Genomic DNA, 60,948 nt, shown 5'->3' on the forward strand with positions numbered 1-60,948 from the left:
TGTGTGTGTGTGTGTGTGTGTTAGCTAGATCTTGCTCTTTCTTAAAGGTAGGGTAGGCAATTTCAGAGAGGCTAGCAATAGCGAGCTAGCTTTGAAAGCATAAGATCGTTTCAGACAGGGTTGCCAGGTTTGTGTAACAAAACCAGCCCAATTACTATTCAAAAATAGCCCATTGGCATTCTGGTGTGGCGACAAATCAGGTCCTCTCTCGAGATATGGGCTGCATCCGAAAACTGAAAAATGCTGCCTTCGGAGGACGCGTTCCAAGGTAGGAAGGCATCAAGGCATGTCCGAATCCAAAGTTGGCTTCACTTGAGATGCCTTCATCTGATCGATTTTTGAAGGTAGCATAGATGTATCCTTCGCTGCCTTTGATATCCCACAATCCTGTGCTTTCAATTTCAGAGAAGCTAGCAATAGCAAGCTAGCTTTGAAAGCATAAGATACCTTAAGACAGGGTTGCTAGGTTTCCGTAAAGAAACCAGCCCAATTGCTATTCAAAAACTAGCCCATTCGCATTCTGGTGTGGCGACAAATCTCGAAATAGGGGCTGCATCCGAAAACTGAAAAATGCTGCCTTCGGGGGACGCGTTCCAAGGTAGGAAGGCATCAAGGCACGTCCGAATCCAAAGTTAGCTTCACTTCCTGTATTATGAGATGCCTTCATCTGATCGATTTTTAAAGGTAGCATAGATGTATCCTTCCCTGCCTTTGATATCCCACAATCCTGTGCTTTCAATTTCGGAGAAGCTAGCAATAGCAAGCTAGCTTTGAAAGCATAAGATACCTTCAGACAGGGTTGCTAGGTTTCCGTAACGAAACCAGCCCAACTGCTATTCAAAAACTAGCCCAAACGCATTTCGGTGTGGTGGGAAATCGAGTCCCCCCAGGAACTGGGTCTCCTCTAGGATCCAGAGTGATCCCATTGGTTCAACTGACTTTTAATGGGTAGTATTTTTAGCACCTGATTACAGTTCCTGCAAAATCACGTTATGATTTATGTAGTTTAAAATGCGTTAAAATGACCATTAATGTCTTTTAAATTACATGGTTCATTTAACTGAAGCTATAGACCTTATGTAGCCCCGCCCCTTTTCAGCGCTGCGCTCGTTGTCTTTTGTCTTCCGGTTTGTATTTCCACTGCGATCTTACGTATTTATGAATGAACTGCTCGTTTTAAAATGTTCCCGGTCTACTGACATTTGTTAAGACATCTGCTTTAAACATTACAATGCTCACGATAACTTTCATTAACTCTACAACAAGTAAATCCACTTCACCAGCTAATTATTCTTTGACAGCGATGCCATAGAAATGTACATGGCTACCGCAAAAACGGAAGTTCAAAGACAATATTACAAAGATGGCGGCGCGCTTGTTTCTCTGGCGCATAAGGTCTATAGAGGGTATGCATAGGCGTCACTTTCCCGCCGGAACGCGCTCCCTCAGCTGGACTGAGTGGCAAAAGAACCTGCTGGATGACTGGATTTAATAGGGGAAACTGCGAAAACGCGAGTAAAACACACGATTACACTAAAGGTTGGGCTCGAAAGTGTTCCTTACAACTTGTCAAATAAACCTAATCCATGGAAACTGACATGCAGCCAGGAATCGTGTTTCCTTACATTTATATGTGCCTGATTTCGACGCCAGGGAAATACATAAAGCAAATCTGCCTGTGAACCCTTTTTATAACTACAATATAGGTAGATTTAAATCCGAGAGATCACTTATCAGTGTTATATATATCGTCATATCATCCAGCCCTAAAACTTCTATAGTTTTTGTCGGTGTTTATTTAAAAACACCCAATTATGCAGAATATAAGATGGGAAATATTTAATTGATGAGTTGTCAATAGAGTATATAACAATAAAATATAAAGGGTACGATTTTACCTCAAAATCCAACATTTTGACACAAAATGATAACTGAAAATCCATGTTTCTCTGCCTGGAGTCCAGCTGTTTCTGTGAATTGCAGCATTTGCTTCTTTTTTCTGTAGCTTTTGGCAGTCTGTAAAATATACCTCAGATTTTGTGTCAAAGCTGTTTGTACAGTCAATCACAAAGCTCTTTCCCGTTTTGGATGTGTTTTGTGTGTTTTTCGCTGCATTCACGCTGAAAACCAATGCTGCCACTCAGTGGGCGTAACCGCAGTCATAACGGTCGACGGTGACGTCACGTGCATACCCTATAGGTTACTGGTTAGGGTACTGTTTTGTAGTTAGCTTATGTACTAGCATAGCATACATCTGCCCGATTAGCCTGCTAGCTTAGCTTATATTATATTAGGTAGGCCTGTGTTTTTTGCTTCCAGTTACATGTTTCAAATTAATGTTTGTGTGTACTTAACATGACAATTTATTAAAAATGTATAATAGTAATATTATATGCTATACCACATTGCTATTAATGTGTAAAATTAATATTAAATTACTTTTACAGAACATAGTATTGCTCTTTCATAAAAGCTATGGTAGACAAGAGGCTAGCAATAGCAAGCTAGCTTTGAAAGCATAAGATCGCTACAGACAGGGTTGCCAGGTTTGCGTAACAAAACCAGCCCAATTGCTATTCAAAACTAGCCCAATCACATTCTGGTGTGGCGACAAATCAGGTCCTTCCTTGAAATAGGGGCTGCATCCGAAAACTGAAAAATGCTGCCTTCAAAGGACGCGTTCCAAGGTAGGAAGGCATCAAGGCACGACCGAATCCAAAGTTGGCTTCACTTGAGATGCCTTCATCTGATCGATTTTTGAAGGTAGCATAGATGTATCCTTCGCTGCCTTTGATATCCCACAATCCTGTGCTTTCAATTTTTTCACATAAGATACCTTCAGACAGGGTTGCCAGGTTTGCGTAACAAAAACTAGCCCAATCGCATTCCGGTGTGGTGAGAAATCGAGTCCCCCCAGGAATCGGGGCTCCTTTAGGACCGGGAGTGATCCCATTGGTTCAACATACTTTTAATGGGTAGTATTTTTAGCGCCTGATTATAATTTCTGCAACATCATGGTATTTATATCGTTTAAAATGCGTTATAATGACCATTAATGTCATGGTTCGTATACTAGTATATAACTGAAGCTATAGGTTGTGAAATCAAGCATTTCTCGTTCGTACTGTTTTTTTAGTTACCTTATGTACTAGCATAGCATACCCGATTAGCTTGCTAGCTTAGCTTATATTATATTAGGTAGGCCTGTGTTTTGCTTCCAATATAGTTACCAATTACATGTTTCAAATTAATGTTTGTGTGTACTTAACATGACAATTAAGATATTAAAAATTATAATAGTAATATTATATACTATACCACATTGCTATTATTGTTTAAAATGAATATTAAATTACTTTTACAGAACATACTATGTTTAGGCATGGTTGTGTTTCCAGTTTGTTTTATTATACAATACATAGGCATTCATTTTATATTTCAATCATGTTGTTTGTGCACTTAATGTAATAAATATCACAAAATATTGAAATAGGTTGTAATTTGCCAAGACGTCATGATAACAACTTTTGATCAGGCATTACCGCCTGGGTCCTAAAGGAGACCCGATTCCTTGGGGGACTCAATTTCTCATGACACTGGTGTGGCGACAAATCAGGTCTTTTCTCAAAATCTTTGTTAGAACCCCGAGCTATCCCATTGGCTCAAAATACTTTTAATTTGATACTCTCTTTAGCGTCTGATTTCATAATCATGTTATTATAAATGCTGTTTGAACTATGTTATGACCATTAATGTCTGTATTAGTTAACCTATGTACTAGCATAGCATACAGATACCTAATAGCTTAGTTTATGCACGCATTTGCACTTACCCTTCATGTATTCACAATAATATTTAATGTAATTACGTGTTAATTTAAATGTTAAATGTCCAAATATTTCAGTTATTTCCTGTAAAAGAATGCAATGATGTTCAATTATTCACTTAATAGGCTATTATTATTATTATTATTATTATTAGGCTATTAATGAATGAACAGTTTGTCAGGTGAAAGAAATTACGTTCAATTTGTTTGATTATGCACTATATCGCTATACATATTTTGAATTAATATCGTTCGTTTGTACTAAGTTAACTTATAGTTGATGGAGACCGAATTTTGAGGAAGTTCCCGCTTCAATCGTGAACTAAAAAACAACCCGCGGGAACACTGTAAAAGTAGACCAATTCCGCGGGAAAACCACGGACTTGGCAACACAGTGAATTGAGTCGGCTCACGTGATTTAAGTTTCGCGCTTAAGAATTCCGTTAAGGTAAAAGGCAGCTGCTGTTTGTTTGCACACACTGATGACGTGTGATGTCTGCGCGAGCAGGGTGCGCGGAGGTATGCAAATACATGTTGACAGGCAGGTAGGACATCCTATTATTGAATTCGAACCGAATGCAATGATTGGATGAATGTTTTTTGGTCCTGAGACTTTCTTAGAAGATATATATAGGCTGCATTTTTAAATATTTGATGTGAAGAGAGTTTAAAGAGAGTGTTTATGAAAAAAATTGCCTACCTTTAACTTGTGGATATACAAACCGTTCAAATGTTGTTGTTTTTTTTGTTGTTTTTTTAACTGGTAAAAATATTTTACAATATTATTGTTTTAACTGTATTTTTAATCAAATAAATGCAGCCTTGGTGAGCAGAAGAGACTTCTTTTAAAAACGTTAAAAAATCTTACCGACCCCAAACTTTTAGTGTATTTCAGGAAAGTCTCCATTTGCATAGAATTGAGATATTAGAGAGATCTATTTTTTCTTTCTGTGTGTGAGAGTTGCTGTAAAGCTTTTGGGGGCGACACCTCATAAGTTTTAAAGAAACACACACACCATCTGTGATCTCCATATGTCTGTAATTAGTTCATGAGGTTTACTGATTCAGCGATCACACGCACCAGAACGTTTGGAATCAGCACAACTTCCTGTCATGTGACTCACCCTAAACCAAAACACTGATATCATGTCTGTGATACAAGCAATGCAGAATCAAGAGTCTCACAACTGACATAATTTTACACTTCACACTTCATAGATCTGAGACTTTTAATATAATTATTAAATTACTCAGCATTTCTAGAACCAATTACGTACATAATTCACATGAAACAGTCATTATGTAAAACATTAAGCTATTTTATTCACTTTAGTACCTTTTGAAAGTGTTTTCAAGACTAGTGGGCAGTATGTAGGATTTGAAAAAATAAATGTATGCTAAATAAACATTTTATACTGATGAATTGATGTGAAATCTGCAATATGGGCATGATTTTTCTGTTATTAATTCATTCATTAAGATCCCGACAGATGCACTGAGCTCTTTAGTCACGTGAATCCGTCTTAAGCAGAATCAGTGGTGTCGGGATTTCCTTCCGCTGGGGGATGATGGGGGATGCTGGGGATGCCCTTCCCGGCGTCCTCTCTGTGACCGTGAACGTGTCCACTCACACGTGAAAACACGCTACTGTAGGTTTGTAATTGCATCATAAGCACAGCTTTTATCCATTCGACTATCACATTTGCAGCTGTGCAATTTATTTTTTATCCGCTAGTCGTACAATCCTAACGCAGACATTAAATTCGGAAGAAAATACGGTACAAACAATATCCACACTTCAACTTATTTTATATATATATATAATTTTATTTTTCATGATTTTATATAAATTCTTAGTGGATTCGTATTTGAATCACTTTAAAATTATTGTAAATAAATATACAATTAGAAATACAATATCATTCCTTTAAGATTTCTCGAATATGCTTTTTTGTTGTTGTTTACAAAATTACAATATAATATAATATAATATAATATATAGCAAAACCTAATCGCTGGATATAGTAAGAAGACCCGTATGTTCAGCACGTTGGACAGCGCGTGCTGAGCGCTCATGGGATTTGAAGTCATTTTCGTGCGGTTGCGCGTCATTGGCGACCGTTTAGAACTACAAGTCCCGTGATTGTTTGCGCGGCGCCGCTTTCTCTGCTTGTAGGCATCATCGGAAACGGGCCACAAGGCGTCGTAGTAACCAAGCCGAATGGGTTACTAGAAACCAGAAATCATATTCTCTAAAATATTACGCCAATAGCTCAACTCAGAGCGTCTTTACTCCCTCAACGCTGCGCTGACTTCGCGGTGGAGGGATTAATCCACCTAAACCAGCTCGCGCGGCTCTTCTCCTGGCTTCTGCATCTCAAACCCGGTTCCTGATGATTCAGTGATCCGGATCACGCGAGGAATGGAAGAGTTTGCTTGAGTATCACTGGGAATTGAAGAGCTTTAGGCGAAAGTTGAAGAAGATGAAGACGTTTGTGGGTAAGGTCTGATCGTCGGTGCTATGCGGGGCGGTCGAGAGTCGTCTGACGGTTGAAATCGTGGAGATTTTCTGAAATCCTGGCGGCAAACACGCCGACTTTTGCCCTTTAGAGAAGATTAATGCCATGATGGCTTTGAGGTTTGTCTCCTCGGTGAAGACCTGAAGTCTCTGCAACCCTTTAAAGACGTCCAGAGCTCAGTGTGATGGAAGTAGATGAACGCACGAGGATGTTATAGATGCATTTGGATCTTCTGCTAGTTGTTTTAATGGTAATGCAGATTTACCATGCTCTTTAAAGGCTTTTATACTCTAAAGCCTGATGCAATGGCTGGTAGGTGCAACCAACTAATCCATTCTTGACTGTTTCATAGTTGAATTCCCTTTAATCTGGATCCAAATATCAGCATTTTCCCTTCATTTTAGCCTGATTTCTTCATGACACCCATTGGGATCTTCAGACAGCCTTCCCTGTACAGGTGACCCAGCTGATGTTCCAGTTATGATGCCCATGCTGCATGCATGAACTTCAAGAGGGCATTGAATGCTGGCAGTGCTGTAGGGTTGGTGTTGCCTAGTGGTTAAAGATCTGAACTGGTGACTGAAAGCCTGTAGGTTCCAACCCTACAAGAGGTGATCCATCACCATTGTGTCCTTGACCTCAGAGAGACGGTCCCTGTAGAAAGTCCACTGTTAGTCAGCTAAATGACACATTTGTGACTTGTAGACGATTGCAGATCCCGAGAGCATGGCAGAGAAGACGGCTCCCCGCTGTCAGCTGAGGCTGGAGTGGATTCATGGATATAGAGGACATCAGTGCAGGAATAACCTGTACTACACTGCAGGGAAGGAGATCGTGTATTTTGTGGCTGGAGTTGGAGTGGTGTACAACACCAGAGAACACACACAGAAGTTTTACTTGGGACACAACGACGACATCATTAGGTATGATGGTCTTCATAACATTTATATTATTGGTGTCATGAATTTGTAACACTGAAAACATCAAAAAAATACTACATGTACTTTTTTTTAAATGCCAAAAAGCATCATGTATACCACGGTATAATATAGTAATAATATAAATAATAAATAATAATACTATATAATAAATAATATAGTAATCATTCAGTACCATCATATGTAACAAGGTACCATGATAATACCACGTTTTTAATGTCGTGTTATTTCTTTGAGTACCGTGATGTCAGTTTTTTGGACATATACTATGGTAATAGCATGATTTTAGGCCATGTACCATGGTAATGGCATTGCTTTCTTTTAAATGTGACAATGTATCATGATACAGTAATCATTTGGTACTATGATAGTTAACAAAGTACCATAATAATACCATTCTTTTAAGCATGTACCATGGTAATGTCATTGTATTCCTTGGGGTACCATGAAATTACAGTATAATTATTAAGTACCATGGTATGTATCAAAGTAATAACATGTTTTTAATATGTACCATGGTAATGTCATGGTATTTTTTGGAGTACTGTGATATCTCAGTTTTTTTGTTTGTTTTTTTTGGACACATACTATGGCGATACCATGTTTTTCTGGTCACGTGCCATGATGATACCATGTTTTGGGACATTTACCATGGTAATGCCATTGTATTCTTTTATAAGCCATGATATGTCATGCATATACCATGGTAAATTCATATATCAATCAGTACCATGGTATGTAACAAACTAATACCATGATAATACCATGCTTTTTAGCATGTACCATGGTAATGTCATTGTATTTCTTGAAGTACCATGATATTACAGTATTATGGACAAGTACCATGGTAATCCCATGATTTTTGGACATGTACTGCGAGGATACCATGTTTTCTGTACATTTGCCATGGTAATGTCATTGTATTCTTTTAAATGTCACAAGGTATGATGTAAATACCATGGTAAATTAATATCATAATTATACAGTACCATGGTATGTAACAACATTTCATGGTAATTCCATGTTTTTTAAAATGTACCATGGTAATGTCATGGTATTTTTTGGAGTACCATGATATTTTTTTTTGGACATATACTATGGCAAAACCATGTTTTTTTGGTCACATGCCATGATGATACCATGTTTTGGGACATTTACCATGGTAATGCCATTGTATTCTTTTATAAGCCATGACATGTCATGCATATACCATGGTAAATTCATATATCAATCGGTACCATGGTATGTAACAAAGCAGCATGATAATAACATGCTTTTTAGCATGTACCATGGTAATGTCATTGCATTTCTTGAAATACCATGATATTACAGTATTATGGACAAGACATGATTTTTGATTTATGGACATTTACCATGGTGATGTCATTGTATTCTTTTAAATACCACAAAGTATGATGTAAATACCATGGTAAATTAATATCATAATTATTTAGCACCATTGTATGTAACAAAGTAATACCATGTTTTTTAATATGTACCATGGTAATGTACATAGTACCGTGATATCTCAATTTTTATTTTTTTTGGATGCATACTATGGCAAAACCATGTTTTTCTGGTCATGTGCCATGATGATTGATTAATATATCAATCAGTACCATGGTATGTAACAAAATACCATGATAATACAATATTGTACCATAGTAATGTCATGGTATTTCTTGGACACATACTATGGAAATATAATGTTTTTCTGAACCACAGCAATTACATGTTTTCTGTACATTTTTACCATAGCATTGCCATATTTTTGAGTACCATGGTACATGAATAATCATTGATGATATATATTATAATACCATCACTGTACTACGGTACTGCCACAGTACTTTTTTGTAAGAATGGTTTGTCTGTGCGTTTCTGTAGTGTCGACAGTAGTTGTTCCTCTATGATAAAGTCGTTTGTATCTGATTTGCACCGAGACACCTGATGATATCTGAACATCGGCACGTCTTTATCAGACCATCGTCTCCTGGATGGATCAATGCTGAGCTTTACAATCGCCCTCCAGCAGACGAGGGGTCATATACTGATCGTATCACTGAACAGCAGCAGGAGTTTGGAATGAAATGGGGTTCATGTGTAGAGACGACAGCAGGATGACCCTGATGGAGGGCAGCGCTTGTGTAAAAAGCTTTTCATGTTAAGCAAACCTATGCAATTTTTCTCCTCACTGGAGAGATGGGCCGATATACGGTGAGGAAGTGACCGCGTTTTTCCCTCGCTCTCGCCTCCAGGTGAACTCACTCTGTTCGGACACGTATAAAAGAGGGCACTTGTGTTTCTAGCAAGGTGAAAGAGCAGTTTGAACAGTACTCGGGACCAATTAAGACTAAAAAAAAAAAGATTAAAAAGCTGGCTTCTAGTTTGCATCTTGCATGAAGACTTGGTTTGTGGACTGTGTTGTGACAGAAAGCCAAGCAGATTTAGCAACATTTGCGTTTTCCCAACTGCCAAATCCGAGACTTCCAGGACGAGCGCACAGCACAGGCTCTGTTTGCGCCCGAGGATGGGATGCTATTCTTATCATCTGATTCCATTCACGGCAATTATCGTCTTGCCCAGACGCTCTGGTATAACTATCCTGTTTGTTTATGATGAGGTTTAATTGCCTGGTTAGAGTTGGTGAAACTTCAGCGCATGTTACGTTCAAACAGTCACGGGATGTGGGCGAAAATATGTTATGCCGAGGCGTCTTGTTTTAGGCTGAGCCTACTATTGATGGATTTAGTAATTAGTGTTAATTGCCTCAAGTGTCCCGTCAGCTCGTTTAGCAGGTCTCTCTGTAATGTGCACCTATAAACGGAAACCACGAGACAGCGTTTGTGTTATTGCAGTAATTGTTTGTTTATGGAAACTCTGACATTCAGTGTTCTTGGCTTTTGCTGGATTGTATTATATTAGAACACACACTCACTCACACACACATACACACACACACACACACACACACACACAATGGTCATGGTCGACGTAGACTGAAGAGTGAGTATATTAACCCAGTTCATCTCGCTGCCTGAGGGGGATCTTTGCTATTAAAAGTCATATTAAAAGTACTATGAAAAAACACACATGATGCCAGTGGCGCAGAAGTATAAAATATGCTTTTACTGCAGTGAAGAGCCAAATCTGATGAATATAGTGTCATTTTGGGCTATTTTACAGCAGTCTGGTGTAGCTGGTGTTTTATGCAACAGTTATTTAAGGTGTTTAAGTCAATCGGCACTAATGATACATGGTTCAAGTGACCCAATTCCGATGTTTTCGTCCCATGTGGCACAGATCGGATGTGACCCTCGAACATCTGATATGAATCGGTGTAATTCCCGTCTATGCGAGTCGTACGCCTTTGAAAATGCGACGGTGGTAAATGACATCTTCAACTGTGAACACATGACTCTTTTCAGTGGCGCAATGGAGGATGAAGGCTTAAAGGGGACCTGTTATGGCCCTTTCACAAGATGTAAGTCTCTGGTGTCTCCAGAATGTGTCTGTGAAGTTTCAGCTCAAAATCCCCCACAGATCATTTATTATAGCTTGTCAAATTTGGCCCTATTTGGGTGTGAGCAAAAACACGCCGTTTTTGTGTGTGTCCCTTTAAATGCAAATGAGCTGCTGCTCCCGCCCCCTTTCCAGAAGAGGGCGGAGCTTTAACAGCTCACGCTTCGGTTGCTCAACAACAACAAAACTGGAGAATCTCACGCAGACAAAATGAGGATTGTCAGTAACGGAGTTCAGCCTTACATAGTTCGACACTGATGGAGACGTCTATTTTGCCTTGTTTCGCCAAGTGTATAAATGCAGATATCGGATATGGGTCACTTTTAAAAGATGTAAGCTAGACATCAGAAAACTGGATATAGTCACCAAATTGAAGTTGGGCATCAAGACCTGCAGTGTAAATGCAGCCTTAGTGATTTAGATTTATGAAGAAGAATTAAAGTTCAGCTTGTAACTCATCTTGCAGTACATCTTCAGTACGTCTTGTTGAGGAGAAATGTGCTGTTATTATTATATGCTAATTTATTTATGCAAGAAGATTTAAACCTGGCAGGCGATAAAACAAGCGATTACTCAAGACCAGCTTCACTTGTTTTCTTGTACAAACATTCTTAAATCAAGATACATTTACTTGAGAAGCAAAATGGCTTAAGATAAAGTTTTTTTTAAAAAATTATCAAAACTAAGTGAATATATGCTGAAAACAAGACAAATATCTGCTAATGGTGTAAGAAAAAAATAAACTTCTGACCCCAATGGCAGATATTTTTTCTTGTTTCAGGCATAGACGAGTCGTTCTCTGGGCCTGGTGTCAATAAAAGCTTTTATTGGACTAACAAGGAAGTTTTCAGTTCTGAAACTTACAGGATATTCTTATAGTACGATGACCTCTTTATATATCAAAAGCTCAAGGAAAAGTTAATTTCTCAATTCATGACCCCTTTAATAAATGTTAATTTCCAACATACTTTGGGTTCATTTTAAGCAATCAATACAGTAATTTTTAAACAATAGTTGAATTAAATATAACTACCCAGCAGGTTGGGCAAACATTTAACCCAACCGCTGGGTTAAAACAACCCATTTGCTGGGTTAAAACAACCTAACTGCTGGGTTAAAACAACCCAAACGCTGGGTTAAAACAACTCAAACGCTGGGTTAAAACAACCCAACTGTTGGGTTAAAACAACCCAATCGCTGGGTTAAAACAACCTAAATGCTGGGTTAAAACAACCCAACTGCTGAGTTAAAACAACCCAACTGTTGGGTTAAAACAACCCAATAGCTGGGTTAAAACAACCCAATTGCTGGGTTAAAACAACTCACATGCTGGGTTAAAACAACCCAACTGTTGGGTTAAAACAACCCAATCGCTGGGTTAAAACAACCCAAATGTTGGGTTAAAACAACTCAAACGCTGGGTTAAAACAACCCAGTCGCTGGGTTAAAACAACCCAAATGCCGGGTTAAAACAACTCAAACGCTGGGTTAAAACAACCCAACTGTTGGGTTAAAACAACCCAATCGCTGGGTTAAAACAACCTAAATGCTGGGTTAAAACAACCCAACTGTTGGGTTAAAACAACCCAATAGCTGGGTTAAAACAACCCAATTGCTGGGTTAAAACAACTCACATGCTGGGTTAAAACAACCCAACTGTTGGGTTAAAACAACCCAATCGCTGGGTTAAAACAACCTAAATGCTGGGTTAAAACAACCCAACTGTTGGGTTAAAACAACTCACATGCTGGGTTAAAACAACCCAACTGTTGGGTTAAAACAACCCAATCGCTGGGTTAAAACAACCCAAATGTTGGGTTAAAACAACTCAAATGCTGGGTTTGTCTATTTTCAACCCAACTTGGGTAGTTTTTAAACCAGCATTTTTTAGAGTTTAAACATGAACATCATGATTTTCTGTAAAGCTGCTTTTAAACGATGTGTATTGTGAAAAGCACTATATAAATAAATGTTGCTTTGATATTTTTATTGGAAAATCAAAATGATGGTTCTTTGAAGATTAAAAAAAGTTTCTTTCTAGATTCTTCAGATCAGTGTTTTTGGTTTCTAGGTTCTTTAAAGCACCAGACAATAGATGGTTTTCTAAATGTTTTATTAACGTCTAGATTGCACATGTGTGCTGACTAGTACAGATGCTTTGAGTCAAAGCGCTCATTGTTCTTGTTTCTCTCAGCATGAAGGGCAAGTGTTGTTGGGTCACCTCTATCAGCCCAGATCTGACCCCAAACACAGTGAGATTAGCCGAACATTTGAGCTCTTAACAGGGGGCAGACGCTCCGTGGAATTACTGTAAGCTCAAATTCCACGCTGTCTCATCCCGTGAGCGGAGGACACGTTTGTTTCTTGTTTCTGTGCTGAAATGTCTTGTCATGGTTTTGGATATGCATGATTTTCAGAGCTCATTATGACTAAAACAAACTGACTACTCATTTCATTAAAGCTCTCGTTGGAGATGCGTTCATAATTGCATTATCCTAATGAACTGATCCCTGCTCACTCACTGCTTTTTTCTTCTCTTAAAAATAGCGCAGAATTGTTTTTTTGAGCAAGTGCAAATGGAAATTTGAATATGCAACTTGTGATGGTAATTTAAATTAATTTATACCACAGCGTTGTTGCATTTTAGACTAATAACTGAGGTGTTAATTAATTAATTTGGCTATTACAGATTCATATTAGAATAACGGTGACATGCTCTTGTTTTAAGACACTACGGAGCCTCGCACGTGATATATACTGTATCGTAGCCAGGAATTAAGAATTTCTTTCCACAATTTATTAATTTGTTCCCTCGTTTTAGTAAATCGTGGCCTAATGCTGAACTAATTCGCTCCCTTGTTTTGGTTTAACTAACTTAAGTAAATTGAGGGAAGAAATGATTATATGTTAGACTACGGGGCTGTTGAATGCTTGATTGTGATTGGTTGATGAACGTTGTGCAATTATCAACTATCTGAACATTCTTAAATCAAGATACATTTACTTGAGATGCAAAATGGCATAACTTAAGATATAAAATGTTTTCTGGAAAAAATGATCAAAATGAGGTGAGTTTAAGCTTAGAAGAAGATAAAATATCTGCAAATGGGGTCAGAAAAATAAACTTAAAGCATAAACTCACTTCATTTTAATACATTTTTCAGAAAACAAGACTTGTATATGTTATGTTATATAAATTTCCTTCTCAAGTAAATGTATCTTGATTTAAGAATGTTTAGATATTTGTACTGGAAAACAAGATCATTTTTTGCACTGTAATAGTATAAATATTGAAATATTGAAGTAGTTTTTTTGCACAGATATGCTGTAATAGATTTTTTTTTAATGATTAATTTGATCAGATTATCTGTGCACTGCAAAAACAATTTTTTCTTGGTTAGTAAGGCTGAACACCGTTACTGACAATCCTCATTTTGGCTGCGTGAGATTCTCCAGCTTTGTTAATGTTGAGCGACCGAAGCGCGAGCTGTTAAAGCTCCGCCCTCTTCTGGAAAGGGGGCGGGGAGCAGCAGCTCATTTGCATTTAAAGGGACACACACAAAACAGCGTGTTTTTGCTCACACCCAAATAGGGCAAATTTGACAAGCTATAATAAAGGATCTGTGGGGGATTTTGAGCTGAAACTACATTCTGGGGACACCAGAGATTTATTTTATATCTTGTGAAAAAGGGGCATTATAGGTCCCCTTTAATTCAAAGGGAAAACAAGTTATAAACTCACATGAATTTTTCAATAAACAAGACTTGAGTTATTTTGCATTTCAAGTAAAGATATTTTTACTGGAATTTTAATTGCAGTGTGGTCAGTAGTTCTTGTAGTTTTGTTCTTTTATTATGCTTAAAGCTAGTGTTTTTTGTTTAGCATCAGATCAGAAACCTGTCTCTGGTTGCAGGTCTCAGACAGCTGGAATTATTTCAGGCATTTCCAAAAGTGCGCTGTCACGACAGCGGTCAGACGTCCCACTTCACTGCACAAAGACTTCAGCACATCTGCGGAGGCATATCTCGCGCTCGCACTCTCTCTGGCATGCTTATCATCCGCTCTTCATATTCCCTTTCAGCTTCCTCCCTGGAGGCCTACAGTCACTGGTGTTCATTTGACTGCAGATCCTTCCCAGAATCCTTCAGCTGTTCACTGACTCACAGGGGTCCAGCACTAAACCCAGAGAGGGTCATGAGTAAACGCCTACGGGCGTCCCAACACACATACTGATGACGGGTCAGTCTCAGAGAAACATGTCCGGGAAAATAATATTATATTGTGCATAAAGAAAATAAAACACATTTAGATTTTTTTCTTTTTTTTGCATTGAGATATTATTCTCATGATAATTAAGCCCATTTCTCTCCAAATTCTAATTCTTGTAATGCATCTGAGGTTTGTTTTACTTTTACATTTTTTGAAGTTGAAAACTATTTCAGTCTTTCTACTTCAAAATTGCACATGTTCTTTCCCAGCTAACAGGGAACGTTCTCAGAAAAGAAAGAGTACTTCAGAAAGAGTACAGAATCTCCGGATCAAAACACAGGCGAAGAAGCAGCAGAAACAAGCGATAGAAGCATTGCTGACGCACATGTCAAATAACACAATCATCAAACATTAAAGGATTAGTTCACTTCAGAATGAAATTTTCCTGATAATTTACTCACCCCCATGTCATCGAAGATGTTCATGTCTTTCTTTCTTCAGTCGAAAAGAAATTGAGGTTTTTGAGGAAAACATTCCAGGATTTTTCTCCATATAGTGGACTTCACTGGGGTTCAACGGGTTGAAGGTCCAAATGTCAGTTTCAATGCAGCTTCAAAGAGCTCTACATGATCCCAGACGAGGAATAAGAGTCTTATCTAGAGAAACCATCGGCCATTTTCTAAAACAAAATAAAAAAAATTATATACTTTTTAACCACAAATGCTCGTCTTGCACTGCTCTGTGATGCTCCATGCATTACGTAATCATGTTGGAAAGATCACGCGTGACGTAGGTGGAAGTACCGATCCAGTGTTTACAAAGCGAACGTGCAAAGACTAAGCTAAATGCCCTTTACAAAAAAGGGTAAAACAACGATGTCAGGTGATTTTTGAAGTTTTTCGCCCTACCGCGGTACTTCCGCCTACGCGTGACCTTTCCAACGTGATTACGTAATGCGTGGAGCATCACAGAGCAGTGCAAGACGAGCATTTGTGGTTAAAAAGTATATTATTATTATTTTTTTTTTTTTTAGAAAATGGCCGATGGTTTCTCTAGATAAGACTCTTATTCCTCGTCTGGGATCATGTAGAGCTCTTTGAAGCTGCACTGAAACTGACATTTGGACCTTCAACCCGTTGAACCCCAGTGAAGTCCACTATATGTTTTCCTCAAAAACCTTCTTTTTAATTATTTGTGAAAAAGTACTAGCAATTTCTGAGTGAAAACCATTTCGAAGGCTATTTTTTCCCCAATTGTATGAACGTGTTTTGTGAGATTCACCGACTCTCTCTATCCGCTCCATTCAAGCCAGAACATCTGTTCCAAAGCATTCAGTATTAGATTTTGTTGCCATATCTGATGTTTTTATGAGCACACACACACACACACACACACACACACACACACACACACACACACACACACACTCTTTTATCTGTTGTGTGTGAAAAGCCTTGATTCGATCAATAGCCACAGAGTTGCAGCTGCACGCTGCTTTCAGAGCCGCTGTCAGTGATGTCAAAGTCACGGTCAGTGTTTCTTCTTCTCTTTCCTCTCGCCACATCTTCTCCCTCTCACTGGCAGAGCAGAATGTTGTTTCATCACTCAGGATGCTTAATGGAGATTTCAGTTATGATTAAGTTTAGTATAAACTTTGTTTTTGCTTCTGGAGTAATATAGACACAAATTAGATTCCCTGTGCAAGACACCCTGATGCTAGCGTGTTGTGGTCGGTTGCCAAGGTTCTTTGATACTGTTGCATAAAATGGTGTGAAATGAGTTACATATACGGCAAAGCTTGATACTTAGTTTTAGGGGTTTGTTGAAATGCAAGAATTAGCTATAAAATGAAACTGGAGAGAAGCTCGGATCATCTGATGAGAAATGTTTGAGTTCATAATAAGATCTCTGGCTTTTGGATTCTTGAGCAAATCTGAGTACAGTTTAAGACAGTGTTTATATTGTTAAAGGGTTAGTTCACCCAAAAATGAAAATAATGTCATTTATTACTCACCCTCATGCCGTTCTACACCCGTAAGACCTTCGTTCATCTTCAGAACACAAATTAAGATATTTTTGTTGAAATCTGTTGGCTCAGTGAGGCCTGCATTGCCAGCAATGGTACTTCCTCTCTCAAGATCCGTTAATGTACTAAAAACATATTTAAAACAGTTCATGTGAGTACAGTGGTTCAATATTAATATTATAAAGCGACGAGAATACTTTTTGTGCGGCAAAAAAACAAAATAATGACTTTTTAACAATATCTAGTGATGGGCAATGTCAAAACACTGCTTCATGAAGCTTCGAAGCTTTACGAATTGAATCAGTGGTTCGGAGCGCCAAAGTCACGTGATTTCAGCAGTTTGGCAGTTTGATATGCGATGCAAATCACTGATTCGACACAAAAGATTCGTAACGCTCCGAAGCAGTGTTTTGAAATCGCCCATCACTAGATATTGTAAGTCATTATTTTGTTTTTTTTGGCGCACAAAAATATTCTCGTCACTTTATAATACATTTTAAATATTAAATATTTTTATATTTTTAATATTTAAAAATATTTTTAAAAATATATATTTTTTAAAATAATTAAAAATATATATATTTTTTATTATTAAAAAATAATAAATTAAAGCTATATAGAAATATAAACAAATAAAAATGACAAGAATATAACAAAATTACCAAAATTAAAATGAAAATATACAAATAATTCAAGCTAATTTAAAATATTAATAAATAGTATAATATAAGTAATACTAAAATAACACTGGTTTAAGATGAAACATTTTACTTCGCTAATGTGATGCATTTCAGAGTAAAAACAGGATATTTAATGAGAAAAAACAATGTCAAAATTTGATCGGATGGTAAAAAGGTGGTTTCATTGCAATTAATGCATCTAAAGTTAATGGGTCATTTTTCATTTTATTTTGACTTTAAAGGGGTTGTATGTAGAATTCAGAAACTATTGTTTTTAGCGACACCGGTGGCCGTTAAGTGAACTGCAGCAGCAACTTACTGAATATGTAAATATGTTCTGCGCACTTTCATCTCAATAACAAAATGTGAGACTATACTTTGAATTAATCACATGACACATTGACATTACAGTACAGAATGGCTCTTTCGGCATTGACCCGAACATTGTATAAGCATTCGTTAGTTTCATGTCTCATAGAACGGAAGAGAAGCTCTCGGGCATAAAAGTCACATCCTTTTGATTTTCCCGGTAAAAATGACCCGAGTCCATCACATAAAAATCAGTCTACCGGCTTTCATAGACAACCGGAGAAGGTCTCGGAAGCACAAGCTGTTCGTATATTGGCAATAAAAAAAGCGATTAATACATGAAAATTCTGACATATAGCCCCTTTAAGCAACAGTCCTGGTCTTGTAGAAGCAATTAAGATATTAAAGCGATCTCATTAGTGATTTTTCCCTACTGCAGGTTGTTACTTGCACATATGTGGTAACCCACAAACACACACACACACACACACTTGATGGCAGCACATCTGTAGCACATAACCGCGTTGGCACACAGCACAGCTGCTGGCTTGGGTTTTATGCCAGTGTACATGGAGAGACTTTGATCGTTCTGCAACTCACGGACACACACACACATACACACACACACACACATTGAGGCAGTTTAGCCCTGTTTAATCTGCCTTTGATCTGTGATTGAGAGGAAACTCCTGCCCCGTTACCCCTGCTGTTACAGATGGCAGGGGACGAGGTGCTAATATCAGCCCTAATGGGACTGTAGTGAATGTCATGTGCTCTTTTACAGTAAATCCCTGTGACTCTGCACTTTGCACCTGCCATAATGACACAATTATCGTGTATTATATTTATTAACGCAATAACCTGTCTGAGGCGATGTATGGCAATCCTTTTACCACAGTATAGGAGAGATGTTAGCATTAGTATTGTTAACTAAAACTATTAAAAGTCATTTTCGTTAATCAAAGCTGAAATATATATATGTATATATGACATTATTTTGGCTGGATTATTCGATTTTTTTGGTAACATCTCTGGTTTTGTCGCAGCAATGTCACGCTTCTGACAGGTTTATCTGCTTTGACTTTTTTTCCACCTGCTGCATGGAGAACGTCCCTGAGCTCCGGCTCTCGCGGTCCGTCACCATGGCAGAGCCGTTGCCTTGGAGAGACTCAATTCATTTGTGACATCATCTTCCTGTAAGGAAAGTCAGTGCAGACAGAAGGACTCGTCTCATATATGCAGGGCTGATCCCGCTGTGGCTTCCTCAAGCACGCGTTTCTCCCACACCGATTCATTTTAGCATTTAGTCACATTATCGCACTTTTCTGCACTCATGTATTGCTCTGGAGTAAAGCTGTTTTAATGAGATTAATTTCCTTACTTACATTCAGCTTTATATCTCATATTCAGACTTTTGACTAGCATTTTATTTGGGCCAAGAACTGCCCTGTTTTGATTTTGTTTTTTGTTTTGCTTTGGTTTTTTGTTCTTTTTTGGTGGCACAAAAATCATAAAATAAAATAAAATAAAAATTAGTTAAGTTCTAAATTCTGTTCTGTCAAAAAAAAAAAAAATATTATTATTATTATTAATTAAAAATAATAAGTACTGGTATAGTAGAAATATATATGATGTATAATAAAACATTATATAATATTAGAAATATTTATATTCTAAAAATATAATGTGTATATATATATATATATATATATATATATATAAAGGTATTTATATATATAATTTATATAATTAGTGCTGTCAATTAAAAAATAGCTAATCGTGATTAATCGCACCTAACATTTAAAGTTTTTAATATATTTTTATATTGTAATAATTTCACATTTAATCTCTAAATTAATATAGAGACAACATAAATATTTTTAACCCGTTAAACTGAAAAAAATAATCGCATGCGTTAGCGTGTTAATTTTGATATATGCAGACTTGGGAGGGTTACTTTAAAAATGTTTTCCGTTACAGTTACAAATTACTTCATAAAAAAAATATTCAGTGACGTAATCCAAGTACCACAATATGAAGTAATGTAATCTGATTACTTTTGGATTACTTCAAGGTCACATATATAAAGAAAGAAAGAAAGAAAGGGGTAAACTTTACTGTAAATAAAGTGCATTTTTAAATTTAATTTTAATTAGTTCTTCTCAATTTCTGCAAGTTTTTAAATGTTACATGTTCCATACTATAGAATTGTGTCTCAACAATAGAAATATTTTAAAAATCTGATAAATTATCTATTGCAATATTATTACTGTTGTTATTTAGAGCTTAAATATATAAAAGTGACATCAGATCATAACCAAACTGAACAAGCTCAGATCAAACATTTCTGTTCATGTTTGTTTTGCTTTAATTTTAATGTTTAGCATTTTGGTTACTTTTAAAAACTATTAAAACTAAGCAATCATGTCTCATTTCCACAAATTGTGAACACACAGCCCTGAATATATATGTATAGGTCTATTCAGACATCTAGTGGCTACAGTATGGTATTACAGATTATTTTTTAGTCCTTGATAAAGAAAGTGTTTTCGTAGCTGGAAGGCAGAGTTTGCACTGTACAACCATGTTGTTTGCATTTTCTTCTTTGAAAACAAAATAGCAGTGAAATTTCCATGAATTAAAAGCGTTTTTTTCCCACGGGCAGCATCGTACTCAACTAGCAGCAGTGATTCAATCTGCATCTGAGGAGATTGTATACAGGTGTTATTTGCGCATGCACCAGCGGGTGGCTCACGTGAGTCATCACTGGCAACAGAACCAGGAAATACTGTATAATCAAGCAGCGCTTAATATGGTGTTATTATGGCAAAATAATTATTTATTTAGAAACCACTGTAATCCTGATAGTATCCCCCCTTTTTTCAAAATGTAACTGTAATCTGATTACTACATTTTTTTACGTAACTGTAACGAATTACAGTTACTGGATTTTTGTATCCTGATTATGTAACGCCGCTACCGTTACTTGACATTAACGTTTTTGCTCATTATCGATGTGATTTTCCAAAGTTACTAGTCACTCAGCATTTTCACTGGCCACAATTTTGACATTGATACCATGGGGAAAAACTGTCATATAGATATTTTTAATATTATCTCATAATTTGGCCCCAGGTTTATTAGGCTGCTGTCACTTTAAGACCTGACGCACAGATCCATTATGCTGTATACATGCGTTTTCTTTCTCTGTTTACGTTCACTTAAAACATGACTGACCGTGTTTATGTGAATAATCACCAAGACTGGCATTTTGACATTATTTTGTATGTATTTGACTGTTTAAGCACAATAAGCAGCGAAAAACTCAATTTAGTACTGAGAGGGGGCTTTATGTGGCGCACTTTGGGTGTGAGAACAAAAATCTGCGGGAATGAGTAAAATTATGTGCAATCCCACGCCGAAATTCAAGCCCTGTAACACAGCTGGTATCGTGTATCTATTCTGCGGCAAATTAGTATTGGAAGCGTTTTTTGATATTTCAGTATCGGCATATATTGAAAAATCGATATTTTTGACAGCACTACATTGTAATTAGTTTATTATTTCAGATGCCTTTTTAAAAGACTACAGTTGAAAAGTGCGTATATTATATATAAGATTCAACCCACCAAAGTGGCTAGTAAGAGTGACTGCGTTACACACCACTGCTGAAATACACCCGCATTTGGTGGGTTGGTGGGTGTTATAATATATTTCAATAATGATAACTCTCTGAATAGCTTTAGCATGTTATTGAATATGGCAATATATTTGCTCTTAGCGGACTAGATCTGTTGCTGCTGCAGAGCAAAAATGGACTTGTTACTGCTAAGATCTGCTGCTGCTGCATAAATAGACACACATAAATCCTGTAGCAGATCTAGGCAGGTGGAGCTGGGGAGGTGGAGGGGTTCAGAGGAACTCTGATAGCGCTGCAGGACTAGAATGTTGAGCAAGCAATCTCATTGGCTGCAGGATCAGCAGAGACCAATCAGAATTCTCATCTTGCAAATAATCTTTTTGAGCCCCTTCAATCGGGATTTCGTAAACTCCACTTCACTGAAACAGCTTTAGTTAAGGTCACTAATGATTTGTTAATAGCTTCTGATTCTTGCTATCTTGATTCTTCTTGATCTCAGTGCCGCATTCGACACTGTTGATCATTCAATTTTACTTACTCGGTTAGAGTCTGTCTTTGGTGTTTCTGGGACTGCACTAAGCTGGTTTGATTCTTATCTCTCGGATCGAAAGCAGTTCATTGCTATGGGTGGTTGCAAGTCTGATATTGGTGTTGTGAAATCTGGTGTTCCTCAAGGATCAATTTTGGGCCCTTTACTTTTTAGCATTTACATTTATCCATTGGGTCAACTTTTAAGATCACTTGGCCTCAACTTTCACTTTTATGCAGATGACACTCAGGTTTATGTACATTCAAATTCTGATGTTAATGTGGCTGTGTCTTTTCTTTCTCAATGTATTTCTGAGATAAAAAAATAGATGTCTGGAAATTTCTTGTGTCTGAACAGTGACAAGACGGAGGTAATGCTCATTGGTTCACCCTACCAGATACGTAAGGCTGGGTCTTTAATTTTAAGTGTGGATGGCTCTACACTGGAATTTCAAACAAAATTAAAAAATTTAGGGGTGGTATTTGATGCACATTTAACATTTGATCCCCATGTTCAGAACACTGTAAAGACATCATTCTTTCATCTAAAAAATATTGCCAGATTGCGTCCTACGCTGTCACTTCCAGTGGCTGAAAAGTTGATCAATATCTTTGTGTTTTCTCGCATTGATTATTGTAATGCTTTGCTGGTTGGGGTCTCAAATGCCACCCTAAATAAATTACAGCTGGTTCAAAATTCTGCCACCCAAATCCTGTCTGGAACCAGGAAAAGGGATCACATCACTCCAGTCTTGGAGTCTTTACATTGGCTCACTGTCAGATTTCGTGTGGATTTTAAAGTTCTCATGCTTACTTATAAAGCTTTGAATGGTTTGGCTCCTCACTATCTCGCTGAGCTTTTAGCCCCCTACACACCTGTGCGTGCTCTCCGCTCTTCGGAAACTGGCCTTTTAATCGTTCCACATACCCGTTTAAAATCTATGGGTGATCGGGCGTTTTCTTCAGTCGCTCCAAGACTATGGAATTCCTTGCCTGCTCGAATTAGGCAAGCAGAATCCCTTAGTGTTTTAAATCTTCCCTTAAAGCTTATTTCTTTAGGGTAGCTTTTACTTGATTATATTGAAATTGTTATTTTTATTTACTTGTTTTTGACAGTATGTTCTTATTTGGTGTGTTTTTTTTAATCTCACTTATTTTAAAGTATTGTTTGTATAATTGCATGTTTTCTTTTTTTTCTCCTGTGAAGCGCTTTGAGATGCTACTTTTTAAAGGCGCTATAGAAAATAAAGTTTATTATTATTATTATTCTGTTCTCAGTCTAGCGCTGCATCCGGATAAGATCCAGGTGGCCACAGGTCAGGTTGGGAAGGATCCGTATATCTGCGTGTGGGACTCTTACACCCTGACGACAGTGTCCATCCTGAGAGACGTTCACACTCATGGTGTGGCCTGTCTGGCCTTCGACGCCGACGGACAAGTGAGTCAAATCATTTCTGAATCACTTCATATGATGATTCTCTGGAATACCTGATTCTGATTGATCACTTGCTGCATTCTCAAATATTTTTCTATAATGAGACTAACATAATCATTGACCATTTGAATATTAGCATGTTTTTTGCCATATTTAGTATTTGTATTATTAAATTATTAAAATCTGTGTTTGCAAATGGTCTCGTCTAACTGCATATTTTCTCCTGTCGTTTGCATTTGTATAATCAGCGTTTAGCTTCGGTGGGGCTTGATGCCAAAAACACTGTGTGTGTTTGGGACTGGAAAAAAGGGCGTGTCTTAGCCACCGCCACGGGACATTCTGATAGGGTAAGACAGAACGGACTGTTCATCAGTTAATTACATCAAAACTGCCAAGTCCAGCGTTTCATTCATAATGCCAGAAAGATCTAGTTCACGAAGTTAAAAAATGCAGAACATGCCCATACGGTTCACACATGGTAGGACCGTTTCCATAGCAACAGATGCTACACCTCAGTGATGTGAATGAATAACTGTTAAGAGCATTATGAATAAGTTATTGTTATGTTACAATGCAGAGGAGAAATTCAATGCATGAACTGACAGATAGAGTATGTTTCCTAATCTGAATCACACACACACACACACACAGTTTGAGATGACAGAGCAGCTTAGTGAAGATCCACAGACACCAGAAGATTCCCTAAGGTGCCATTAAAACCCTGCAGCTCTGTGTCTCTCTCTCCTGTTCCAGCTCAACAACTTCACTGGCATGACTGCCAAAATGTAAACTGCCGATGGAATATAAAGCCTTTTATAATTTATATCTGTTGCATTTTACATTTATGCGTTTGGCAGATGCTTTTATCCAAAGCCACTTACATTACATTCGAGGTGTACGGTATATCAGTTCATGCATTCCCTGGGAATCAAACCCATGACTTTGCATGCTCTACGCTTTGAGCAACAGGAGTGCTTTAAGGGATGTTTATGTGCAGATAATGAATGCAAATAATAAACAAATCAGACTGTTTGAAAGATAAATGCATTATTAATAGAAGAAACATTAAAAGACTTCATGCATTGTTCCTATTGCAATTTAAACGTATGCATTTGGCAGACGCTTTTATCCAAAGCAACTTTCATTGCATTCAGGGTGTATAATTTATCAGACTATTTGAAAGATAATAGCATATTTTATTACGAGTAGCCGTGCGATATGGCTGTATATCAGCACGGCTGTGATTCGGCCGTAGGTAATCACAGCCATGCTGATATACAGCCATATTTCACAGCTACGAGTGTGATATTGCATTTATACAACAGTTTGATGGGACAAGCGTGTAAATAAATAAGAAAACCCTCTTTTGTGCAGAACTACTTCCATCCACCACAGATTTAAATCTTAAGATGACGGTTTAACCAAGACTCCGTTACTAATTCTAAAACGTCACTTTAGGACTAGTAACGAAGGAATGTTGAGTCCCTCCATTGAAATTCATTGTATTTTGTACAGTATTATTGAGAGAGAGAGAGAGATCGTTTGAGCGAGCATTACCTGTGTCTGATATAACATTCATTCTTCAGGTCGATGTCCATAATATTATATCCATTATAAAAATCCGTTTGAATGTCCGCTAAGGAAAGCAATCTTTGTATTTGTCCTTTTTACAGTTGAGGGAATTTTCCATACCAGCGCTAAAACAACACCCTTTGTTTACAAAAGTCCCTTAAAAATTTAAAAGTCTCTTGCGACTGACTCATTCACTCGTAAACTTTCGCTCAATCCATATTACGCACTAATGGACCCTTTCTCAATACAACATATTATTTATATAAAATAATATTTATTGAACAACAATATTTAAATGAGCAACAATAGCCATTATAAATGGCAATAGGAAATATACACAATTGTACAATTCAGTCAAATGTACAAAACGGACGCAAGTTAAATATAGCCTTAATATTAAATAATTAAATTTAACATAACCCAATTCGATTTGCTCAGGAACAAGTAATAGATTAATAAGACCAAAGATTGCCTTTTTATGTACCCAAAATGAATTATATCTCATGTTTAACCACTATAAGAGCCAGCAGCAAATCCCCGAAGCACTGGCCGAGATTAAGCTGTTCTCGGCGGGTACTCGAGCACTGAACGGCCGCTAACAGCCTGGAGCTCGTAAATGTCTAAACAAATTGTAAAATAGTTGCTATGATTAAATGAGTCACATATTTCAAAAACTCTTAAAACTACAGTTCGTGGTACAACATGTAAAAAATATGGTGGGTTTGATCGGCCGACCATGAAAGTCGCTTCAAGCGGAGTGATACAAACGGTGAAATGGTTCCTGTGGTGATACTGGTAGAATATCGCATGGCTGGAATGACCTCTCATCCAATCATACATATATATATATATATATATATATATATATATATATATATATATCAATGTTTTCACTGCACACAATTTACCAGTATTACAATGAAGGAATCAGACTGATCTGAAAGAAAATTGCATAGTTTAAAATTAAGGACAGAAGAAAAATAATGTTGAATAAAAGGCTTCATGCATTGCTGTTATTGTAAATTGTTAAATTATTAGCTAATTAGCAAGCATCACTATAATTATTGCTCATACTTATGGTTAGTGTTTTTCAAAACCATCATGTAGTACCTAGTTTGTGCATTAATTTATGATAATTTTGTATAAGTTTAGACTTAATGTGTGATCAGGTTTGCTGCTGGATGTTGTGGAGGTGTTGACGTGTTTATTCCACCTGTTTGTGCTGCGGTTTCAGATCTTTGATATTTCCTGGGACCCGTTTCTGCCGCACAGGCTGGTGAGCTGCGGAGTCAAGCACATTAAAGTGAGTCAGACCCCTGAGACAAAGTTCATTTGAACCCAAGATGATTCCTGCGCTCTCGGAAAGAAATAAATGAGGCATCAGCGGGAAAAGATGCTGTAATTTATTCGTTCTTTCTTTTGTTGTTTGTTTTTGTCTTTACTGCAGATGCAATGTTTTCCTGCTTGAATATTCATTATTTTCCTCATATTCTCCATTGTTCAGCTCCTCTCTTCTCAGTCTGTCAGTAACGCTCTGTTTAGTTCCTGTCTCTATGAAGCCCCTCCTTCTGAAAAGCACACTGTGCTCTGATTGGTCGGCTGGAGTAGTGTGTTGTGATTGGTGTTTGGGAAATGTCCCACCCCTTACCATAACTGTATGAATTATTTAAATGAGGAATATTGTGACGTGTTCGTTCCCGGAAGAAAACTCAAGACTACAATGGAGGCGTTTCAGGGAGTTCAGAAACAGAAGTGGAGCTCACAGCCTTCATATGGTTAATTGTTTTTCAGGGCATCATTTCTCTTTTGTCTCATAGTTTTGGACATTATGTGGCAATGCTTTGACGCCAAAACGAGGGATTTTTGGAAAGACGGGGGACCTACAAACCATCCTGTGCTTAGCAACGGCGAAAGATGAAGTGACGTATTCAGGCGCTCTTAACGGAGACATTTATGTGTGGAAAGGACTCAACCTGACACGAACGATACAGGCGGCGCACGGCGTGAGTAAAGCTCATCACACATCCTACACAATCTCTCCCACCATATACACATCACATGTCTGCTATATGATCTCCCTTAAAGGATGTTCACTGACAAAGTTGCGGTCAGATCGTCAACGCAATGACCATTTGCGTCATGCATCTATAGTGAATTCAGCAGCATGTGCCGACGGTTGTGACCTGTTTGTGAACTCTCCTTGTTCTGCAGGCAGGGATCTTCAGCATGCATTCATGTGAAGAAGGCTTCGCCACCGGTGGGCGTGATGGATGTGTGAGGCTGTGGGATGTGGATTTCAAACCCATCACCAAGATCGACCTCAGGGAGGCAGAACAGGGTTATAAAGGTCTTTTTCTTGCCCTTTTGAAAAAGTTGAAATGTACTATATGAAATACTTGTAACCTTCACAACACAAAGCTTATATTTCATTAACATATGACTGTCTACATTTACACATAAAACAACTATTTAGTATTCAGAAATCTGACCAGCCCCACTAAACGTGTGAACGTGTAAACATGTGAAAGTGTGAATTACACCAGTTTACTCATAATAGAGCTCATTTAAATATAAAAGTCTTAAAGGTGCAGTATGTAAGATTGACAGCTAGTGGTTCAAATGGGTACTGCAGTGTGAATTCAAACTATAGGAGAGATCTCCTCAGATTTGACACTCACACGGGTTGCCAGATTGAGGACACACAACAGGAACAAGCGCAACTGACAATGGAATGCAACGAGTTGATTTATCTGCGTTTTAATAGGCGATTAGAGATTTTTAGATAGATACTGAGGCTTTCTAGGTCTACGATCTATTGCTGTGTTTTCCACCAACTGGCAACCCGGGGTGTTGAAATACGATCGGGTAAATTGGAAGTGGGCGGAGTCACACAGACCAAAACAAAAACAGATATTACGACACAGAATGCATGTTTCAAAGTAGTATAACTGGCTGTAGGATTGTTTTTTGAAGAAACAAGTGTGTGAACTTGGTATGTTTCCTAAATCTCTGCAAACAAGTAATGGCATTTTTATGCTTTAGTACAGTCAATAAAATTACATACAGCACCTTTAAAGGTATAGTAGCAAAAACAGCCATTTTTAATTGTGAGGGCAGAGAAAGTTTGGAAAATGATCATAAGAAACTAAATTAATACCGTTTTCTGTGCAAGAAATCATTATAGTTAACATTATAAAATGCTTAAAAAGTGTAGAACCCTTGAATAATGTTTTATAGATGCTGCAATGAGGGCCGGATGAAATCTGCTTTGTTTTTTCCCAAATTCTGTTTTTAATGTTTTAATTACATTTTAATAATCAAAAAGGATGTTTAACCAATTGAATTGATAAAATTTAAACAATAATAGCACCTTTTTTCTGAAATTCTATGTTGTCTGTTGTCTGGATTGTGTTTCATGATTTAATACAAATTTGTTATCAAAAACGGTGGTAATCAAATGACGGCTAATTTAACAATTTAATTAATATTTTAAAATGTAATAAAATAGCGCCACCAACTGTCCAAACTTGCACTTATATTTATGCTAATAACTTTTGAACCGTAAGGGCTAGAAACATTCCTTGGCTCAAGATGATTCAAATGCACCATATGACGTCGTTTTCAGTCATGAAAATTTCCCGCCATTTTGAATTTTCCGAAAAACCTACTTTTTCGAACTCCTCCTAGGCTGTTGCTCTGATTTTCAAAAAAATTTAACCAGACCATCTTCAGACCATGCCGACAAAAGTTGATTTGTCGAACTGTTTTTGAAAAACAAGACGAAACTTGGTCCATGTCATCAAGCATATTACATGCTGCGTTTCGGTGCAGCGCCACCTACTGGTCTGGAGATACAAAAAAAATGTACATTTTTGCTTATAACTTTTGAACAGTTCATCCAAAAATCATAAAAGTGGTCATTAAATTCAGGGCATCATGCTAAGTCGAATGATATCCAATTTTCCCATATCGGCCATTTTGGGCGTCGGCCATTTTGAATTTTGTAGTAAAATGACGTATTTTACGAACGCATGAACGTATCATTACGAAACTCACTATGGGTCATCGGCACGATGCCCTGAAGGAGTCTGAGAACTTTCGGACCAGCGCCACCTAGTGGTGAAAACAATTATTTACATGCTTATAACTTTGGATGTGGTTGACTTATTTTCACGGAAGTCATCTCGTTGGATTCATGAATCCTAGGTTAACATACTAGGTTTCGCCTTACGGTTAGTGCAACGTTGTGATTTAGCATTTAAACAACATTTGCGAATATCTTAGAAACCGTTAGTCGGATTGAGACGAAACCAACATATGAAAATCGGAAACAGTTCGCTGATGATACACTAATGGCCAAATGTCAAAATTTTGATAGTAAGTGGCAAAAAATGCTATCAAATTTTATGTGTTCATACATATAAATGTCTATAACTCCTAAACGAAATGAGATATTTTCACCAAATTTAATTGTAATTGAACAAAACAGTACTAATTACAGTACTGTTGGTCTGATTGACTTCAAAATTGACATGCAGTGTCTTTGTCTCAGTTGATATCATAGTCCATTATGACATTGTTGGTCTGCTACTAGCTTCCTTGTTTGCTTCTGTTGTGCTTGACCCCTTAATTGCTGCCTGCAGCTATATTTATTGTTGCTATTATTGTTAGTAACTTTTATTTTGACAGGTTGTTGTGAGACAGACTTCAGATTTAAACAGCGGTTTTTGTGCTTTAATATTCACAGATTCACCCTTTACTTTTTTTATTCATTCAAATTTTTCCAAATTACGTGCCATTCCACGATATTCAGTAAATTCCATTTTTATGACTGGATTCGGCAATTCCGTTTGTGTGAATCATGGGGCTCTGTGCAATGAACCACAAAAGCTTGGTCCATTATTGACCATTTTTCAAGTAAATTGCATTCAGTGATGTAGATTACAAATACAATACTTGATCAATAAAGCAGACGGTCTTAAACAGGAAGAGATCATTCATTTGACTCCATATGGTGGTAAAGGAAAGCCAGTATATAAGGGATTCAGTCACCATGGAAACATCGCCTGCGCTTATATCGCTCAAGTGACAGTGTTTTCAGCAGATGTAAGTCTTGTAGTAATGAAGCTGTCAGCGGTTTCACAGCAGAAGACTGTCAGATAATTGGGTGGGATAACAAACGATCAGGTCTGGTCAGCCTGAAACAAAAACCTCAGCAGATTTAACGAACCTCGCCGAATGCTTCCTGCAGGAAAGATCATTTGTTTATGTGTTTATAGCAATAAAATGTAGCTGAGAGTCTTTTAATGAAGCCTGAGAAAAACAGCCCAGTAATCTCACGTGTCTCAGTTTCAGAAGAGATCTCAACGATGTTTGCAATCAAAGTCAATATGAACTTAAATATTTCTCATCAAATGATCTGAGCTGCTCCCTGCATTCATGTTATATATTTATGTACTAGGTGATGAGTATTGACTCATTTGGGTCTGTTTTAGTTGAAACATCTCAGACAAAACTAACAGCGATATCCAGTATAGATATAGTTCTCTCAAAGTGTGAATCCAAAGCAAACGATTCACACTGGGTTTGTTTATTTGACATTTTGCTGGCTTTTCCAATTTAGACTTTCAGTATGGCATGTTTTTGACTTTTTTAGCCGTATAGCTTCATTTTTGGGGGTTTTACAGCCAGTTAATGAGCCAATTAAATTCTGCCCTGCTGAACACCAGCAAACCACCTTTGAGTGTGAAGCTTGTATTTTTCTGCACCATAAAAAAGTGTGTTATTTGAGCTGTAAGGTGTCTAAATCACCCTTTAAAGGTGGAACTGTTTTTTCTCGGTGGAGGAACTTCTGTCTGATGAACTACAGTCTCTTGTGAAATTAAAGTTATTTTTTGTCTTTAGTAACAGTTGATTTGATACAGAAAATGCGTCAGATAAAAACAATGAAAATCACAAAACAAATATTTATATAATTTAGTATTATTCATATATTTCAAGTATTTCATTTTACAAAATACTCTAAAAAAAAAAATCCCCAAACAGATTAATATTATTAATATAATTTAAAATGATAAATATTATTTATATAATTGAGTATTATTAATATAATTCAAGAAATTTATTTTTCAAATGGCTCTAAAAATCCCAAAACAGATGAATATTATTTGTATATTTGAATATAATTCATATAATTCAAGTCATCCATTTTACAAATTACTCAAAAAAAATCCCAAAAACAGATATTTATTATTAATATAATTTAAAATGACTTTTAAAAAATCCCAAAACAGATGAATATTATTAATATAATTGAGTATTATTAATATAATTTGTCATTTATTTTACAAATTACTCTAGAAATCACAAAACAGATTAATATTATTTGTATATTTGAATATTATTAATATAATTCAAGGCATCCATTTTACAAATTGCACTAAAAAAATCCCAAAACAGATTAATGTTATTTATATAATTGACTATTATTAATATAATTTGTCATTTACTTTACTAATGACTCTAAAAATCCCAAAACAGATTAATATTATTAATATAATTTAACATTACTGTAAAAAAAAATCCCAAAACAGATGAATATTATTTAAATAATTGAATATTATTCATATAATTTGTATTATTCAAATAAAATAATAATATTTTATAAATGACTAAAAAATCCCAAAAGAGATTAATATTATTTAAATTATTGAATATTATTCATTTAATTCAAGTAATTTATTTAACAAATGACAGATTAATATTATTAATATAATTTAAAATAACTCAGATCAATTTGATTTATATATTTGAATATTATTTTTTACCATTTTACAAATGACTCTAAAATACAACCCACCAAAATCACTATAAAATCAAAGATGATCCAGATTAAATAAAGTCTAGTTGTTTTGTTTTCAAAGAATTAGGGACAGGTTTGTGTTAATCTTAACTGGTATTGAACCAGGAACATTCCTTTAAACTAGTTAAGATGCCAGAACACCAATATCCCATGGACTTAGTTAGGAAAGATGCCATACAAGTTGTTAAAAATTAAATGTGACACATACCATTACTAAACCATTACACACTAGAGCACAAATCACAAACATAATATTTGCTGGTGATCAAAATTTTTAATCTGCATGGATCTCCTTATTTTCTTTATTTGATTCATCTGACCGACTCTTTCTCTTCCAGGTCTGTCCATCCGCAGTGTGTGTTGGAGGGCTGACAGGATCTTAGCGGGAACTCAAGACAGTGAGATCTTTGAGGTGATGGTGCGAGACAGAGATAAACCGCTCTTGATCATGCAGGGTCACTCAGAAGGGGAACTCTGGGCCCTCGACCTGCATCCCAAACAACCGCTGGCCGTCACAGGCAGCGACGATCGATCTGTACGGTCAGTCCAATCCTTCTATTGGATTTTTGTTTATACCACATCAGTTCACACAGCAGAATGGAGCAAGACAGGTGGAAATGAGATAGTGATATTTTGGGTTTTCAAAATGCATCCCTTTTCATTTTCATTAGGCTGTGGAGTTTGTCCGAACACACGTTGATCGCTCGCTGCAACATGGAAGAGGCCGTACGCAGTGTTTCCTTCAACAACGATGGCTCCCAGCTCGCCCTCGGCATGAAGGACGGCTCTTTCACTGTTCTTCGTGTCAGGTAATTAAATCTGAATCACCTACACTTCATTACTTCAGATGCATATCCATAAGCTGAGAGTTTTTCTTGTTTTCTAAGGGACATGACGGAGGTGGTCCACATCAAGGACAGGAAGGAGGTCATTCACGAGCTCAAGTTCTCGCCCGATGGCTCTTACTTGGCCGTGGGCTCCAACGACGGCTTTGTGGACATCTACGCTGTGGCCCAACGCTATAAAAAAGTGGGAGAGTGCAACAAGTCCACTTGCTTCATAACGCACCTGGACTGGTCTGTGGACAGCCGATTCCTGCAGACCAATGATGGAGCTGGAGAAAGATTCTTCTACAGGATGCCAAGTAAGATTCTCCATTAACCCTTTCCCCGCCATTGATGGAATTTTCCGTCCATGTGTTCACTGTTATACGGTAGGGGGCGCTATCACGCATCTTCTGAAAGAGTACAGAATCTCCGGATCAAAACACAGGCGAAGAAGCTGAAACAAGCGATAAAGCATTGCTGACGCACATGTAAATTATCGCGATCATCACATCATATAAATCAAAACTGCCTAACGTTACTGAATGAAATGTTGAACCCATGAAAAGGAAACGACTGTGAAGCTTTGAGGTGTTGATGGACTCAATCTACTCCATCTGTAGATCGATGGTACTCCAAACACTGGCAGGGAAAGAGTTAATCAAGCTGTGTTTTGTTTCAGAAAGGTGACGTGTGCAATTTATTTATCTGTTAGTAGAATATCGCATGGCTGGAAAAGGCTCTTAGCCAATCAGATTCGAGAACCAGAACGAACTGTTGTATAAAATACTTTATTCCAGTTTATTACGGGACACAGAAACCTGTTTGAAAACAACTGTGATTTATGCAATTTGTTTTTTATTACTAGGGTTTTCACAGTCATGAAAAACTATTTTAAAATTGTGATTGTGCTTGTGAAAAAGGTCTTGAAAAATCATTACTAAGTCATGAAAACTCTTTACAATTCATTCAAATTTCCAAAATGAGTAAAGTTTTAAATATTTAGAGTTTTTACATTAATAATAATACTGAACAATTCATGAAAATTAATGACAGTTTACTATTCATTTAAATTTGAAAAATCAGAATGCATAAATACTTAAAAATTTGAAAAATATATACTGACATTTTAAAAAAAAAATTTAATCATTTTCATGACTTTTCCTTGAATTATTAATGATTTTTCAAGAACTTTTTCACAAGCACCCTCTTTTTACAAGGTTTTGATGAGTTTTCCAGGTCTGGAAATTTGGAAATTTGGAAATTTGAAGCCTAGTAATAAATAAAAAAAGCATTAATACTTGCATAAATACTTAATGCGTAAATATTTAAAACTTTAAAAAAAAATGTATAAATTATTTATACAAATATTAATGATTTTTTTTAATTACTAGGCTTTTCACAGTCATGAAAAACAATTTTAAAATTGTCATTTCCAGACCTGGAAAAGTCACCAATGAAGTTCTTGAAAATGCATTAATAATTTATGTAAAGTCATAAAAATTAATAACAATCTACAATTCATTTAAATTTGAAAAGTCAGTATACATTATTTGTTAAATATTTTTAAATATTTATAAATTATTTAAAAATTATAATATGCAATATAATATATACTTTATTTTATTATATTATATTATATTATATTATATTATGATATTGTGTTATTTATATATTATAAAATATATTAGAATTTTAATATATAATTTATAATAAAAGTATATGTTTTATATATATATATATATATATACACACACTGAAAAAAAAAAAATATATATATATATTAAAATTCTAATATAATTTTTAATATATATTAAAAATTATAATATACAATATAATATATACTCATATTATTTATATATTATAATATAAGACATTTTTATCTTATTGGAGATATTTGTACATTAAAAAGTCTATTAATTTCAGGAATTGGTACTGTACATGACATACAAATGAAAATCCTCCCCAAATATTTCTAAAAAAATTCTTGTCCAGTAATCCGTAACGCTGCAAAAGTCACTGAATGACATTCTGTATTTTATGAATCATGTCATGCTTACAGTATAATTGAAGATAAACCCTTGCTCCGTGTTCTTAGCTGGTAAATTCCTGCCAAAGGAGGAAGCCAAAGGAATCCATTGGATGACGTGGACATGTGTTCTCGGACCCGAGGTGAATGGAATCTGGCCTAAATATTCCAACGTCAATGACATCAATTCTGTGGACGCCAATTACAGCAGTGCTGTGCTGGTGACGGGCGATGACTTCGGCCTCGTCAAACTCTTCAGATTCCCTTGTCTTAAGAAAGGTCAGCTTACTTCTCCAGATATCACGTCATCCATGCACAAATAAACCAGCGTGTTCTAACAAATGTGATTCTTTCAGCTGCCAAATTCAAGAAATACATTGGCCACTCTGCCCATGTGACCAATGTGCGCTGGTCACATGACCTGCAGTGGGTTCTGAGCACGGGCGGAGCGGATCACTCTGTGTTCCAGTGGAGGTTTCTGCCGGAAGGCGTCATGAATGGAGTTTTGGAGCCACTGCTGCAAGGTGAACTAATCGAATAGAACTGAATAGAAATGAGTTTTTAATGTTACTTTATTTTGAAAGTTCGCACTAAAATGAATCCTGTTCACAGAGGGGTACGCTGACTCTAACAGCGGCGAATCCGACTCCGACCTTTCTGACGTTCCCGAACTGGACTCAGACATCGAACAGGAAGCCCAGATGAACTACGAGCGTCAGGCAAGAACTGAGAGGGTTTTATATCTGTATTAGGAGTGGCCTGTGGCCAGTGTTTTATGTAACAGACATGCTCCGCTGCTTTAATCCTGTTCCTCTCATTATTTTCACAGCTGATTGGCTGGATGCTTCCCTACTGTTGCCCTTTATGCTTTTTCTGAATCTCTGAATAAGTGGATTTTGCCCTGTAACTCTTCTCCCAAACTCCCCTCAGGTGTATAAGGAAGATCTTCCTCAGCTCAAGAAGAAACTGGCTGGATCTCTGAAGAGGCAGAAAGCTCCAGACGAGGGGTTACGCCTGCAGTTCGTCCACGGGTACATTATCTGCAAACGTCATGATGCGTTTGATATGAACACAGTGTGTGTCCATCATGTCTTTGACACACTCACGATATCTGAATGTGTATATATGATTTATATTTTTATCCATTCATTTTATTATGCATATTAAAAATTATAATTATATACAATAGAATATATATTAGAATTTGTAATATATAATTTATAAAAAAAATTAATTAATAATATATAATATATATAATATATACTGTATAATAAAAATAATTTAAAAAAAATTATATTAAAAAATAAAATGTTTTATATATATATATATATATATATATATATATAAAATTATAATATACATATTAAAAATTATAATATACAATATAATATATACTCATATTATTTATATATTGTAAAATATATTAGAATTTTGTAATAAATATATATATATATACTTAATGATTTATATATATATATATATATATTATAATAAGCATATTTAAAATTACAATATGCAATATAATATATACTCATTATTTATATATTATAATATATATTAACATTTACAATATATAATTTTTAATATATATAATTGTGTGCTTTATATATATATATATATATATATATATATATAAATAGAATATAAAATAAAATTTTATGTATAAATCATAGTTTATAAATATAATTTTTTATATATATATAAAAAAATTGTAAATATGTAATATATTTTATAAAATACATAAAATATATATATTTTATATAGTATATATTATATGATTTTATATTTACAGAATGAATCCATTATAATGTCAAATTAGAGGAATAGATGAATATTGGCTTGTTAATAATTTTACATAATAATTTTATGTATATGTAAAAATCTTTACTTTAAGATAATTATATATATTTTTAAAAAAAAATTCAATGTTTATCGACATGTATATAGTTCATGATTGTATAAATGATAATTTAGTGAATGAATCCTTTAATTATACATTATACATATTAAAAATTATAATATATACTCATATTATCCATATAATTTATAGATTTATATTATAATATTTTTAATATATATTCTAAATATTGTTATATTTTATATGGTTTATATTATATGATTTTATATTTACAGAATGAATCAATTATAATGCCAAATTAGATGAATATTAGCTTATTAATGTTGAAAGATAAACATATTAATTGAATGTAGATGTGTAACAATAATGTGTTAACTTTCAGATATATGTATACAAATATTTTTTAAAAATAATTATTTTCAGTCTGCTTATCCACATTTACTTAGTTCATAATTAATAGTTTAATTGACTTCTCCGGTGGTCATTGATGGGCACATGTCATGTGACGTGACGTCTCTCTCTGTGTCTCAGGTACAGGGGCTGCGACTGCAGGAATAACCTGTTTTACACTCAGGCCGGAGAGGTGGTGTATCATGTGGCGGCTGTAGCTGTGGTGTATAACAGACAGCAGCACACGCAGCGCTTTTACCTCGGTCATGATGACGATATCCTGAGCCTTACGGTGCACCCGCTGAAAGATTACGTGGCCACTGGACAGGTGAGAGATATCTAAAACAACAGCGCTAAAAGTGATTTCCAAAAAATCAGATTTTGACCATATGAATGCGCTTTGCATTATTGGATTGAATCACTATTCATATTGCATTCAGCTGGTGACCATTTTATCCAGTGTGTATTCCTCTGTAAAGCATGTTTGTGTGTATGTCAGGTGGGTCGAGATCCGGCCATCCACGTGTGGGACATCCAGACGCTCAAGTGTTTATCTCTGCTGAAGGGTCAACATCAGCGAGGGGTTTGTGCTCTAGAGTTCACAGGTCAGTATACACTGACACCACACAAGAAGCTTTTGATATCTGAGTTAAAATTTATGTTAAATTTGCAACTTAATATATTTCAGAACTTTTTTATCATTGCATTGAAGCATTGACAAAATGCTCTTATTTTCCAAATTCATGTTTCCAGAATTTTATTTTTATGCAAATCTTTTACAAAGCTGAACTTTCAGCATTATTACTCCAGTCTTCAGTGTCACATGATCCTTCAGAAATTCTAATATGATGATTTGCTGCTCAATTATTAACCCTTGTGTGACCTTATGGACATTTTTGTCTTTTTCAGTTTTGTTTTTTTCATAATTTTGGCTGTTTTAACTGCATAAATTTTGGCACAAGTGTGTATTTTTATTGGAATTTTAATATTTTACCCCCATTTCCTTTAATAAATCTATTTTACACTAGTTTTAGTTCGTCTCAAGACCTTTTGGACAAAAACGTCCCCATTGAAACCCATTAAAACTGCCATTTTAAATCCCAGGGCCATTTAATTATAAAATTATATCAAATAAAAATGTAAAAATTAAAATTTTTACTTTTTTTTTTTTTTTTTTTTACCAAATGGTGCCATTTTCAATGGTGCTGCGCCCAAACAAAATCTTACTAAAAGCTCATTTTTTGAGATATCAACCTCAAATTTGGAACACAACTTGTTTAGATTTATGGCTTTGATTTTCTAGCAGTTTTAGAGTTCAACATGTTTCATAAAATATATATTTTATATAAAATTATGTTCAAAAATCATTTTCATAAACCTAAACCTCTATAACTTTTTTTTTGTTTCACTTTTTAAACTTTTTTTTACAAGATTCTGCCATAGTTTTTTAAAATGAGACCAAACTTAAGTCTGTGCTCCCAAACTTCAATTTTTATGACATTTTTTTGACACATTTTTGTCCTCTATGGACCTATGTGTAACTTTTTTAATTGACGCACAATGGTTAATAATGGTTCTTATTATTATCAGTGTTGAAAACAGCTTTTTTGATGCTTAATATTTTATATATTTTGTGGAAACCATGATGATTTTAATGCGTTCTCAATGTGCATTTATGGGTCACATTCTCTTATTTCTCTTTGAAAAATCTGTCCCATGTAGCGGACGGAAAGAGTTTAGTGTCTGTGGGAATCGATGAAGACCATTCCATAGTCATCTGGGACTGGAAAAAAGGCGAAAAACTGGCCAAATCCAGGTAAAACAAACCCTTTCAATGGTAAAAATAATGAACAACAAGCTGAATCGTTCATGAAAGACATCCGTTGTTCTCTCTGCCATAGAGGACATAAAGATAAGATCTTTGTGGTGAAAGGAAACCCGTTCCGCATGGACAAGCTGCTCACGGTGGGAATGAAGCACATCAAGTTCTGGCTGCATACAGGTAAAGACATTCGTTTAATCTATAATATTGTGAATATTGCATCCTTGATAACAGCAGCAGCACTTTCTTTTCAAATGAGAGGATTTCTGTTGTATGTGCAGAATCTTTTTACTGAAATATCTGAAGCACTAGCTCTTCCCGTCCCTCTCACGGGAACATGACTGTAGGAGAATCTGCCACATCACATTGAGCCGTCAGAAGCTGATGTGACTGTTTTGTCAACTTTACCATCAGCGGTCCGTATTTCACCAATTAAATGAGCGCGAGAGCTTTTAAAAGAGCTCAGTGAGTCAAAACAAAGTGCTCAAATAGCTGAATTACTCTCAGCGGTGACTTATGTTTAGGACGATTTTTCCTCTTGCTGATTTAAAACACATTTGCTTAATGTATGTTTCTCAATGCAGGAGGAGGTTTAACATTTAAGAGGGGCATTTTCGGAAATCTTGGCAAGCAAGAGACCATGATGTCCGCCTGCTACGGTCGCTCGGAGGATCTGGTGTTTTCTGGCGCGACTACGGGTGACGTGTACATCTGGAAAGACACCACGCTCATGAAGAGCATCAAAGCTCACGACGGCCCTGTGTTTGCTATGTGCTCTCTGGATAAGGTGTGTTCAAGAATCAAGATTTTATTTGTCAAATACACAATTATATACAGAATACAACTTGCAGTGAAATGTAAACCTGGTAAGCTGCTTAGACTGTGCGTTAGATATAAATAAACTGTAGGTGAAAATGGTCAAATAAGATGAACATGAGAAATAATAAAAGAAGTGATAATGAAAAAAGAACTGATAGTAAACAAAATCTCAATAAGGTAAGTAGGATTTTATATATGTGTGTGTGTGGAAATAATAGAATAAATTAAGATATAAAATGCAAGAAATAATGAAAGAAATAACAATTAAAAAATTAATAATAATAATAAACAAAATGTATTTATTAATATATTTATATATATGTAGAAATAATAAAATAAATAATAATGAAAAATATGTAGTAATAATAATAAACAAAATATGATAAAGGTAAGTAGGATATATATTAAAAAATGAAAGTATGAAATGTAAGAAATAATAAAAGACAATGAAAGAGTAGGTAATAATATTAATAAACAAATTAATAAGGCAAGTAGGATTATATATAGATGTATGTATAATTATATATTATAATATAAGAGTTTTCAATATAGAATTTATAATATAATTATATATGTCTTTATATATATATATATATATATATATATATAAAATTGTATGTATAAATCATAATTTGTAAATATATAATATATATAAAATATATTTTTTATGTTTATGTATATATATATATATATATATGATTTTATATGTATAGAAGGAATCCATTATAATGTCAAAGTAGATGAATACTAGCTTGTAAATGTTAAAAGTTAAACATTAATTTTATGTATATGTAATAATGTTTACTTTTAGATAATTATATATATATATATTCAATGTTTATCCACATTTATATAATTCATAATTGATTGTTTTATTGATATATAATTTTGTATTTAGTGAATAAATCCATTAATTATAAATTATACATATTAACAATTATAATATATACTCATATTATCCATATAATTTATATATTTATATTATAATATAATATATTTTAATATATATTCTAAAAATTGTTATATTTTATATGGTTTATATTTACAGAATTCAAAATATATATATATATATATATATATATATATATAGAATAAATTAAGAAATAAGATACAAGAAATAATGAAAAAATATATATAAATATATATGTTATGACCTAAAGGGTTTTGTGACGGGGGGTAAAGATGGAGTTGTGGAACTGTGGGACGACATGTTCGAGAGATGTCTGAAGACCTACGCCATCAAGAGGGCGGTGCTCTCGCCTTCGTCGAAGGGTATGTTCCTGTGCAGCACTTTAGGCTCAGTGAAGAACTACTTTAGCTGTAAAGAGATCTTGAGTTGATACATGATACAGGTTTGTGTAATTCAGTTTAACTCTCAGGTTTTCCTCACTTGTGATCCTCGGCAGTCAAAACAATAAGCATAACTTTTTTTTTTAATGAAACAAATGTACTATTTTTTGTTTCAATAGTATTTATTATTTAATATTTTGCATTTTAAGGGGATTTAAGGGGATTCCGCCAAGTTTCGTAACATTCCTAGTAAAAAATTCAGTCTAAAATGTCAGAAGAACACCAGAGTGTTAAGTTTGTATTATAAAACTTAGTTTCTTGTTCCTCTGGGGCTTGTTAGGACTGCTGTTAGAGGACAACCCCTCCATCAGAGCGATCACTCTAGGACACGGACACATTCTGGTGGGCACCAAGAACGGAGAGATCCTGGAGATCGACAAGAGCGGCCCCATGACTTTACTCGTACAGGTGTGATTCACGGTCAGAAATAAAGCTGCAGATCCAGAAGAAAAAGAAACCAACGTAGGAGCTCAGGCTGGTCAACTAGTTCAAAATGTTCATCATTTACATGTTTGCATTCAGCAGACGCTTTTATCCAAAGTGACAAAAAGAAAAAAAAGCCCGATTTGCAGCAGCTTCCATTTTTATTACTGATATTTTGCACCAGGAAGTGACAGTTTTGTTGACTTAAACGGTTCTTTATTCACAAATGTATTCCAATTTTGTGCACAAGTTAAATTCGTATCTTTGGATGTCTGTATTGTGTTTTATGTGTGTTTTAAGGGTCATATGGAGGGGGAAGTTTGGGGTCTGGCGGCTCATCCACTGCTGCCCATTTGTGCCACTGTGAGTGACGACAAAACGCTGCGGATCTGGGAGCTTTCGGCCAACCATCGAATGGTGGCCGTCCGGAAACTTAAGAAAGGTGCATGATCACTCACATGACAGCTAACCTTCTGCCAGTGGGTATGATTTATGCGATGCCGAAAACACGGACAGAATTGCAGAATCAAGTCATAAAAACTTGGATGAATAAATCAAAAGCATATCTGTACGCTTAATCAAATACTAGCAGGTCAAATTCAACATCACGAACACTGGTTTCATGTTGTTGATGTGTCTGTTTGTAGGTGGCAGATGCTGTGCCTTCTCCCCAGACGGAAAAGCCTTAGCGGTGGGTCTAAACGACGGCAGCTTCCTGGTGGTCAATGCAGACACGCTGGAAGACATGGTGACCTTTCACCACAGGAAGGAGATCATCTCTGACATCAGGTTCTCTCAAGGTAACCATCTAGATGTAGTTAAACTGGGCGTCCCTGATTCTGTGTCATGTATTACATTAATCCTGGGACGTGTTTGTTTTTGCTTTTTAATTATGCAGTGCTAACAAGACACTCGTGTAGATTTGTAGCTCAAGAGCTGAATTCATCTTGTGAGCTTTGACCCACAAAGTTAGACATTTTTAAATTCTAAAAATAAAATAAATTATTCCACAATATTTTTGTATATGGAAGTCGAAAGAGATTGTGTCCCTGGAGGGTCAAATGAGGTGAAAACATTCATTGTTGTCAGAGATTCTTTATTTGTGTTGAATACGTTAAAGGTTTTTTAATATATATATATATATATATATATATATATATTAATATTAATATTAACATATTAAGTGATAATAAAATAATATAATTTTAATAAAATAAATAATATAATTTTAATAAAATAAATTATATATATATATATATATATATATATATATATTTATGAATATATATAGATAATAAAAAATATAAATTATTACTTTATTATTAATTATTTTCAATTAATATTAACATATTAAGTAATAAAATAATTTTATTGTAATGAAATAATATAAATAATATATATACATTTATATTAATAATAATATATATAAATGTATAACATATATATATATATAATTTATAAATATAATAAATAATAAAATATTATAAATTATATTAATATTAATTATATTTATATTTTCTATTAAAAAAACGTATATAAAATAATTATATTTATTTTCAATTAATATTAACATATTAATTAATAATAAAATAATATAATTTTATATATACATTATATATATATATATATAATTGATAATAAAATGATATAAATTATTAATTAATATTATTAATTGTTTTTAATTAATATGAACATTAATTTATAATAATAAAATAAAAATATATTTATAATATTTTATTAAAAAACGTATATATAATAATAATTATTATTATTATTATATTTATTTATTATTACATTATTTTGATTCATTACATAATGGCTGCATGAAGCATGTAATATATGTAATATTTTCCTGCTTTTATCTTGAAGATGCTGGAAAATACCTCGCCGTGGCCTCCCACGACTCGTTTGTGGACATTTATAACGTTCTGACCAGTAAGAGGGTGGGCATCTGTAAAGGAGCGTCCAGCTGCATCACACATGTGGACTGGGACGTGCGCGGTAATCCTCGCATACCGAACACACAAATATACATTCAAGCAGTAATATGCAACTAAATGTCTATCTGCATGTAAAATCTGCCATTTTTACTCACTTTTGACATTTGGTGAGTGTTCACTTTGTACCCTGTCTGTAAGCATGTGTATTTTAAATGGGTAATTTTGCTTTGGCAACAGTAGAACAGCACCTCCAGCATCATTTTAGCAAAGAAAGAAATAAAAGTATAGGGAGCTAAATATTTTTGTGTGCACAAATGCAGGAAAACTGCTTCAAGTCAACACTGGTGCCAAAGAGCAGCTATTTTTCGAAGCTCCACGTGGAAGACGACAAACTATCAGCAGTTCAGAGGTAGAGAAACTAGACACACAGCCAGTTACACATCACTAACTCCAGTGCTGTAACCGTGTGGTCGTCTGTGTTTGTGTGCGTTCAGTCTGAGAAGATGGAATGGGCCACATGGACGTCAGTGCTGGGCGCCACCTGTGAGGGCATCTGGCCCACGATCAGCTTCGTCAACGCCTCTTCACTTACCAAAGACAAGAAGCTGCTGGCCACCGGAGACGACTTCGGCTTCGTCAAGCTCTTCAGCTTCCCCTGCAAGGTCTGATAGCGGCACAATCACATCGTATATTAATAAACACTGCCATTCAGAAGTTGGGGGTCGGTATGATTTTTTAGTTTGTGAACCCTCACCAAAGCTGCGTTTATTTGATCAAAATATGGTAAAAATTGTGAAATATTTTTACAATTTAAAATACCTGTTTTCTATGTGAATATGTTTTAAAATATAATTTATTCCTGTGATCAAAGCTGGATTTTCTGCTCACCAAGGCTGCATTTATTGGATCAAAAATACAGTAGAAATTGTGAAATATTATTACAATTTAAAACAGCTGTTTTCTATGTGAATATACTTTAAAATATAATTTATATCCAGTGATCAAAGCTGAACTTTCAGCATCATTACTCCAGTCTTCAGTGTCACATGATCCTTCAGAAATCATTCTGATACGCTGATTTGCTCTCAAGAAATATTTATTATTATTATCAAGTCATATTTCTGTGGAAACTATGATATATTTTTATTTTTATTAATGCTTTTTTGTTTTATACAGGGTCAATTTGCCAAGTTTAAGAAGTATGTGGCTCACAGTGCCAATGTGACAAATGTACGATGGTCCAATGATGATGCGATGCTGCTGTCGGTGGGCGGGGCCGACACGGCCCTCATGATCTGGGCGAGAGAGGGGATTGGTCCACGCGAGAGCAAAGCCGTGGACAGCGAGGAATCAGATGACGACCCTGAAGAGGATGGAGGTGATGTTTTTGTTTTTGTTTTTGTTTGTGAGAATAAACTGAATTTAAAGGCTTTTATCTGACAAACGTCTGTGTGTTTAGGGTACGACAGTGACGTCGCTCGAGAGAAGAACATGGATTACACGACGAAGATCTACGCCGTCAGTATAAGACAAATGACTGGTGTAAAGCCACACCAACAGCAGAAGGAGATCATAGTGGATGAACGGTGGGAAAAGCCACAGAATTGAATAATGCAGATGAAGTCATGATTTTCTTACATAGTAGTTTTGTCTTGTTTTCCAGTACAAATATCAAAAATTATTAAATCATGATACGTTTACTTGAGAAAAAAATGAAAGTCTTGTTTTCTGAATATTTAAGTGAATTTATGCTTAAAACAAGAACAGAAAATCATTGTTTTCCCTTTGAATTAAGTACATTTTGATCAGTTTTTCACTTCATTTTGATAAGTCATTTTGCTTCTCAAATCTTGGTTTACAAAATGTTTAGATATTTGTACTGGAAAATGAGACAAAAACACTTTTTTTGTAGTAATTGCGATTAATCATCTCGAAACTCCATTATTTGTTTCCTGCAGACCTCCGGTGAGTCGCGCTGCGCCGTTACCTGAAAAACTGGTGAAGAACAACATCACAAAGAAGAAGAAAATCGTCGAGGTGGGGCGGGTTATGAGCTCATGAAGATATAACCTTGTCCTCATTATTGTCAATGCGTACGATCATGTCTGTGTGTTCACAGGAGCTCTCTCTGGACCATGTGTTTGGCTACAGAGGCTTTGATTGTCGAAACAACCTTCACTACCTCAATGATGGAGCTGACATCATCTTCCACACGGCCGCTGCTGCTATTATTCAGAACCTCTCTGCTGGTACAGTCCTGACTGTTGACCTTTGAACTCTGGATCGCTGTCTGATTCTTGTCTCAACGTGTTGCAAATGTGGTAGAAGTTTTTGAAGATTTTGAAATAGGCTTTATGGGTTTGTGGGCGTGTCTTCTGAGACTAATCTGATTCCAGATCAGACGTGAGGCGCTGCTGACCTCTAGAGGCTGCAGGTGGAACTGCACTAGTTTCAGGAAGAAGTGCAACAAAAAGATGAACTAAATCAGTTTAATTTGATTAAAATGAGTACTTTGTTAGTATATCTTCAAATTATATATATATATATATAAACATATATTTAAAAAAATGTACTGTATATATTATATATATAATTCAAATATATAACTAGTAAATATAGTACTGTTCAAAAGTTTGGTGTCAGAAGGATTTTTTTTTTTTTGAAAGAAATTAATACTTTTATTCAGCGAGGGTGCATTAAATTGATCAAAAGTGACAGTAAAGATATTGTTCTTTTCACAGTTTCCACAAAAATATGAATCTTTAACACTGATGATAATAATAAATGTTTCTTGAGCATCAAATCATCATATTAGAATGATTTCTGAAGGATCATGTGACACTGAAGACTGGAGTAATAATGCTGAAAATTCAGCTTTGATCACAGGAATAAATTATATTTTACAATATATTCACATAGAAAACAGATATTTTACATTGTAATAATATTTCATAATTTTTACTGTGTTTTGGATCAAATAAATGCAGTCTTGGTGAGCAGAAGAGACTCTTTCAAAAACATTTAAAAATCTTACCGACTCCAAATTTGCAGTTTACTGAAATAATATCGCAGTGTGACAAATGTCTTTCTGTTGTTTTGATGCATGCACAATCTTTATACAAGGATTGGAGAATTATTACAAATGTTTTTAAGATGAAGCAGTGCTTGTGATCTCCAGGTACTCAGAGCTTTTATCTGGAGCACACGGATGACATCCTCTGCCTGACTGTCAATCAACATCCCAAATATCAAAACATCATCGCCACGGGTCAGATCGGTGAGTGTGCGCGTGTACAGCAGATCTATCGATGCAGATTGATGTGATTTTCACCATCTGAATCATTTTCATTCGCTTACGTTTGCTTCTTTCAGCGTGCACTGCTTGATTTGTGTTGATAACGAGCCTGCTTGTGATTTTGCAAATAATTTGAATCTCTCACGTAATTCTGCTTTGGCACTAAGAGCAGCTTCTCTCATTTTTGTTCGTCACTGTCTCATCCTCTCATCCAACACACCGACACACAGGCGACATCACCGATCTGCCAGGTAGGACAGCAGAAACCTCCTGCGATCTGACTGCATTTCATCCCACTGACCTTTTGTGCTTGATTCCAAAAATCCAGGACAGATTGTTTTTTGGGGCTCCAAACTAGAACACATGCTTTTAAAGCAATGATCAGTGTTCGGTTTGTGATGTCAAAATGATAAAATCACTTTTAATAGTTGTCACACTTCACTAGTATTACCAGTTAAATGCATGGCAAATATGGTAACCACCCACAAGTTCATCCTTCTAGAAGAATAAATTAAGTAAGAATAGCTTAAAAATAACATCAACTAAAATAATGCAGCTCAAATAACATGTCTGAGCAGAATAATTCATATAAATTCTTTAGCAAAAATGCAAACTTCAGATTAAAATAATCAATCCTCTCATTCCCCTTGTGTTTTATGACCTGGTTTCATTTAAGACCATCACTATGAAGAATACATGTTTGAATGAAGCATCATGCAGCAAGAGTGGCTTGATTTTCTATCATCTCAGAAATCATTTCAGATAGAGTCATGATGCTCTTTCCCCCCTCAGCACTGGAATACATATCTAACGTTGGCATGTGTTTGTTTTGTCATGTTAAAAACCCTGAGGACCATCATTACCACCCCATAATAGTCATTCCAAACTCATCCTACTGCTTCAACAGTGTTGGGGAGTAACTAACTAACTAACAATAGCAGCACTATTAACTACATTTTTGCCATTTGTTTAAGGTCAGTACATTTTTAAGGACAATAGTTGTTTTAAATTAGAGTAGCTTTTCCAGGAACAGGCTAATTTTTTCAAGCTATAGTAGTGTGGCATGATGAATATTTAATTAAATGCTGCTTTTCATCACAGTGTTTTCGAATATTTATTTTTATGCATTTATTTATGCATTTAATGCATTAATTTTTGCATTTATTTTTGCATTTATTCATGCATTTATTTATGCATTTAATTTTGCATTTATTTTTGCATTTATTTATGCATTTAATTTTGCATTTATTTTTGCATTTATTTTTGCATTTTTTTTTTATTTATTTATGCATTTATTTATGCATTTATTCATGCATTTATTTTTGCATTTATGTATTTATTTTTGCATTTATTCATGCAGTTTCACATTTATTGATGCCTTTATTTTTGCATTTAGTGCATTTATTCATGCATTTATTTATGCATTTATTTTTGCATTTATTCATGCATTCATTTTTGCATTTATTTTTTTATTTATTTATGCATTTATTCATGCATTTATTTTTGCATTTATTTATGTATTTATTTTTGCATTTATTCATGCATTTATTTTTGCATTTATTTATGCAGTTTCACATTTATTGATGCCTTTATTTTTGCATTTAGTGCATTTATTCATGCATTTATTTTTGCATTTATTTGTGCTTTTAGTGCATTTAGTGCGTTTAGTTATTTCTGTTTGTTAAAAAATCATTACAAATCATAATTGTTTTTGTGCCAGAATACAGCTCTGATTGAATAATAAAGTTATATTCTAAAATATCTAAAATATAAAAAAAAGTATTTCTTTTAAATAGCTTCAGTGTAGTTAACTGCTTCCCAGCACTGTTTATATATATATATATATATATATATATAATCCACAACATTTGCAATGTCTTTTAATTTACCTAGTGGGTTGTATTTGTCAGATGTTCTTGTACTGAAAAGAAGAGTTTGTGAAGCAGCTCTGAGTATTGATGGTGATGATGTGTCTGTGTTCCTGTAGGTCTGGCGCCGTCCATTCACGTGTGGGACGCCATGAGTAAACAGACGCTGTCTGTGCTGCGCTGCTCTCATGCCAAAGGACTCGGATACGTCAACTTCAGCGCCACGGGAAAACTCCTGCTGTCTGTGGGAGTGGATCCCGAGCACACCATCACTGTGTGGAGATGGCAGGAAGGTGTGTGAACGACTGCTGCATGCATTTATTTTACTCAATATCTACTGCATTTAGTCATTTATTTTTGCATTTATTGATGCAAGGACTTCTTTTAAATTGCTTCAGTGTAGGTAACTGCTTCCCACCGCTGTTTATATGTATAAACAAAATAAACAAAAAGCATAATAGGGGCACTTTAAGTTTAACGGTTTAAACATGCAGATTTGCCTGTAGGTACATAGTGTTTTGGGGATGTTTGTATCTAAGTGAGAAAGTAATGTAGTCACTGAATGCATTTTGTGCCAAAACAATGATAAATGATCCACAGTTTAGCCCACATAGATTGCTGTTTTCTTACTGTGTGAGAGTCTTGATAAAGTGAGTATTGAGATATTAGTTCTAGCTATTGTAAGAAACTGTAATGCTTTCAGGCTCACGGGTTTGCAGTAAAGGCGGTCACACGGACCGGATCTTTGTCGTGGAGTTCAGGCCCGATTCGGACACTCAGTTCGTGTCTGTGGGAATCAAACACATCAAGTTCTGGACGCTGGTCGGAGGATCTCTGCTGTATAAGAAAGGAGTGATCGGAGCGGTGGAGGACGGTCGGATGCAGACCATGCTGTCTGTCGCGTTTGGAGCCGTGAGTCATTCTCATTCATGGATATTATCAGAAATAATATGAAGCAGCATGACTGATTTCAACATTGATAATAATCAGAAATGTTTAATCATATTAGAATGATTTCTGAAGGATCATGTGACACTGTTTAAGATTGTTTCTCTTGTGTGTAATGTCTGACAGAATAACCTGACGTTCACCGGGGCCATTAACGGTGATGTGTACGTGTGGCGGGAGCACTTCCTGGTGCGTGTGGTGGCTAAAGCTCATACTGGACCGGTGTTCACCATGTACACGACGCTCAGAGACGGACTCATAGTGACCGGAGGCAAAGAGAGACCGTGAGTTCAATAATATGCGAGCTAATAAGCAACTAATTAGAATAGTGAGAATTGAACCCTAAACTAAAGTGTAACTGTTGGTTTTATGTGTCTTTTAGACCTTTTTCAATTTAAAAAATTTATTTAGTCACCATGAAGAAAAAAATACTACATATTTCTTACACCTTGAATACAAAAGTTCAAAAGTCTGGAGTTGGTAAGATGTTTTTAAAGAAGTCTCTTCTGCTCACCATTTATTTGATCAAAAATACAGTAAAAATTGTGAAATATTATTACAATTTAAAACAGCTGTTTTCTATGTGAACATATTGTAAAATGTAATTTATTCCTGTGATCAAAGCTGTATTTTCAGCATCATTACTCCAGTCTTCAGTGTCACATGATCCTTCAGAAATCACTCTAATATGATGATTTGCATATTGCATATTTCGAACAATCTTTATTGTAGTAACAAATCAATATTCTTACTGTATATATGTGCAGGACTAAAGAGGGCGGAGCTGTGAAACTGTGGGATCAGGAAATGAAGCGATGCAGAGCGTTTCAGCTGGAGACGGGACTTCCTGTAGAGACGGTCAGATCTGTGTGCAGAGGAAAGGTCAGCCGTGCTTCTGGTTTATGCAAACTTCACATGGAAATAAACATTGTTTTTGCCTCATTTGAGTTATTAGCATCAAAAAAGAGTTGTTCTGTGTGACTGTGTTCATTTAAAGTGTTAGTTTCGTAGACGGACAATAGTGTGATGTTTCTTTATTGGATGAAAGGGAAAGATCTTGGTGGGAACGAAGGATGGCGAGATCATTGAGGTGGGAGAGAAGAACGCCGCCTCCAACACCATGATAAACGGACACACGCAGGGACGCATCTGGGGTCTGGCCACACACCCCTCCAAAGACGTCTTCATTTCCGCCAGCGATGATGGAACCATCCGGATCTGGGACCTGGCAGATAAGGTGAGGGATTGTGGATCCTTTCTGAAGGATCATGTGACACTGAAGACACTGAAAATTCAGCTTTGATCACAGAAATAAATTATTTTTTACTATATATTCACATAGAAAAGAGCTGTTTTAAATTGTAAAAATATTTCACTATTTTTACTGTATTATTGATCAAATAAATGCAGTCTTGGTGCGCAGAAGAGACTTCTTTTTGAATGGCAGTGTATATCTATTAATACATTGTGAATTTTTTTCTGTCTCCCAGAAACTTCTGAATAAAGTCAGTCTGGGTCATCCAGCAAAGTGCACGGCGTACAGTCCAAATGGTGAAATGGTGTCCATCGGGATGGAGAACGGAGAGTTCATCGTGCTGCTGGTGAATTCACTGACTGTATGGGGCAAAAAGAGAGACCGCAGCGTGGCCATCCAGGACATACGGTCAGAAGATACACTGCACGTCAAATACAGAGTGTGATCAGTCAAACTAAACATTACAAATTAGGGATGCACTGATGTATTGGCCAATAATCTGTATCGGTCGATAAAACAGATTATTTTCACTATCGGCCAATAATCAGGGCCAATTAGATCCTGTCGGTCAAATTGGGACTGAAAAACGTGTCCTGCAACTCATACTGCGTAAGTTAAAGTGACAATAATGCTTTAAAAATATCGACGTTAAAGCAGGCTCTTTTTAACCCTATGAATCACCCATAGTTCAAGTCAGGGTTGCCAGGTCCGTGTTTTTTCCCCTACACCAAACATTATTTGTAGCGCCTCCCATCCAATAATCGCAAATTTCTTTGTGCTTGTTACTTCTGATAAGAAACAAAGTCTCCGCTTTCAAATTCTGTCCATTTTATTACAAAATGCAAATAATAAATAGCGTTTTGGCGCTCTTAAATGTGACGTGAGTCTTTTCTTCCACTTTACTACTTTTCTTCCACTTTACTAGTTATAGCATGAAAAAACATGCATGAACATCAAAAGGTATGATGAAAAAAACAGTACAACTTAATGAAGTGTATTATGTTTCAACGGTGGAAAGATGCCAGTAAAACAGCAACGTCATTTAACACCACATTGACCTCAGGAAAGTTATTCAATGTTCACAGTTCATTAGTTATAAAAAAGCTTATTTAATGTTTATTATATTTGTATGTTCGAATAAATGTTTTCATGAAGACAAGCGCTTGTGAAAACTACCTTATGTGCAACCGAGTTATACAAACATTTCAGTTTTTATTTGAGTGTAATTATTATATCTGAAAATAAATAGCAGTTAAATATAATAGTTTAGGCTCTGATGTCAATTTTAACCTCTAATAATATAGAAATGTACCAAATAAAAGGGGTTCCCAGTGTAGTCTAAGAAAAACAAACTTTATTGGTATCAGATATCATTATAAATAATCGGTAATATCAGCTGAGAACTTTAGTATCTGTGCATCTCTAAATAAAATACATGATCAAAAATATAAAAAAAAAAATCTTAAATTAAGATACATTTACTTGAGAAGAAAAATGACTTAAAATATTAAGTTTTATCTACTGAAATTGATCAAAATTAAGCGAGTTTTTGCTTAAAACAAAAAAAAATATGTCAACAGGGACGAAAAATAATAAAATAATAGTTTATTTTTCTTAAAACACTGACAGATGATTTTTTCAGAAACCGAGACATTTTGCTTCTGAAGTAAGAGTATCTTGATTCAAGAATGTTTAGATATTTTAAACAGTAAACAAGACAAAAATACTGAGCAAGAAAAACATGTTTTCAGTGCATTAATCAGATCATGACGTTTCAAGCAGTGTTCGTCCTGTTGTCTTCACACAGGTTCAGTTCTGATAACCGGCTGCTGGCCGTCGGATCGGTGGAGTGTGCGGTAGATTTCTACGATCTCACTCTGGGTCCGGCTCTCAATCGCATCGGCTATTGCAAAGATATTCCTGGCTTTGTGATCCAGCTGGACTTCTCTGCTGACAGCAAATACATTGAGGTACAAAAACAGAAAACATGTGGAGCAAGTGACTAAATAATCAGTGATAATAAATGATGAGGTTGTAAAGTTTATGAAATGGCAGGTATAGTTTATAAATAAAGTGCATTAATGGAGGTCATGTGTTCAGGTCTCTACGGGCTCATATAAGCGGCAGGTTCATGAGGTTCCCAGCGGTAAAATCGTCACAGAGCAGGCCCTGATCGACAGGATCACCTGGGCTACATGGACCAGGTGAGACACGGATCTCTATATAAAAATAGCCACGAATGTTGATGCGTGATACTGTGGTAAACTCTTTCTCCTGTACAGTGTTCTGGGTGACGAGGTTTTGGGCATCTGGCCGCGTAACGCAGAGAAAGCAGATGTGAACTGCGCCTGTGTTTCTCACGCCGGGCTGAACGTGGTCACCGGAGATGATTTTGGTCTCGTGAAGCTCTTCGACTTCCCCTGCTCGGAGAAATTTGTAAGTCAACTCGTTACTCAAGTCAAATTTATTCATAGACTTTAAGTGCTACTTTGTGACGTTGTACTGTAACCTACGGGAGAACAGCTGATTTGCCGTACGTGACAGATTAGGTAAGTAAATGTTATGTTTAATGGCATGTGGCGCTGTAATTGTATCTGTATATTATTGGGAGAACGCATTATGACTGAGTTTACTTCCAGTAGCCATTGCTAAAAACATTATTAACCATATTAAGTCAGAATAGAAATGACATAAATTAGCATAAATCAGAAAGAGAATTTACAAATGTTTTATATAATAATAAGGATAAATATAGCTGCGAGCAGCAATTATCAGGGTTCAAGCACTTTAAGGCCTTTAAGCACACACGTAAAAAGGTATAATGTTTTATTTAACAAGCCTGTAACCATCTCGATCATAGATGGAAAAGATCATTTACAGCCAATACAGGCAGTTCACCATAGGAAATTTATGGTTTTTAAAGCTTTTTTACAGTTATAGCGCCACCTATGGTCCGCTCTCCATAAAAGTTTGCATGCTTGTTTAGTGTCATATGTCACATGTGCTCACCTAATTTCGTGTAAGTTTCAGTTTAGGAATTATAGGCTTTTTTGTACAATTAGTCACACCCATTTTCTAAATTACCCTATTATAGACATCCAAATGCAAAAGTTAAACTTTTTTATTGATATTTATTGACCTAGAGAGTTCAGAAAATTGTGCTGCAGTGGTTTTATCGAGGTTGAGTAAAAAACCTAGGACTAGTTCACAAAAGTAGGTTTTTCAAATAATCTCCAATATTTAACGAACGATTCGTTTGACAGCAGTGGTCCTAAAGGCAAAGTTGTTCAGAATGAGGAGTTCTATTACATGGTATGAATCTTGTGCGCATGTTTAAAAATTACAATCCTTTACGCACATGAAAAGCGCAATGCGATATATTTTGAATTTCTAGGGCCGTGAGTCACACAGGCCCAACAAGTTTCGTTCCAATCAGCCACTTGTACTTCATTGGCCAACGGCAGCCATGTTTTTCAAGATACACAAATGTCCTCATAGGTAATTGCAGCACATTGGACAAAGACACTGCATGCCAATTTTCAAGTAAATCAGACTGACTGTTGCATAGCTATAGCCATTTTCGTGTTTTTTTCCATTTTATAGCACCACCAAGTGGCCAGTCGTAGCATCCTTTTTCACACAACTACAGACTGAGCCCATACATAGGTGGACCGAGTTTGGTGAAATGATTTCATTCCATTCAAGACGGAATACCGTTTCACTTAAAGCGGCCACGCCCATTTCGAACGTTTTGGTGACTTTTTTCCAATAATTATTGACAGTCAGACTCCAGAGAATCTTGCTGTACTGGTTTGGTTCCGATCAGGCGACAAATCTAGGACCAGTTTGCAAAAGTAGGGTTTTGAAAAAATCCGAAATACCCAAAAATTTCAATCGAATACAAGACATTCGTCTTGAGCCAAAGATTCCAACGATATAAGACACTCGAGTCTCCGACAACGAGCGGTTTAGGAGTTATGAGCGATTTCGTACTTTTCACCTCTGTAGCGCCACCATCAGGCCAATTAAGGGAAAGCCTCTGTGACATTGTAGACGGGGTGGGTACTACCGACCCTCAAAGTCTCTACGACTTTCGGTTTGGTCTGCCCGATCTCTTTTAGGTCAGAATACTGATCTTTGAAAATCCTATCAATCACAATAGGGTTTCAGTGACACACACTTGAACCATAGACTGCAAAAAAATAAAAAATATGGACGACGCACCTCCACTCTTTTCCATTGTAGAAAAGTGAAGCCGCCAATGTCCCGATATAGCGCTGACATCTTGTGCTGATTCGGAATTCTGTGCAGTAGTGAGCATGAAGTTTAACCTTGTGCAATCAAGGCCCCGCCCACACTTGTGAAAAGTTAAAATCCTTTACCAACATGAAAAGCGCAATGTCGCCCCCCAGTGGCCAATTTCTTTCGAATTTCTCACAGGCATCTAGGGCCGTGAGTTACACAGGCCCAGCGAGTTTTGTTCCAATCGGCCTCTGTTAACTTTGTCTGACATTTCATTGGCCGACGGCGGCCGTGTTTTTCGAGATACACAAATGTCCTCATAGATAATCGCAGCACCTTGGACAAAGACACTGCATGCCAATTTTCAAGTAAATCGGACTGACTGTTGCATAGCTATAACCATTTTCGTGTTTTTTTCCATTTTATAGCGCCACCAAGTGGCCAGTCGCAGCATCCTTTCTCACACGACCACAGACTGAGCCCATACATAGTTGGACCTAGTTTGGTGAAATTATCTCATTCCGTTCAAGACAGATAACCGTTTCACTAAAAGCAGCCACGCCCATTTCAGACATTTTGGTGACTTCGACTTTTTTTCAATAATTATTGACAACTCATGTCGGTGTGAAACAAACAGTTTTGGAAATGTAGAAATTAAAGTTAAAGCAAACCGTTACACGAAAAAAGTCAGTTGGTGCCTCAGTGTCATGACTACTTCACTCAGAGAAGCTGTCAATCACAGCTGTCAATCATGACGTCACACCCCCGTTTTTATAGCATCAAATAACTAACTAAAACCAAACTTATTAAAAAAAGCGAGCACTTGAACTTACATCAGCGTGATAAAAACTACATAAAATGATAGGAATCGTTTAAAAAGTTTAGTTTGTTTCACGTCCCATTAAATTACATGGAGAGGGCGGGGTTTACAAATTATACTGGGACCAACCACCTGGGGGCGATCAAGACGTCTTAGCTTCACTTTTCAGAACTTGTGCGGCACACTTAGCTTGAACCCTTATTATTAACCCCTGAATGGTTTATTTTAGAGCATTTGAGATTTTTACTAATTGTTTGTGTTTCTTCACAGGCCAAACACAAGCGTTACTTCGGTCACTCTGCCCACGTGACCAACATCCGTTTCTCTTATGACGACAAATATGTGATAAGTGTAGGAGGCAACGACTGTAGGTGAGCTGACGTCCATCCGTTTGTCTGTCTGTCAGTCAGTCTGAACTCTTATTAACGCATCTCCTCCGTCTCTCAGTGTGTTCGTGTGGAGATGTATCTGATTCCCGGCCGACAGCTCCAGCGTCCGGATGCTGCACTGCACTGTTATGCTGCGTTTTACCCCTCTAGACCTGATGGAGGACGGATGTGTGAGAGACGAGAGGGTTTTTTACCATTCTGTGAAGTGCAATGTTTACGCTCACATGTTCTTAAAAAAATATACACTCATAAATCATGCCAATATTTCAGAAATAAATGTATTTTTTGTTTGGATTCTGAAGTGCCTTGGAGACACAGTTTGCTGATCTTTGCCCCGAAATGTTCACATGATGCATATATGGTGCTAAATGGAATATGTCCACTTAGAGCTTTTTAAAATTATTTTAAAAACCATGCATTATGCAATTTTCTTTTTTTCCCCCCTTCTTTTTACATTTTGTACATAAATGTCTAACATATATATATATAATCCTCTCATTAAATGCTCTTCCTGTTAAAAATATCCAAATACATGGGACTCAGGAGAAATTAAGTACTGTAATGTGTAGATGTTATATTTGACCTGTGCTATTTTTGTTAAAATATTTATTTTTTAATGTACGTATTTTACGTATGAAGTATGCAAATTAGTCGGTCTTCGAACTGTTGGCGTATATGAAACTTGCAAAAAAAAAAAGTCCAAATATAAAAGTGATATGAAATGTACGTAGTAGCGTTGTGTGTAGATTGCGATGCACTGTTTGTAGCCAATCACGTGACAGCAGCTGTTTATCGTGTGCAGATATCGAGTTATATCTGTCATTTGTATGTTCATGTTTTTTGTAATTTGTCTGATCAGAGGTCAGTCTAATTGAAAGATATATAATAATGCATGAATCGAAGTCTGTGTGATCGTTGGTCATGAATGAATACTGTTGTTTTATAATTAAAAAGAGAACAACGTGCTCACTGAGTGTTTTTCCATCTTTCACCAGCAGATGGCAGCGTGTCTGAACTGTTTCTCTCATCCAAGTCTGAGGCGATCTTATCAAAACAAATCATTTTTAATTCAATAGTGCGTAAAACATTTGGCAGCACGATTAAATAATTATATTATGGGATATATCGAGTTATGGAAGCAAAATAGTCCAAATTCAGCAGGGAATGAAAACAACAAAACAATGTTTTTGCCTGTAGCTTCAAAAAACCCTCGCGCTTGAAGCTGATTGGTCAGTGAACGTTCCTCGATGAACGCAACTTTTTCTCCGGATATATAACACTAATCAGCACATAAAAGAAAACAATACAGGGATTATTAATGAAGAGAACAGCATTCCAGATCCCACCCCACCACAGTGCAGATCCATGGAGTGTGTGAACGAGATTGTGAGTCATCAGTCTCTGGCACGCAAACACAAAACACACACACACACACACACACACACACAGTTCAAAATGTCATTCTGTTTTTGTAGATGGTGAAATTAGCTATTGTAAAACCACTAAAAATGCAAAACAGCCATGATTGGACTGATAGTAAATACCATGGTAGCGGTATATCATTTTGGAATAATCAACATCAGCAGTATATAAACTGTGATTAATGGAAGGTTTGTGAAGGTGCCAAAACATTCCAGTCATGGTTTCTTGCCACATTCAGTTTCGCTTCAGAGCACAATCATTATTCAGACAACAGTGAGTGTCTGAGCTTCACATCTCTAGTTAGTATTCATCTGTTTCTGTGTTTTACTTTTGAAGAGCAGATAATGAACTTACACAGTAACAAAATCAAGAAATTGCATTGTACTTGCAAAGTGTCTGGAGACACAAAATTCAATTAAATTGTAAAAAAAAAACAGCACAAGAAAACCAAAATAAATAAATGCCCCAAATTACCCCCCCCCCCCCCCCCCCCCCCCCCAAAAAACAAAAACAAAAAAAATAACATAAATGGACAAATACCTAAAAAAAAAAAAAAAAAAAAACACCCCAAATAAAATAAATGTACTGAATAAATAACTCTCCAAAAATACCCCCCGCCAAAAAAAGAAATTTAAAAAAAAAAAAAATGACATAAATCCCTAAAGATACCCACAAATAACATAAATAAACAAATAAATACATAAATAAAAAATACCATCCCTCTAAAAGAAACTAATTAAATTAAATTAAATAAAAATTCCCTTAATAAAATACATTTTCTGAATAAATAAATAAATCCCCAAAAATACCCTCCCCAAAAAATAAATAAATAAAATAAACAAATCCCTAAAGATACCCACAAATAAAATAAATAAACAAATAAATACATAAATAAAAAATACCATCCCTCCAACTAAAAGAAACTAATTAAATAAAATTAAATAAAAATTCCCTTAATAAAATACATTTTCTGAATAAATAAATAAATCCCCAAAAATACCCTCCCCAAAAATAAATAAATAAAATAAACAAATCCCTAAAGATACCCACAAATAAAATAAATGTACTGAATAAATAAAGAAGTCAATAAATAATCGAACAAGAAATCCTCTAAAATACCCTCCCCTAAACTAAATTAAATTAAATAAAAATTGCCTAAATTTCCTGAATGAATGACACTTTGAATGAATCACATTGAAAACTGTACAAACTCTTTGGGGTCATGTGTGATTCTTGCTCATTTATCAAACGTGCAGTTTGATTTTATAGGGTACATTTACACGACAATGATGTACTAAAAAACGTTTTCATGTTTTTCAGACATCAATGTTGTCAAAACGATCTCGTTCGTAAAAACGACTAAAATCGCTGTGTTCTGCTGCCAGGCCAGCAGATGGCGATGTCACTTTGTAAACGCACCTATAGACTGAACATGTAATACACGTGTTTCAGACAAGTCTGCTTTTTTCCCGCGGAATTAGGCTACTTTAACACTATTGCCTCGGGTTGTTTGAAGCAACCCTAAATAACATAATATTTAACCCCTGGAATGCGAATTTTACCAGGGGAACCCTGCCAAAAATGTGGATTTTACCCCCGGGAATGCGATTTTTCCTAGCAACGTGATTGGGCTAGTTTTGAGTAGCAAGTGGGCGGGTTTTGTTGTGAAAACACTGGCAACACTGGTTTCAGGATCATTTGTGATTTTATTTCACATCTAGAAGAGAGGCGTACACCACATGTTTTTTACGTTTGTTTCTCAGAATCACACATGCGCACATTTGAGAAATAATCGTAAGATCAGATGTAGGGCGGTTTCTTTTTAAATGAGGCGCCTGCAGGTCACTTGGGTTTTAAAATGCCACACTGAATGGAGAGTTTGAGACGCAGCTTATGCATAAGTGCTGCCTCATTAATGTTTCACAGACTTAAATATCACAAATCCAGCTCAGTCTTGTGCTAATGCAGCTCATGCTGTATAATGTGTGAAATTAATGGCCCAAGCTTTTTCATTCAGATTGTCAGCTTTGGTTTGAATTGTTTATAAATTAAAAAACAACATAAAATTGTCTGTTCTCTAGCAGCTAAAGCTTTAGTGTGCTGCAGTTTGAAATGGGCTCTGACGTACATTGAGTTTATCTTTGCACACTTTCAATCTCTTTATGGATGTGAAATGAGTCTAAATCATATTTGTTATTCTCGCCTCGTTCCCCTCGAGTCATCCTGGGACGTGTCTCTCATATGTTCTAGGCTCTGCTATCGATGTAGCTTAAAGGCGCTTTAATTAAAACTAGAGCACAAAGTATTGTGACATCTGGCCTGAAATCTAACGCAACATTCGCTGCATTTACTGGCAATCAGTGTTTCACCGTACAGCATCCCTGTGTCCTTAAGCCAGCATTAAATGAGATCACACACACACACAGCAAACAGAAAAACAGCCCATGTGCCCACATCTCATTTTCAGAATAAATAAAAGCATACGGCTGATGAAAATGTGTGAATGCAATCAATGCAGATTTCATCAAGCACTAACAAAAACTACAATAAAGCACCACATTTCTTGTTTATCTTTTATAACTTCGCATGCACTGTTCTGAAGGGTGTTTGTGTGTGATCATTTGATACACGTGTGTCATAAAGACATCCCTGACAGCAACATAGTGTCGGCCCAGATCCGGCCCACATCTGGTCCGTGTGTAATCCACATGTACCAGATGTGGGCCGGATCTGGGCCACACTATGTTGCTGTCTGGGATGCTTTGACCTGTGAACCATCTCACACCTGCAGCTGATGCACAACACCTGTATCCAGAGATCTGAATCTGGTGAAAAATGATATAAATACTGTTTAGTTTCTCACACAATCCGATCGTTTCGTGTCTTAGGACATCAATGTGTCGTCACGAGCCGCAGGGTTTAATTTGGATTTGTCTGTGCATGTTTTTTTGACTCTTATTGATTGTGTTCCCATTGACATGCATTATACGACTGACAGACCGCAACAGTTGGAGTTAAAAATCATCATTTGTGTTCTACTGAAGAAACAAAGTCACCTACATCTTGGATGCCCTGGGGGTAAGCAGATAAATTTTCATTTTTGGGTGAACTATCCCTTTAAGAACTAGTTTGACCAACTAGCAGTTGCATGTCATTTTTGATCTTAATGTTTTATTTTTTAAATGCA

The 60,948-nt window shown here is 35.8% G+C and overlaps 1 protein-coding gene across 2 annotated transcripts; it reads left to right on the plus strand.

The window, feature by feature from the left end:
* The first annotated feature begins 5,862 nt into the window (after nucleotides 1–5,862).
* On the plus strand, nucleotides 5,863–57,304 carry eml6 (EMAP like 6). Of its 2 annotated transcripts, XM_051912199.1 has the most exons (43): nucleotides 5,863–6,657; nucleotides 6,750–7,268; nucleotides 23,477–23,636; nucleotides 23,882–23,980; nucleotides 26,440–26,508; nucleotides 27,023–27,208; nucleotides 27,417–27,552; nucleotides 32,406–32,607; nucleotides 32,739–32,876; nucleotides 32,955–33,211; nucleotides 34,990–35,199; nucleotides 35,277–35,444; nucleotides 35,533–35,639; nucleotides 35,851–35,951; nucleotides 37,310–37,496; nucleotides 37,668–37,773; nucleotides 38,891–38,984; nucleotides 39,070–39,170; nucleotides 39,575–39,777; nucleotides 40,970–41,081; nucleotides 41,440–41,567; nucleotides 41,883–42,024; nucleotides 42,230–42,382; nucleotides 43,452–43,583; nucleotides 43,843–43,931; nucleotides 44,017–44,184; nucleotides 44,699–44,900; nucleotides 44,982–45,108; nucleotides 45,481–45,559; nucleotides 45,642–45,771; nucleotides 46,701–46,799; nucleotides 47,048–47,068; nucleotides 48,805–48,978; nucleotides 49,389–49,597; nucleotides 49,760–49,917; nucleotides 50,401–50,515; nucleotides 50,682–50,870; nucleotides 51,124–51,296; nucleotides 52,696–52,858; nucleotides 52,989–53,092; nucleotides 53,171–53,324; nucleotides 56,221–56,321; nucleotides 56,398–57,304. In XM_051912199.1, exons 2-43 carry the CDS (start codon nucleotides 7,072–7,074, stop codon nucleotides 56,420–56,422), a joined length of 5,868 nt encoding a protein of 1,955 aa, XP_051768159.1. In that variant the 5' UTR covers nucleotides 5,863–6,657; nucleotides 6,750–7,071; the 3' UTR covers nucleotides 56,423–57,304. The 2 variants fall into 2 exon arrangements, with proteins under 2 accessions (XP_051768159.1, XP_051768160.1); XM_051912200.1 differs by lacking the exon at nucleotides 47,048–47,068 and having other exon boundaries at nucleotides 5,864–7,268.
* Nucleotides 57,305–60,948: the final 3,644 nt, after the last annotated feature.

Source organism: Ctenopharyngodon idella, chromosome 11 (genome assembly GCF_019924925.1).
Source record: "Ctenopharyngodon idella isolate HZGC_01 chromosome 11, HZGC01, whole genome shotgun sequence".
Taxonomy (NCBI): Eukaryota; Metazoa; Chordata; class Actinopteri; order Cypriniformes; family Xenocyprididae; genus Ctenopharyngodon; species Ctenopharyngodon idella.

Bases quoted from the DNA above. Each gene is read 5' to 3' on its own strand.
- eml6 (XM_051912199.1), top strand. From the start codon at position 7,072: ATGGCAGAGAAGACGGCTCCCCGCTGTCAGCTGAGGCTGGAGTGGATT. The intron at 26,509-27,022 runs GTGAGTCAGACC...TTTGTCTCATAG, and splicing joins GCGGAGTCAAGCACATTAAA to TTTTGGACATTATGTGGCAA. The intron at 52,859-52,988 runs GTACAAAAACAG...TCATGTGTTCAG, and splicing joins CTGACAGCAAATACATTGAG to GTCTCTACGGGCTCATATAA.